Source organism: Trichosurus vulpecula, chromosome 5 (genome assembly GCF_011100635.1).
Source record: "Trichosurus vulpecula isolate mTriVul1 chromosome 5, mTriVul1.pri, whole genome shotgun sequence".
Taxonomy (NCBI): Eukaryota; Metazoa; Chordata; class Mammalia; order Diprotodontia; family Phalangeridae; genus Trichosurus; species Trichosurus vulpecula.
The window spans coordinates 88,118,400-88,190,488 of NC_050577.1; positions in this window are offsets into that span (position 1 = coordinate 88,118,400).

Sequence of the window (72,089 nt, forward strand, 5' to 3'; positions counted from 1 at the left end):
GAATGGCTGAACAAGTTTTGTGGTATATGAATGTAATGGAATATTATCGTTCCATAAGAAATGATGAGCAGCCAGATATCAGAAAAACCTGGAAAACCATGAACTGATGCTGAGTGATGTGAGCAGAACCAAGAGAACATTGTACACAGTAACAGTGACACTGTGCAATGACCAACTATGATAGACTTAACTCTTCTCAGCAATACAAGGATCTAAGACAATTCCAAAAGACTCGTGATGGAAAATGCTATCCACATCCAAAGAAAGAACTATGGAGTCTGAATGCAGATCGAAGCGGACTATATTCTCTTTTGTTGTTTGTTTGTTTCTTCTTTCTCACAGTTTTTCCCTTTGGTTCTAAATTTTTCTTTACAACATGACTAAAGTGGAAATGTGTTTCATATGATTGTACATGTATAACCTATATATGATTGTGCACAGTCTTGGAGAGTGAGGAGCAGAGGAAGGGGAAGAAAATTTAGAACTCAAAATCTTATAGAAGTGAATGTTGAAAACTAAAAACAAATAAATAAATTTTCAAAAAACCAACCAGGGGGAGGGGAAGCTAGGTGGCACAATGAGTGGAGCATGGGCCCTGGAGTCAGGAGGACCTGAGTTCAAATCCAGCCTCAGACACTTGACACACTTACTAGCTGTGTGACCTTGGGCAAGTCACTTAACCCCAATTGCCTTACCTTCCCCTCTCCAAAAAAAAAAATGACCAGGAGCTTCTTGACCTCTTGCTTAGGGAATTTAAGTTTCTAGAAGCATTATGGTAGAATACATTGTGGAATGTTGAGCTATGTAAATGACTTGAGCTGTGTGTCATTACGAAATATTAAAACTTACTTGGGTGATTTTGCTGCCAAAAAAAAAAGGGCCTTCCATGAGTAACATTCACATGAATGTTGTCATGTTAACATAGAAGTGCTGAACAAATGGCCAAATCATGTGATTTACAGAAATAAAGGAGTTTATGATGTCGATTCAAAACCAAGTCATGACAGCAGACATTAATTTAAACGATTATCTTTAGGGAGCCTAGACTAAGTAATAAATGCAAGTTACATAAAGAATAGAAATTGTGTAACGTCATGGCAATTTAAAAAATTTAGCACCAACTGAATATCTATTAAGGCTGACCTGGTGGCTAGATTTACACATCAGAAACTCCTTATCTTTCAAGGCATGACATGTGAAAAATCCCCATACTACAAATACAGACATCAAAATATCCTTGTTAACTCAAAAAAATAAACTTTTCTGGAATAAAAGCATTATCACAGACCAAACTATTGCCCACGATTGCACAGATATAACCTTGATTGTAGCAATATCAAATACTCACAATCTCTCAACTACATGAAACTAAAAACCTTTAAAATATAGAATCCTAGGAGAAATCAAAATCACGTGGGAACAAGATGAGTTACATATCATCTTCATCATCCTGTCAACTCCTGGAGTTCTATCAAAGATGCTTTCAGTGAATCCACATAAGATGAACTTACATCCCAATAATTTTATTCAACTGCAAAAAGCAGTTATTCATCTCCCCTTGCAACAGTTCCTAGAACATTAAATGTAAAGAAAAGCAGAATGACAACTTGTCCCAGGGTCATTTCTAACTGAACTCCATTAAATAAGATCATAAGAATAACATAATTAATAATAATAATAATGCTAAGTGCTTTGAGGTTTGCAGGGTTTGTGAATAAAAATAGACCCAATTATCCAATTTTACTCCCTGATGACTGGGAATTTATTCATTTATTCATACATTTATCCAAGTATTTATTAAGTGGCCAGTAGGCATTCTAAGAGATACAAAAGAAATATAAAATACAGTGCTTGACTTCCAAGAGCTTACAATCTAGTTGGAAGATATACACATATGAACCAGTGAAATGTTAATCATAGAACCACAATATGTTAGAGCTCAAAGGGATTTTAGAAATGTGTATTAGTTCATCCCTATTTTACATATGAAAAAAACTGAAGCAAGAAAGTGAAAATGACTTAAAATCACAGTGAACTTCTCAGGTCCTATAGGAAATAAGGGAAGAAGGGAGGGAATAAGCATTTATATAGTGCCTACTATGTGCTAGGCATTGTGCAACAATCCTGTGAGGTAGATGTTGTTATTATCCTCCAAACTGAAGCAAACAGAGGTTAAGTGACTTGTCTGAGGTCACAGAAGCAGAAAATATCTGAGTTCAGATTTGCACTCAAATCTTTCTGACACCAGACCCAGTGCTTTCTCCACTGTACCATCATTCTAGCCTAATCTAAAGTCTCAAAAGCCCAGTAGAATGGAAGCTCCTTGAGAGGAAGGATTGTCTGTCTCATTTTTGTGCGTGCATTTACAACCCTAACACTGTGCCTTGCACAAATATTCAAGTAGATCTGTGGATTCAGTGATATAGATGAACCCTCCAATGATGCAGATCACAGCTCTTCATGCTTGCATAGCCTTCCAGTCTTGTCCTTTTCTTCCCATAATTTCACCCCTGGGGCATCTACCTAAAGTAAAGGGGGCATTCCTCTCCTTCTCGTCGGATCAAAAGGCTACCAGTGGAGCCCTGGGACTCTCGAAAAGTTATACTCTCACATATACCATGTGACCAGTCTATCTTCTTTTTCAATCATGCATTTTCCTCATGACATCCTTTTTATCTATCATGTATGTGTGTATGCGTGTATCTATCTATCTTCAATTGATTTAGAATGGTCATACTTCTCTCAATTTAGTCAGGGCTCATCCATTCATTTTCATATAGACATGGGAAAATACCCTTATTAATAAAATAGAATTAAGAAATAGTGTTTTCTTGAGATTTTAGGACAGTAGTTAATGAAATTCTATTGGATAGTTTTTTTTTCACCATGTGGAAATGGAAAAGTAGCAAAAAACTTTGACCCATCATAATACCTGCCTTTCAAAACGAACAATTATATTTCAAAGAAGCAAGCTCAAAACATGACTAACCTCTTACTAGTAGCCAAATTGTTATCTAGGTATTCAGAGCTTCCAGGACTGTCACACTACATCTCTCCCTGCCAAGGAAGAAGTTCAGGTCTGTGCAGTTAGACTTCTTCAGTCAACTTAACCTGAAAGAATCAGCCATGACAACAGAGGATTCACTACATGCAGCATCTGAGCTGCCCGGATCGGTTTAAGGATATCAAAGGCAGTCAGTAGCCCCAGCTAACACAAGCACAGGAGTAATGGCATTTTGATATTTAAGCCTTACACATTCTTAAAGCCTTAATCACAACTCTTGGCATTGTCACAACCAAGGCAGAAATGTGGATGAAAGCATCTGTCATTCTGCACGAAGGCTCATCTTTCAAACAGCTGTGCCTGATCTCCAAACTCTCACCTGTACAGTCCATCCAACAGGTAGAACCCGGGTGAAGCTCTCACTCCCCACCTCAGGTAAGCCTGTCATCAAAGAGAAGACAGGGAAAAAACAGACCATTGTAACACTAATGTCATAGCTGACAGAGGCTGTAGCTTTAAACTGTTTCTCTCTACATGAATCAAGTAGAAGTCTGGCATAAGGACAAAAGTTATCACTGTAGCTAGCTCCACTATGAAAGGGAAATACTACCTGGAGGAATATCACCACACTTGAGCCTTTGGTTGCACCTTGAAGTCAAGAAACTGGAGAAGAATATATTAAATGCTCAACTAGTTTAATACTAGTTTAGCTGATGATGCAAAGAGAGTTGGGTGGAATATCTTGTGACATGCATAGGTGGCCACCTACCTGCTATGATGTGAGAAGTAATAATGAAAGGGACCTCTGCCACAAACTTCTCATCTCCTGAACTTCTACCATTGGGATTAATTAACTTCAAGCTAAGGAATTGTCCACAGGTGGCCTTGATTTAAAAGCAAACTGTCCTTGAAGTGGTATCAGTATGATCACCAACAATTTTATATGAATTAATTCATCAGTCCTGTAGCAAGGTCCTGAGGGACTGGGACACTAACAAAGATTGATAGGAGAAAGTGGGAAAACAATAGGCTCAGAATATAGGGCCTTATCTACAAAGGGAGAAGGAAAGCCATATGAGAGCACTTGGAAGCTGAGGGATGAAAGAGGAATAAAGTTTTAAAAGGTGGGGTGGTGCAGAGGATAGCGGTGGAAGAGACAGACTTTGCCTATGTAACTTAGGTTTCCAACCAATCATAGGGTATTTTGTATGCTGCTATATAAGCAGAAGGAGACTTCTAATTGGTAGACAGAATGCTGATACAATGCTTGCTTGCATTTGTGTTGGAGTTAGTGCAAGAGATTTGGAGAGGAAAGACATTCTTTTCTTTCAGAGAGTCAGGTGTGCTTCCAGACACTCTTGGGGACTGACTCTAGGGAGAGAGAATAAATTTGGAAGCAATAAGCATGTAGGGGAAACTGGCTCCTCAATATGTCCCTAATTTCTAGTTTGTCTCCCCAGAAATTTTAGAGAATATCCCCTTGGGTGAAAATCAAACTGGGGCTTTTCTCTTGGTGCAAGCTGAGATATCTCACTCCCAATGGAAAAAAGTTCATGCATTCTCCATCTTCTATTCGTTTCTTCTTCATATAACTTCTCCAGTTTTGTTTGTCATTTACTTGGATAAATGAGCTTACTTACCATTCACTACTTTTGTATACCAAGTGTTTGGTGGGAAGGGCCAAGTAGGATGGTCAAAGTGTGGGGAAATGCTTCTCCCTTTAAGGGACAGCAACCACGGAAGCAGCTTTATTTTAAACTGAAATCATGCCCCTAAAGCAGCAGGGAATTATGTAAATATAATTCTAGTCTAGTACTCTTTTCAGAGACTGAAGAAAAGGGCCTTCTCCCCTCAAGATGGGAGATTTATTCTCCCTTCTCAAAGGGTGGACTCAATTTCAGAGATCTCTATCAATGCCTCTCACAAACCACAATGTGGTATGGACGTATGAACAAACATATATTACACACACATCTACTTTATAATTCTGATGCACCCTACACCTACTTTATCATTTTAATGGGTTAACTCCAGTTAACCATTGGTATATCTCGAACTAGCTTTTGACACTGCAACTACAAAAATAATATCTCAAAGGGTAAAATAAGTATATTTCTAATTCAAAGACTTTTTAAAAATGAAAATGGTAGGCTACAGTCACCAAACATTTATTAAATAATTACTATGTGCCAGGCACTGTGCCAAATTCTGGGGATACAAAGAAAGGCAAAAAACACCACAATCCTGCCAACTATAAGACATGAAAGCACTGGTAATATTTAGAGGGAGAAGTCCTTCCAATAAGATGACAGGTGCGGCTATGAAAGGGTCTCTCTAGTTGAGTTTTCCAGGTACAGCTACATTGCAGAGAATTACAGATTAAATTAAACTCAGGGAGGGAGGTGTGCTTTTTGGAGACTCTGTCTACACTCACAGAGTCTGAGTGTGTGAGTGTTGAAGAGACTAGCCTGTTAACTGATTTCTATTGAAGAACAATATTACAATATATAATTGATATCATATTGATTGCCTTCTTAATGGGTAGGGAGGTGGCAGGAGGGAGGGAGAGAATTTGGAACTCAGAATTTTCAAAAAATGAACGTTAAAAATAAACAAAAAATAAAGAAAAAGCAATTTTAACTTGTAGGGAAAACAAAAACAAAATGTCACAAATAAAAAGAAAGAGGAGTAGGAAGAGAAAGAATGTTAACAGGAGTTTTTTTCCTGAGCTTTGCAGGAGACTAATGGACTCATTTTAATAATAGCCACATATCCAGACCTGGGTTAAATCCTCTTGCTAAAGACGATCAGGTATATGATAGAAATAGAAAACTGTCAGCACCAATGCCCTGAGCAAACTGAAAAGTAGATAAAATTTGTCTTCGGCAACTTCACACCTTCTTTCATCTCACCCACCTTTTGACACACTGAAAGACCTGAGTCATAGCTATAGCAATGAGTCAGTCCAAGAGAGAACTGGATTTCTGGTCAAAAGGTGCCCATAGGATAAATTAGTTATTATATAAATAATTCTGATAAAATCATTATATAATATTTCATAATTTTCAGGATAATAGAGTTTAAGGTGCATAGTGAATTGAGATTGGTCTACTTTAATCGACAGGAGAAATCATCACTGAGTACTGCCCACGCTTCTTTCTGAAAACACCACTTTTCAGAGTCTGATGGCTTGGATGTTTCAATTCTCAGACACAGAAACGGAAGATAATATATTCAAAGGAAAAGCACTGGAAATACATGTAACATATGACTAAAGATGAACTAGGTCTTCAGAGTCAAAGAAGAAAAAAGTCAGTAAATTAGATGGAGCAACCCAAAAATCTACTTTGAAAATTAAAGTGTGAAACATGTTATTTTATCAATGTTTCAGTTCTCTACTTCATGCTGGCTATAAGATTTGACTAAGATATGTTGCTCTGGCGGGATAAAGTTGTTTCTAATTGCTGGACCCATGAATCCAGATCTAACTTTCTTTCCATTTGAGAGATTGTCCCTTTCCACAGTAGAATGTAAACTCCTTGAAGACATGAGTTGTTTCATTTCTTAAATTTATCTCCAGTGCCTACAAGAGTGCCTGGTACATCATTAGATGCTCAATAAGTGAATAAATGTGGAAGAGATAATTCATATAATTTCTTTTCTTAGAATTCTGGATGTAATAAATACCAAATAAAATAACTATTTTTATATATAAAGAACAAACAAAAAAAATTCACATACAGCTGCAAATCTGCATCATGTACAGGTTCCTTCTCCCTTCAAGTTCATAACTTCAATATGTTACTTTCAAAGCAGTCCAGTTTGCCTTTGTTTCCTACTGACCTTCCTTCTGCTATCATGTCCATTTTTAATGCTTCAATGACTCTGTTCTTACTGTTTTTCTTATTTTGATAGCTCTGTGGCTACCCTCTTCTTTCCCCTCCCCAAAATTCCAGCCCCCCAAATTGAAAGAAAAACAAATATGCATAATCAAGCAAAACAAATCCCCACATTGGCCACATTCAAAAATACAAACCTTATTCTGCACCTTGAGTTTAGCACCTCACCATTAGGTGGTGGATAGCCTAGTTCTGTGCAATTAGGATTAGTCATTGCATTGATCATAGCTGATAACACTTTCTTAGTTATTTTTCTTTACAGTGTTGTGGTTATTTTATAAACTGCCCTTCAGGTTCTGCTCACTTCATTCTGCATCAGTACATACAATTCTTCTCATGTTTCTCTAAGATTATCCCTTTCATTCATCATAATCATTTCAGCCATTTCTCAACTGATGTTCTTTAGTATCCAGTTATTTTCTGCTACAAAAAGAGCTACTATTAATATTTGTGTACATATGGGTCCTTTTTCTCCTTCTTAGAGAAAGAGAACTGAACCAAAGGATATGCACAGCTTGCTGACTTTTTTTTAATCATAGTTCCAAACTGCTTTCCAAAATAACTAGATCAATTTATGGCTCCACCAATATTCATATGTCTATTTTCCTGCAACTTCTCAAAAATTGTCATTTTTTCTTTTTGTCACTTCTGACAGCCTAATGGTTGTGAGGTGGAACCTTAGAGCTGTTTTAATTTTTGTCTCTCTAGTTGTTAGCAATTTGGAGCATTTTTCATATATTTCTTGATAGCTTAGATTTTCTTCTTTGAGAACTACCTGTTCACATTTTTAATCATTTATATTTTGGGGAATTGCTCTTGTTCTTATAGATATATGTGTATTTAGAATGGTATATATATATATATATATATATATATATATATATATATCAGTTCATTATATATCTTGAGTATAAAACTTCTGTTTGCAGCACAAATTTTATCCCCGGTAACTATGTCCCTTATAATTTTAACAGTTTTAATTTTGTATATGCAATTTTTTACCAATTTTATATGATAAAAATTGTCTATTTTATCTTCTGCAAACCTCTCATTCTTTTGTTTGGTCATCAACTCTTCCCCAGTCAATGTTCTAAACAACATGTCCTTCCTTGCTTCCCTAATTCATTTATGATGTGATATATTATGTCTAAGTCATGTATTCATTTGGGACTTATCTTAGTGTTAGTTTGAGGCATTAGTCTAAGCCTAATTTCTTCTGAATTGCTTTCCAATTTTCTCAGCAGTTTTTCTTCAGTTAGTGAGCCCCTGCCTAGTATCTTTGGCATCTTTGGGTCTATCAAACCGTGCTACAATTTTGATTTGCTTCTTTATATTGTGTGCCTGATCTGTTCTGTACATCAACTTCTCCACTCTCTAACAAGTTCCAAAAACTTTAACGATTACTGATTTATAGAACAGTTTGAGATCTAGTACTGCTAGGTCCCCTTTAATTCCACTTTTTTCATTATTTCCTCTGAAATTCTTACTCTTTTGTTCCTTCAGATGAATTTTATTATGATTTTCTAACTCAATATTGTAATATCTTGGTAGTTTGATTTGTATGACACTCCATAAGTAAATTAATTTAAGTAGTGTTATAGTTTTTATTATGTTGACATGGTCCAACCATGAGCAATTATTGTTTTTCCAGTTATTCAGGTCCATGTTTGTTTCTTCAAAGAGTATTGTATAATTGTATTCATAGAATTCTTGAGCGCATCTTGGTATATACTATACACTCTATAGTTATTTTAAATGAAAGTTTCTTATTCTATCTCTTCTGGATGAGTTGTGTTGGTACAGAAAGGTTGTTCATTTGTATGAGTTTATTTTTATATCTTGCTATTTTGTGGAAGTTATTGTTTCAATTAATTTGAAACTCTCTAGAGTTCTCTAAGTAGGCCATCATATCATCTGCAAAAAAAAAGTAATTTTGTTTCTTCTTTGACTATGTTTATTTCCTTAATTTCTTTTTTTTTGTCTTATTGCTATAGAGAATTATATGGAAAGAGTGGAATTAAATGTTCATTTCTATCACTTTCAAATACTAGTGGTGATAATGGATATTCTTACTTTACTCTGATCTTATTGGAAAGACCTCTAGTTTATACTATATATAATATATATATATATATATATACATATATAATGTTGACTCTTGGTTTACTATATCAAAGAAATCTCCATTCATTCCTATACATTTTAATGTTTTTAAACAGAGAAATGGGTGTTGTATTTTGTCAAAACATTTTTATCAACAATAAATATAATCATATGATTTTTCTTTTTGTTCAATATTAGGAAAACTATAAACATAATAGTCCATATTAATAACCAAACCTTTTGCTAATGTTTTATTTAAAATGTTTTTTATCAATATTTATAAAGAATATTGCTCTACAGTGTTCTTTCTGTTTTGTCTCATCCTGGCTTAGGTATTAATACTGTATTTTATCATAGAAAGAATTTGCTAGTACTCCTTCTTTCCTGGTTTGTAAACTCTTTGTGAGTATATTTGTATGTTTTGTATTCCCCCTTCCTTTGTCTAGTTCAGATGGAAGTGAGGTCCATGTGACACCTGCTACCTCTACTTTTCCTTAGATATTTGTATAGTCTTCCTATTATATTAAGCTGTAGCATGCACAGTGGCCACACTCCAGTAAATCATCTCAGCAAACAGGCTAAACCAGGTTGAGGGTAACCAATAGGCCTCAAACCTGTAGGTCACTTAGGGAAGTGTGTACTCTGAGCATGTAAAGATTATCCCCAGTAGATAATAAGATGACAACACCTTGTTCCAACAGCCATGAAGGCAGCTAAAACAGGTGCAGTGGAGCACTTAGAGATTAGTGAGGTATCAAAGACACCAAGGTCATCCACTGCATCCTGGGCTATCACCAGTTGTCTTGACTTTTGTCCTAACCCTGGACTTTGATGACTCAGGGAGAGTGAGGCTGATGACTTTGAGTAACTCTGCCTCACTTCAGTTCAGGTGCAGGATATCACCCATCATGTCATTGGTCCTCTTTGAAAATGAAGGACAAACATCAATCTTCCTATTGCTCATGCCAATGAAAGGAAATAATTTCTACCTCTTTTTTCTCCTTCCCTATTCAATTAATTTTTCCCTTCCCTCTTTCTTCTATTAAGAGCATAAGACAGCAAGATATAAAAATAAACACATACTAATAAACAAGCTTTCTGTATGTAACAAACATAGCAAAACCCTTCTGAGTCCCTTTATCTTACTCAAATCCTCTATGACGTTTCACTGACATTAGGGTTATGGTATTTTCTTTATTATGTTTCTCAAGACTCCTGAGTTTGTATTTCAAAATTTGTACTTTTTTCCGGTATTTTCAACAGGAATGCTTAGAAATCCTCTGGGATTATACTCAGTTTTGTTGGGCAAATTATTCTTAATTGTATTTGCCTTTCACCTTTTGGAATATCATATTCCAAGCTCTCCTCTCCTCAGGATAATAGCGGCCAAGTCTTGTATGATACTCACTGTGGCTGCTTGGTGGTGGCTGCTTGGTATTTGAACTCTTTCTTTCTGGCTGCTTGAATTATTTTTTATTTGACATAAAGGCTCTGGATTTTGCCTATGATTTCCTGGGAGTTTTCATTTTAGGTTTTCATTTGTTTCAAAAAATGGCCACTGGATTCTTTCAATTTTTATTTTTGCCCTTGTGATTTGAATAATCTAAGCAGATTTCATTCATGATTTCTTGAAATATGTGACCTAGGACTTTCATTTTTGGGTGGGGGTGGGGTTAGGGTGGTTGTAGCTTTGAGGTAGTTCAACAATTCTTAGATTTTATTTACTTGAGTCATTTTTATAGGAGATAAATTGCCATTTAAGTGTTTACCAAATTCTATTTTTTCAGTCTTTTCACTATTTCAGTATTTCTTATCTAATAGAGTCACTGAATTCTGAGCAATACATCCTAGTTTTCATTGAGTCTGTTATTTGGGTAAACTTTTAAACCTCATGAATGAGGTTTATTTTCCTTAAAAGTCTTGCCCCTGGAACTTTCATTTCATTTATAGTATCATTTCTTTTTCAACTCTTGCTTCATTTCTTCCAGAAGTTTACTTAATCTTGTGGCCAAACTATGTTTTTATTTGAGGCTTTGCCTGTAGATATTGTGGAGTTATTCTCTTCTTCTGTATTTATGTCTTGGATAGCCATAGTACTTCATTATCATCAATGTGTTCTTTTGTTTATTCATTTCTCCAGTCTTGCTAACAGAATTTGGACTTTGTAGCAAGATCAGGCTCAGTGAACTTCTGGACAGAATGATGGAGCCTTATTTGGTCCTCATCGATATTATTTGGGGTCCTGCCACTATTCCCTCCATACATTGAAAGCTATATTCTTCAATAATTTCAAAGGCAGCTCTGGACAGTGAGCTGTAAACTTCCATCATCCTAAAAGATCTGATCTAGGGTATAATCTGATCATTGTCCTCCTGATCTCAGCTTTGTAGACTCCTGATTATAGTTCAGGGCCTAAGTGGTAGATGGATGCAGCCTTGCCCATGGTCAGAGCTTTAGCAGAAAGCTTCTGGTCTAATAAAAATCTGTCAGCACACTGGAAAGCTCTTGTGGATCAGAGTAATAAAAGTGCAGGGTTACCTCAATTCATGTTTCCAGCCCCCAGTACACAGCTGACTCCTAGCCCAGGTCTTTGTACTGGAAGGCTCTCTGACTCTGTGTAAGTCAAATATACAGCTAAGCAACATAGCTGTTGATTTGTCCCTGGTCTGAATTCCCTGCTCTGAGTACATAGCTTCTAGCCTCAACTTTAGTCCATGCCCTAGGACCCTGGTCCCTAGTCAGACTGAAACAACTGCAGGTCATATTCTGTGAATGCTTTCTTTGTTGTAGGCTCTCCCCAATCCCCAAAGAACTATAGATGTCTCTCTCTGCTAACCTGAGCTGGAAAAACATACCTACTGTGCTTTCTTCTTTATTTTCTTAACAGTACTCAGTCTAGTGTGTTTCTTTGATATTTTCTGGAATAGTTGGACAAGGGAACTGGTATGTTTTACTCCCTCTGCCATCTTGCCAGTTCTCCTGGCATATGTCTTCTTAACCAGCTTCATCAGTACCATCTACAGACCCAATAGAATGATGAGTGGTGGGACAAGGTCACTGACACAATATCTTTCAGTGGAGCCAGTCTAACAGCATTGAAGGGGAAAAAGGAAATGACTGCCAGATACCCTCACAGGGTGAGCTGGAGAGGGGTGACTTCAGGCAAAGCAATTATGAGAAACACTCTCAGGATATCCTGAAGCCCAGAATCAGACTATGAACTAAAGTCTGAGAAACAAAGTGGTCAACTATAAAGAAGGCATGAACAAGACAGCCCTTTTTAACGCAAAAGCATTAGGGCTTACCGAGAGACACAAGTGCTGGGGCCACAAACCACAGAACCATACTTCCAAGCCAATGCTGTGAAAAGGATCATTAGTTCTGCATTAATCTTTTCAGCCACTTTTATGGTGGTACCCACTGATAATAATTTCTGATGTTACAATCAGTGAGAATGAATGACAGAAATATAATTGATCTTAAAGCATTAGGCTTAAAGGGAGGTTGTCTGAGGGATCATAACATAGTGGATAGAATGCTGAACTTGGGGTCAGGATAACATTTCCAAATGCTGTCTTAGATGCTTACTAACTATATGCCACCCTAGGCATTCTGAGTCTCAGTTTCTTCATCTATAAAGTGGGGATAATAATAGCACCTATACTTCATAGGGTCATTGTAAGAATCAAATCAGATAATAAAGGACTTTCCAAATGTTAAAGCATTGTAAAAATGTGAGCTCTTACCGCTATTGTCTCAAGTCCCAGCTCTGTCATTAACTAGCTATGTGACTCTGAGCAATTTTTTTAACCTTTTGGGACTCAGTTTTCTCTTCTGTAAAAGAAAAATGATAATATGTGCCTTGCCAGGCTTGGAGGAGGGTCGTCAGGATATTGTTCAAATCCTTTGTAATCACTTCCTCTCTGAGCCTCCACATACTCATCTATAAAATAAGGGGTTTGGGCTTAATAATCTTCCAGTCCAGCTTGGAATCAGTGATTCTAGCATCAAACAGTAGCTCTTGCCCTGTAGGTGGAACTGATGAAATGCTTCAAGAAAACACAAAAACATTTCCTGTCCTTCAATGCTCACATCCCCCTCCTCAACCTTCTCCCCCCAACTCTGAAATCCTGGAGCTTTCATTGAGCACGTGAAGTGCCTTAGGAGTTTACTGCCTTGTATCACTGTTATTTTCTTCAGGAACATGTGTCACTGCACCAACTAGATTACAAAGTGCTTTTGAGCAAGAATGGAGTCATCTGCTTCTGTGCAGCACCCTGAGTCCCTTCTGCAAGTTGGTACCATCCAACCGTTCCAACAATTTCACTCCATGTTCTAGACATTCCAGTCAAACTCCTTCTTGTGTCCCAAGCATACACAATGTTTTCCTATCTCTGTGTCTTTGTTCATATTATTTCCTATACCTAAAATGTCCTTTCTCTTTCATCTCCTCCCGGATGAATCTTCTTGTTGTTCACCCATATCCAACTCTTTGTGATCCCATTTGGGGTTTTTTTTGGTGAAGATACTGGAGTGGTTTGCCATTTCCTTCTTCAGCTCGTTTTACAGATGAGGAAACTGAGGCAGATGGGGTTAAGTGACTTGCCCAGGGTCATAGAGCTAATAAGTATTGAATCTTACCAACATCCTTCAAAGCTCAACTCAAGTACTTTCTGCTCCCTAAAAGTTTCCCTTATTACCAGAGTGGGTAAATTTTCCCTTTCCACATCTTAGATTACAATACTCTTCTTCACGTTTCTTTCAAGAACTTGCCAAATATTACTCTGTTTTACTACCACAGCCCATGGTTATTACCTTAAAAGATGTTGAAATAATCAGACCGACCAAAGTTCAATTCTAAATTCTGCTTACTAACACGGTCACTACTTTAACCACAACCAAGCAAAACTAAAGGGGAGCCCCTGCCCAGATTCACACTCTAATAAAATCCACTTCTTCCCTCCCCCAGTCCTGCCCTGAGGAAGAACTCGTTAATATTAGCACATACTACCTTGGCATATGCATGTCCCTTGGAGATGAGGTATTGAATTAGGGTACAGTAGGAGGTGCCCTTTAGTTCCTGTGTGAGGTTGCCCCATCCCCTTCCTTAGTAGCAAGCACTATAAGTCAGGTGTCAGGTGACTTTCAGTCACAATTGTTTCTTTTTTTTTTTCTTCTGTAGGGGAAAAACCCTGGCAATATTCCAATCAACTCACTTTCCTTCCTACAATCCCATTCAGGTAACACTATCTCAAGGACAAGAAGGGGGTTATGGCTAACCTGAGAAGTCATTATTTGCACCCATGCTGGTTTTTGTCCCTATCTACTTGCCTGTCCCAGTAGCTCTTATCAATTTAACCCATTTTTACACTGCCATAATTTGAGTTATTATCCCTACCAGATGCTTTTGACAGAACAACACAGTGTTCTGAATAGCACACTTAAAAATTGTTCAAATTGAACTGAACAGCTAATAAACACAAATTTGGGGGAGGGGAGAGGGAACACACTTATTGTGGAAAACAAAGTATACCTGCACATACATTAGTCATATATTTGAAAGGGGAGTCATTATATAATAAGGTTAGGGTCAGGTCCTAGGCCAAGTTGTGGAGTCTGTAAACTTTACAATAACTCTTCCCCATATGCACTTCCAGTCACCTTGGCCCCCTTTCAATGACTGTCCCCTCCTTGACCTAGATCCCACCTGTCAGGGAAGAGAGCAATCTGATAAACTCATTCACAGTAAGGTGTTGGTGATTCCCAGTGGTTCTGATCCTCCTGGGGGAATTTGCATTTCAAAAAGAAGTTCAGAAGAAGGCAATGAATGAATACCTGATGTGGAATTTCCATAGCTGCTGAGGCCTCTGGAAAGAGAATTTACTTAGGTAATGAGAGCCTTGCTGCCTCTCCAGAAGACTCAGGGATGGCCAACTAGAGAGGCCAATTATGCTGTTTCATCCACCAGGGAATGTCATCTACACGAACAGGCTGTCTTCTGTCAGGAATGGCAGTTTTAACAAATTACCATGGTTACATTGGTAATATTTCTTGTAGTTGAAATTGACCCAGCTCCTTGTCCCTGAACAAGGTGTTAGTAGCCTCTGAAGTGGCAGAGAGCTTCTCAGAAAGCAAGGCTGTCTGGATTTGAGCTGCAGGGAAGGAATTAAGCTTTGATCAGTCACCTCACTGGTTAGTGTCCTCCTGCCCTAAGGCCCTATCACCTAGATGAGTACTGAGGAGTGAGTGCCCCGGTACAATAGGCAGAGGTTGTGTTTCCTGGACTTCTGATGTATTTCTGATTCAACTAAGGTCTCTTGTCCCTTCTCAGGATAAGGAAGACTACAGAGAAACCATAGACCCAACAATAGTGCACAATGAATGGCAGGTTTTGCAAGAGCACCCTAAACCAGGTACCAAGGTGTCATTAATAATTAACCAGGAGCTTTTGCAGATAGGCCAGGTCCCACACAGAAGCATAACAAGTGGGAAACTAATGGTGGGATTTGAGGGACACTATAAGCTCCCACAAATATACCCTCTACCAGCCTGCCATAGTGCTAGTTTCTTTTCCTCCGCAGCCCGAAATTTTCAGAATTAAATGGTTTTGAGCTAGACAGCTTCTGGGTATTTCTCCAAAAAGTTCACTATTAAAATGCATATAAGATGGGGGGAGAAGGGAAAGGGAAGAATGCCCCTGGGAAGCTAACACTTTACCAATGTGTGTGTGTGTGTGTGTGTGTGTGAACATGGATTAGACTCTCAAATTAGAGGTCAGTGTTCCAAATAGAAAAGGGGGACTCTGAGTTCTAGGACAGGCAAATTTGGAGGATTGGCAGAAGAGAGTAAGAATTAGAAAAGAGGCCTGCCTGGGGTGGGGGGGACTAGGACAAGAAAGGACTCCAAAACAGTAGCAACACAAAAAGAGAGAGTGACCACATCTGAGTCTGAAAGGCAGAAAGGTAGAAGAAAAATGTTGGGATCATAAGACACTGCTCAAGAGGGACAGCCCCAGCAAGGCCTGTCATGGAGTGCCCCGAGCAGCACAATTCCTTATGACAAACATTTATTGAGTGTCCATGATGTACAGATCACTGTGATAAATGCTAGGCAAGATGTACAGTTTTAATGAAATACCATTCCTGCCCTTATGGAGCTAAGATACATATTCAGAAAACTATGACACCCAATAGTAGGCAATAAGTGCATTAGAGAAATATAAAATAAAGTAATATGTGATATCCAGAGGGGATCAAGGCAGGCTCCACTTATGGTGGAAGTGGCTTTTGAATTAGGCTTTTTGAGAGGAGAACAGTCCTATTCAATGGATAGAGTGCTAGACCCAAAATCAGGAAGACTCCTCTTCCTGAGTTCAAATCTTACCTCAAACACTTAGTTGTGTGACCCTGAGAACTTAAATTCCATTTGCCTCAGTTTCCTCATCTGTAAAATGAGCTGGAGAAGGAAATGGCAAACCACTTCAGTATCTTTGCCAAGAACACCCCAAATGGGGTCACAGAGTTGGACACAATTGAAACGACTTAACAACAACCTTTGTATAAAGTCTAATACATACACACCCCCTTCATAATGAGTGGAATCTCATCACTTCTTCAGATGTTCCTAACTCTATGATCATCAAAGGATGAAATGCTTCTTGTAAGGTCCTAGGAACTTTTTAATATCATGAGGGATATAGAAAGGTGAGAGAAAGGTTCAAGAAGGAGAGAAAGGGGGAATAAGGTAGGCAATCTTCACATGGATCATAGTTGACCTACCTACCATTTTCCTGCCTACAAAAATGAGACTGATGATGCTTAGTCACTAGACATTAGTGAGTCAACTTCAGCTCCATCCAGCATTAGTGTAGTAGAAGAGAGAACTAGGCCAGGAGAGCATTTCTTCTTTGAGTGCTATCCCTGGCTCTGTTACTGCTTGCTTTGTGACCTTCTTCAATTCACTCAGACTCTCTGGGAAGGGGAGCACAGCATACTCACACTAGAAATGAAGGACCTACCATAGGGCACTACAACTCCGAACAGCATCTGCATAAGATCCAAAAGGGGAAGATCAAGAGTAGATTCAGTTTCACCTTTAAAATGGGATTGGACAAGATGATCTCTAAAGTCTCATCTACTTCTGACCTTATATGAGATGATAAACAGCACTAAGTGATATTACCAAGACTGACTGCATAAGGCCAAGTAAAAGACTGCCTACATAGGCTTCATTGCTGGGTGATGGCCAGTCACCTGTCCCCAAAGTCTCCACCATACTTGTCATGTCACCATCAGATTTCCATTTTTTTGGATATTAAAGACTTTTTAGTCTTTTTAAGGTTTTTTTAATAGGACTCTTGGTGCCCCATTAGAAATGAAAGTATTTCTGGATGGATTCACACATCAATGGGTGGTATTAACTTAATGAAAGATAAAGCCTTCCATTTCACAACTAGAGCAAAAAATATTTCACTGGCTAATACCCTAGAAGAGGATATCTTGAAATTGAAATTTTTACTAAAGCATAAATGACTGATAGCAAACTCTTTCCTGAGAATAGATTTTGCTGGATCATGGATGAGAGAGACACCAGTACTTTGAATACATGAAGGGGGAGTGTAGGGGTCCTACAAAGATGAGGAAAAGGTGCAGAAAAGGGTAGGATAAATATGACAAACTTTGCTAACATCACAATTTTACCAAATGCACTGCCTGATCTTTATAGCCTTTGGGCAGGAGGACGAATCATGGTTCTTGCTTGAATGAGTAAGACACACTTAAGGCAGTTTCAAAATGTCAAGCTTCCCAAAGGTAATGGAACACTTAAGCAGCTTGAGAAATCAGAGCATCTAAGTGCTGGAACCACAAACTTACAGGTAAATTCTAACTGCTTGGTGCTTGGAACTGCTTCACACAAAATTACATTCTTGCCTCCCACTCCCCAAGCATGCTCAAGTATTGGCATTTTCACACAGACTAATTAACAAATAGCAGGGCAATTAAATCACACGGCCCAGCCATGGTGCCACAGAGACAAGAAATGTAACTTGAAAAATGTCAGCAAAGAGCCCAGCCACCATTTTGCAATCGTGTTTTCTGAAGAATAGGCCAGTGAGTTGGAAGTCACTGGCAGCCAGTCAGGAGTTGAGGCACCAGCTTTTTCTCATTTGTAAAGGTGACATTAGACTAAGAAGCCCGACTAAGGTCACTGCTTTTATGCCTCTCTTTCTTCCCTTATAGCTGATTGCTCTTTAATTCTTGGCTTTAGCCCTTGAGGCTTGAACTATGTTTCTTAATCACTGCCTCAGTTTCCACCAGTCTGCAGGGTGTTTTTCACTTCATTCCACAAATCTGTTCCTGAGAGCACCTTAAGTGCAAAGAGTCACTAAGATTATCTTTTTCCCATATGGGCATTTGCCATCCAGATATCAATTGCCCAGATCTTCTTCTGCTCACTTAACTCCAAGCATGACTCCATAGTCCAGATACAATCCTTTCTGTACTGGGGTATATGGGTGTCAAGGTAGACTAGCACCTCTGTTGTGAGGACTGCCGAGCTCTTTTCAGGGCTTCTTTCTACTTTTTGTGTCCACCAGTCACCCAACTCTCACCTTGGCTCCAAGAAGCTATAGCATGCACAGTGACCACACTCCAGTAAACCATTTCAGCAGATGGGCTGAACCAGATCGAGGGTAAATGACAGGCCTCAAGAAACCTGTAGAATTGGTGGATGTGGTATGGCACTGTCCTCCAAGTGGCAGTCATATTATCATGAGCCTATTGGTCACTCCTTTTGGGAGGCATACTAGCTCGTTGGCTATTATTCCTCATTACCATGGCCTCTTCAAAAAAAGCACCACCAACACTGTCAACACTTACCTAAATGAAATAAAATTTCATGGATGCACCCTTGTAGCAAACATTGATATCTAATAGACTATGTCACTATAAGGAAAAGAAACAGACAGGATGTGAGAGTGACAAAAGTGATGGGTGGCACAAAGTGCTGGACTGATCAAAGACTTATCCACTCTAAGCCAAACATTTGCATTCAACAAAGCAGTAGTACCAAGGCAAGACAACTACCGGAAGGCTTAATGTCAACGGATTAGAGAACTTCTCTAAGCATTAACAGCTTATTGCTAACTTAGAGGGAAAGGTGAGCCAACAGTAGAACAGAAAAGGAGTGGGTAGCTTTCAGAAATTCGGTGTACAGCACTGCATTTATTCATCTGGGCCAGAACACTTGCAGACATCAAGACTGGTTTGATTGAAATGATGGGGAAATTCAGAAGCTGCTAAACAAAAAAACAAGAACTCCACAGAGTTTACCAGCAGGACAGTTGGTCCATCTGTAAAAAGGCAATGTTTAATTTTATCAAGAGTAAAGTTCAAGCAGAGCTTAGGTGCAGGATTCTTGGCTCAGTAAGAAGACAGATAAAATTCAGTTTTACAATCCAAAACCCTTTTATGATACCCTGAAAGCTATCTATAGGCCAAAGACCTATGGTGCATCTCAACTACTCATTGCTGATGGAGTGACATTGATTAATGATAAGGACATGATCCTGGAGAAATGAGCTGAACACTTCCATAGTGTTCTCAACAGACCATCATCAATCAATGATGAAGCCACTGACCATGTACCTCAGTTTGAAGTCAATCCCTCTCTAACCAAACTTCCAACTGAAGAAGAGTACCATTAGGCTCCTCTTGTGTGGCAAAGCACCTGGTGCTAATTCTATTCTAGCTGAGATTTACGAGGCAGGGGGTCCACTGCTTATGTAAAAGATGACTGAAATCTTTTGGGTTATATGGTAAAAAGGAGGTTATCCCCCAGGAGTTCAAGGATACCTCCATTGTCCATCTCTATAAAGAAAAAGGTAATAGATTGCCCTGTGACAGTCACAGGGGGGTCTCTCCCTTAGTCATAGCTCTTGCCAGAGTCCTCCTTAATAGGGAGGATGTTTCACCTGGAAGATGGTCATATACCCAAGAGACAGCATGGATTCAGAAAGAGCCAAGGAATGGTATTTGCTGCCTAACAACTCCAGGAGAAATGCCAGGAGCAGAAGGAGGTCTGTACACAATGTTCATTCATTTGACCAAGGCCTTTGATACTGTCAGTCGTGAGGGCTTGAGGAAAATCAAGGCAAAATCTGGTTGCCCCAAGAAGTTCATCAGTATTATATGTCAGTTTCATGATGACACGTTTGCACGGGATTTGAATGATAGATGATGCTCTCACACTTTCCCAGTCACCAGTGGAGTGAAGCAGGATTGTGTGCTTGTTCCCACGCTTCTTAGCATGTTATTTTCAGTGATGTCATCAGATGCCTTCGACAAGGAAAAAAAGCATCAAGATCAGCTACTGCACTGGCAGTAAATTACTTAACTTGAAAAGGCTACAAGCCAAGACTACAGTAGAGTTGGTACGCAACTTTTTGTTCACAGATGATTGTGCATTCAATGAAGCCTCTGAGGCTGAGATGCAACAAAATATGGATCAATTCTTTGCTGCTTGTGCTTGGCCTGCCAATTAACACCAAGAAAACACAGGTTCTTCACCAGCCAGAACTTCACCATCTATATATGAAACATCAGTTTACGGCAAATGGAGAGATTTTTTTTTCCTTCATATTTTTATTATTTAATATTTTTAGTTTTCAGCATTGATTTCCACAAGATTTTGAGTTACCAATTTTCTCCCCATTTCTCCCCTCCCCCCCCAACTCCAAGATGGCATATATTCTGATTGCCCCATTCCCCAGTCTGCCCTCCCTTCCGTCACCCCACTCCCCACCCCATCCCCTTTTCCCTTACTTTCTTGTAGGGCAAGATAGATTTCTATACCCCATTGCCTGTATATCTTATTTCCCAGTTGCATGTAGAAACAACATTTTTTGAGCATTGGTTTTTAGAACTTTGAGTTTCAAATTCTTTCCCTTCTTCCCTCCCCACCCCTCTTCCTTGAGAAGACAAGCAATTCAACATAGGCCATACATATATCATTATGCAAAACACTTCCATAATAGTCATGTTGTAAAAGCCTAGCTATATTTCCCTCCTTCCCATCCATCCCCCTTTATTCAATTTTGTCGCTTTTCAAAAGTGTTTCCTTTTGACTACCTCCTCCCCCAATGTGCCCTCCCTTCTACCATCCCCCCCTCTTATCCCCTTCCCCCTACTTTCCTGTGGGGTAAGATACCCAATTGAGTGTGTATGTTATTCCCTCCTAAAGTCAAATCTGATGAGAGCAAGATTCACTCATTTCCTTTCACCTGCCCCCTCTTCCCTTCCAATAGAACTGCTTTTTCTTGCCACTTTTATGTGAGATAATTTACCCCATTCTATCTCTCCCTTTCTCCTCCCAATACATTCCTCTCTCACCCCTTAATTTTATTTTGTTTTTTTAGATATCATCCCTTCATATTCAACTCACCCTGTGTGTGCCCTCTGTCTATATATATATATATATATATATATATTCCCTTCAACTACCCTAATACTGAGAAAGGTCTCATGAATTACAAATATCATCTTTCCATGTGGGAATGTAAACAAAACAGTTCAACTTTAGTAAGTCCCTTATGATTTCTCTTTCTTGTTTACCTTTTCATGCTTCTCTTGATTCTTGTGTTTGAAAGTCAAATTTTCTATTTAGCTCTGGTCTTTTCATTGAGAAGGCTTGAAAGTCCTCTATTTTATTGAAAATCCATATTTTGCCTTGGAGTATGATACTCAGTTTTGCTGGGTAGGTGATTCTTGGTTTTAATCCTAGCTCCTTTGACCTCTGGAATATCATATTACAAACCCTTTGATCCCTTAATATAGAAGCTGCTAGATCTTGTATTATTCTGACTGTGTTTCCACAATACTCAAATTATTTCTTTCTGGCTGCTTGCAATATTTTCTCCTTGACCTGAGAACTCTGGAATTTGTTGACAATATTCCTGGGAATTTTCTTTTGGGGATCTTTTTCAAGAGGTGATCAGTGGATTCTTTTAATTTCTATTTTACCCTCTGGCTCTGGAATATCAGGGCAGTTTTCCTTCCTAATTTCTTTAAAGATGATGTTTAGGCTCTTTTTTGATCATGGCTTTCAGATAATCCAATAATTTTTAAATTATCTCTCCTGGATCTATTCTCCAGGTCAGTGGTTTTTCCAATGAGATATTTCACATTTTCTTCCTTTTTTTATTTTTTGGGGTTTTTTTGGTTTTTTGTCTTCCATTTTTTCATTCTTTTGGTTCTGTTTTATAATTTCTTGATTTCTCATAAAGTCACTAGCTTCCACTTGCTCTGCTCTAACTTTTAAGGTGATATTTTCTTCAGTGGTCTTTTGGACCTCCTTTTCCATTTGGCTAATTCTGCCTTTTACGGATTCGTCTCCTCACTGGCTTTTCGAAGCTTTTTTGACATTTGGGTTAGTCTATTTTTTAAAGTGTTATTTTCTTCAGTATTTTTTGGGTCTCCTTTAGCAAGTTGTTGACTTGTTTTTCATGGTTTTCTTGCATCGCTCTCATTTCTGTACTTCTCTTACTTGATTTTCCAAATCCTTTTTGAGCTCTTCCATAACCTGAGACCAATTCATATTTTTCTTGGAGGCTTTTGATGTAGGCTGTTTGATTTTGTTGACTTCTTCTGGCTGTATGTTTTGATCTTCTTTGTCACCAAAAAAAAATATTCTATAGTCTGAGTCTGAGTCCTTTTTCACTACCTGTTCATGTTCCCAGCCAACTACTTGACCCTTGAGCTTTTTGACAGGGTATGACTGCTTTTAGAATAGAGAATACTTTGTTCCAAACTTTAGAGGTCTTGCACTGCTGTTTTCAGAGCTACTTCTACTCCAATCACTGCAAGCTCTGCCACACCAGTGCTCCTCCTCCCGCAAAAACCACCAACCAGGACCATGACCCAGATCCAAGCAGGGCAAAGCAAGAGAACCCTGCCTCTGTGCTAGCAAAGCACTCCCTACACTCCCGCTCTGATCCACTGCTTGATTCATTCTACCGCATGGGCCAGGGACTCCAGAAGCAGCTGATGCTGGAGCTCTGGAAGCAGCCCCAGGAGCTTCCTGCTGCCACAGCTTTTGCACCACCTCCACTGCCCCTGGGGCTGGGGCAGGACCAAGCACTTCTCTCACCCTGATCCAGCAGTTTTCCCACTAACCTGCTCCATTGTCTTGTTTGTGGTTTGAGAGGTCTGGTAACTGCCCCAAGGCCTGCTCTGCCCCAAGGCCTGCTCTGCCTGACTCTCCATCTGGCCTGTCCTGGCATGGCCCATGCTGGGCTGCATTCTGCTCCCAGCACAGTGTGATAGACCCTTTCCAGTGACCACCCAGGCCATCTTGGGCTGGAGACTTGTTTCCCTCTGTTATTTCATGGGTTCTGTAGCTCTAGAATTTGTTCAGAGCCGTTTTTACAGGTGTTTGCGGGGATCTGGGGGAAAGTTTAAGCAAGTCCCTGTTTTCCAGCTGCCACCTTGGCTCTGCTCCTCAAGAAATTTTTAATAACATGGATACGTTCACTTGCCTTGGCAGCATACTTTCCAGGGATGTACACATAGATGATACACACATTGCCAGAGCTAACTCTGTGTTTGGGAGGCTCCAAAGAAAAATATGGGAGAGAAGAGGCATTAGGCTGCCTACCAAAGTGAAGGTCTGAAAAGCCCTTGTGCTGACCTCATTGTTGTATGCCTGTGAAAACTGGGCAGTCTACCAGCACCATGCCAGGAAACTAAATCACTTCCATTCAAATTGTCTTAGGAAGACTCTGAAGATCACTAGGCAAAATAAGGTACTGGACACTGAGATCCTTTCTCAAGCTGAACTGCCAACCATTCAAACTCTACTGCAGAGAATGCAACTCCAATAGGCTGGACATATTGTTCGAATGCCCAACATATGTTTGCCCAAAAGACTATTTTACTGGGAACTCACACAAGGCAAGTGCTCACATAGAGGTCAGAAGAATCAGTACAAGGACATTCTCAAGATCTCTCCAAAAAACTCTGGAGTGTGAGACGTGGGAGACACGGGCACAGGACCTATCAAAGAAGGTGCTGTGCTCTATGAGCAAAGCAAAACTGCAGTAGCTCAAAAAAAACATGAGATGTACAAATTTAGAACCATTCCCACTCCAAATGTTCATATGGACTATTTGTGCCCGACCTGTGGTAGAGTCTTCTGAGCTCATGCTGGTCTGATCAGCCACAGTCAGACACACTATACTTTGACCCCAACATAGTGACGTCATTTTGGTCCTTTTCAAGAATGACGGACAGCAAACACTTCCCTCTCCATCATTACTTTTGCCTCATCCTTTCCTCTTCTGCCAAGCTTGCTCTCCTAGGTGCTCTTCTGCATCTTTAGTCGTGACATAAAATACTTAGGTAGCATTTTAAAGTCTTGGAAACACTTTCTAGACTTTATTGCACTTACTCTTCACGTCAGTCCTGTGAAAGCAGTGCTAAAGAGATTATAATCTCCTTTTTACAGATGAGGAGAGTAGGGCCCATGGAAATTAAATGATTTGCCCATAGTCATAATGCTCACACAATCTGAGTTCTCATTTGAACCCAGGTTTTCCTGATTCCAAATACTGGCAGTTATTCACTATGAAACTAAGAATTAGGACATGTATACTACATGTCAGATTAATTAGATACTATCAAACATAATATGTTCATCATTCCTTATACTTTCCTGGATATATGCACTTATCTACAATATCTTCACCTCTCTAAATCCTATTTAAAAGCCCATCTCAAAAGCCACCTCCTCCATGAAACCATACCTGACACTTATCCCTACTATATGTTGTCTCTCATTTCCACCACACCCCTCTCTCTCTCAAATGCTTCATGAATAGGTTAAACTATATGATCACTAAGGTCCTCTCTATCTCTCAGACTCTGTGATTTTGAAATGAAGATGTCCAGCCTTATTCAGAACTGGAGAAAAGCCCCAAAGTTACACTATCTGCATGGTCACAAAGTGGAAGAAGGACCAGTCCCACAGGGAATCACATGCACCAAGAAGCAGCCCAGGCCCATCTTTTCACTGGTACTATGACTCATGGGGACTATTCAGGTCCCAAGAGAAGGTGGGATCTGCCAAAAAGAAGGTTTACTTGATGTCCCCCAGAAACAGTAGAAGGAGAAAAAAGGGAAGACCATTAAATAGCTCAGATTGGCATCTGGCCTAAAGTTTTTGTTGGGTTGAATAAAACCCATTCAAAATCTGATCTATGGTTGGCCTGAGTACTTTCAAGGGAGCTTGGGGATCTTTGGGGAAATGGAACAAGCCAAATTCTGATGTTCATAAGGAAAGTCCTATGTGAGGGCAAAATGAACTATAGGGATTATTTTTTAAAGAAGCCCCCAAGGTGAATCCTGTGTGTTATGACAGGGGCCAAGATCCAAGTAGCCCAGGAGTGGCATAAATCATAACTATTTTATTCTGAGTGGTCCTTTTGGGGATTATGTTTAGCAAGCATATTCAGCCTGCTAGCCCTTAGGAGAAGCATGATTATAGTGACATGATAAGGATGCTGCACAGGGTTTGAAATGGAGTACCAGTTGGGAGGATATGGGACACAATGGAGAAGATAATACACATAAAAGGCTGGGAAAACTAAAGAATGGTCATCTGTTATAAGAGAGAGACAAGCATTGGATTTAAGTCTATATAGTGGTGAATTCCCTACCCCCTTCCTGCACAAAAAAAGCAAATGCCTTCATATCTGCTCTGGCTAGGGACTGGACTAATGAAGGAAGTTGGCTTATCTAATGACAAGATTAGCTGGTTTTCAGCACACACTCACCAATATGATGACGGCGGTTAGAGGATAAATTAGAGATTCAACAATCTCGCTGCTGACACCCAATTTTGTCACTAATACAATCTGAGCTATCTCCAGGGTATAGTGATATGGGACCACCCCCTTAGGTTCTGTGCTCTGTAGTTCTGTGAGTTACTTGTATCTGGGCAGTTACTCATAAAGGTAACAGGTAGAGAAAAGAAAGTGATTATATCAGCTAAAAAAAGGTGGGAGGAGGATGAGATCAGATTTTTAAAGAATATCTGATTCTCTTAGCCATAAAGTCAGACTATTAAAGGATCTCTCATCACTAAGGAAAGGGAATGAGACATCTCCTTACATCTGCACACATATCTTAGGATTAATTTTGTTCTATTCCCCACCAAGGCTATTCCAGACAATGATTTAAACATGATTTCACCTCCATAAATGTTTCAAGAAGAAACACACAATGTACTTCACTCTACACCAGACTTCTTAGGTGTGGCCATGGACTCCACATCCTCTACTTTCCAACCAAATTTGATCCCACTACTAAGTCTTAAATTTTAGTTCTTACATGGTCTTCCCAATGAATCCATTGATTTCTACTCTTCTCTAGACCCTAGAGCAGCTAGTTCATTTCATGTGTGTCACTGTCTCCCAGCAAAAGTGTACATTCTTCAATGGCAAGGACTATTAAATGTCTATCTTTGGTGCGGCCTCATCCTACAGTGCCTAGAACAGAGCCCGGAAAAAAGATGGCATGCTTCTGATATGTACACGTCAACTTCGCTTTGTGGCCCCTGACCTTGAGGAAATTACAATCAAAGACCTATAGTATGTTAGTTTTTATGCTGTAATAGGGGTTAGGCCTGTAATCAACATCAGCAAAGGAAATACCCAAGTGATCTTCTCTTCCACCTGTCACCATCTCTCTCTCACTTTTCTTCTCACCTCCCCACTTAACCTTGACCCTATGCTCATTTTTTTAAATCACTTCTCATTTTTCCCCATCAGGCTAATCAGTTCTCACCACAATGGCCTTGAAGTTACACTGAAATCGCCCACATAATGGCAATATTTGGAGAACAATCACCCAGAAACTCTTGAGCCACATTTTTTCACTCTCCTTATATCATTATAATTTCGGTCACTACTCCTAAAGTGGAAAAAAGGAGAAAAGTTCTAGACCTTTACACCTTTTTTTCTCTATCCTGATATAACTTTCTCCTGGGAAGAAAGGTCTAAGTGGAAAGGCCCAGAGAGGCCTAGGAAGAGGTAGAAGAGCATCATCTAGGCAAAGAATAAAGCTAAATTTCTTAAATTTTTCTGTCATCTTTCATGATACTTTGCAATGAGTTTATACTGAAACCTATGGGCAAGGAGGAAAGTGAATGAATTTTAATATTGAACCTTGAACATCATGTGAATGAATTTTCCCTTGTGTAAATATAATAAGCCTCTTGGGCTAGATATCATTGAATACGGTGTGTGAGTAAGTTCTGAACTAAACATACAGATATTCTAAAGGTACTGGGGACACTTCCAGTAAGTACAGTTTTCTACTCTTGGTTAGTACATCTATATCCCAGAAGGTCTGGCCCCAAAGGAAAACACTAATGTATCTGCCCAAGGGGTCTCATGAGATAGCAGGCAGAGCTGTAGTTAGTATACACTGTTTATTCCACTTATAGGAGAAAAGAATAATTGTAGAAACAGAGGAATTGGAAAATGGGTAATTTGAAGTGTTACTGTTACACCAAAAACAAGAAGGCTTTCAGTTGTGTTTTAGGTTCAGGACCAATTATTTCAATTAGAAAATCAATGTGTATGTGTTGAAATGCAGCCATGATTAAAGGGTTATTCAACTGACTGCTCTGGCTTTGGCAAGGGAAATTGGTGTGCTTACATTTGGGGGAAATTCCTCAGGCTTTTTCCTGTCAGCATCAAAATGGTTGAAAATATTGGTTGGAACGGAGGATTCTCCGAATTCCATTGGTAACTAGGATTTAAGATGTACTTAGTAATGGTCCATTCCTTCCTGGCTAACTCCCACCCCCTAAAATAGAAATACATATGCATATGTATTTGATGAGGATATATACACGGACCTAGGATGAAGTTTAGGGAACTGAGTGAAAAACAAGCAAAAGGCAGGATAATAGCTGAGAGTGGTCCTAGAGACTCCTGCTGCCTATTTTACCTCTGGCCTTTGTTTATTGGAAAGCCTGTTAGGTATAGTCCAGAATGTGGTTAAAAGCAGAATTCAGAGACTCTTCCACGTAACTAATATCTTCAAGAATTGTGATGAACCACAAAAATGTATTATAGCCCCATTTTACAGAAGGAAAAGATGAGGTACAAAGTAGAATTGAGGCTTGCCCAAGGCTAGTACTCAGGTCTACAGAGTCCTAGTTCAGTCTTGTATCTCTTTTTCCTTTACAGCAAAGATTATGGCTATGAGAAGAGTCCTTGTCATGTGTATACCATATGTATATACAATTTTAGAGATGAAGAAACTGAGGTCCAAAGAGGGAAAGAGATTTCCCCGATGTCATATAGTTAATAAGTGGCAAAACCAGGACTTGAACCCAGGACCTTTGATTCCAGATCCAATACTCTTTCTAATCTAATACTTTTTGGAAAGTCTTACTTTCCAACGTAGTAGTGGTATAAGATCTTTATTTAGAGCTGAAGGGGTCATTGGAGGTCCTCAAATCAAATACCCTCATTTTATAGATGAGAAATCAGGCCAGTAAATGTGAAGTGACTTGCCCAAGGTCACATGGGTAATAATTAGCAGAACTAGGATTTGAAACTAATCCAGTGGTCTTTCTACTGTGCCTTGCCATGGTTCATGATGGGGAAGCAACATGGCAGAGTAGACTGAGTGCTGGGTTTGGAGTCAGAAGACCTGGGTTCAAATCTCAACTCAGACACTGACTAGTTTTGTGAGACAGGGCAAGTCACTTCCCCTCTCTTTGCCTCAGTTTTCTCATCTATAAAATGAGGTGAAGGGAAGGGAAGGGGAAGGCATTAAATATTTATATAGCACCTACTATGTACCAGACACTGAGCTAAGCAATTTACAAATATTATCTCATTTGACCAATCCAGATAGATTACCTCTTAAATTCTTTCCACTTCTTAATCTATGATCCTGTAACCATTACACCCAGATAGAAGGAGCCAAGAAAAAGAATGACTGCTATCATGCTCCAAAATGCATTTGATCAACCAATGAAGAAAAATTTTCAGGCTCTAGCTACAGATGTGCCATGTATGTTGTGAATCTCCTTAAAATAATCTGCAAAGGAATTCAGGTTTCCAGGTAGGTGTTTGGAGCTGAGATTCTCCCAATTGGGCACTGTCTTGTAGAATTCTAGTTGCAGCCCTCAACAACCACAATCAATCCATCCCTTGACAAGTATGTACTGAGATGACTGAGCCTTGGTTTTAGTCCAGGACTTCGTGTTCCTCCTCCAGCATTCTGCCTCATGGGGCTAGTAACAGAATCACAGAATGTTAGAGTAAGAAAGAAGATGAGATCAACTCCTGCCTACTCACTCTACAGATGAAGACGTCAAGGTCCCAAATTGCCCGATATCACATAGCTAGTTAGTACTAGAGCCTAGACTGGAACTCAGGTCTCCAGAGCAAAACTCCAATGCTATTTCCACTACACTATACTGTTGGCCTTCTACCCATCTAGACTACAAACTCTTTTGTTTTTCTTATTTTCTCATTCATGAATTATTGCATTGCAAGTCAACTACCCTTGAAAATGACAGCTACACAAAGAATGGGAATGAAGGTGCCAATATTAACTTCTGAATGCTGAAACAATGGTGGCATAGGAATGGATAATCGCTCTTCTGGACTACTTCCCAAATTTGCACACACAGTGGGTGAGGGCCCACTACATCTAAGTGGCCACAGACTCCTAACTCTGTCAACCTTCTTCCCATGTGCGGAACTTGGCAATCCCAAATTCAATTCCTTTCTGAGAAGTACAAAAGAGCCGCTTCCCTAACGCTAACCCTAACCCGACCCCCAACCTTTCCATCTCTTGTTCTAAGAACAATAATGATATCAACGCTACCACTGCTTCTTGAAAGGACATGTCAGACAATGGGCCTTCGTCTTTACCCACCTTTCCTATGAGTGCCTCGACCAAAACACTCTTTCCTAGCTATCACTGCCCTATATGTGTTATCTTTCCCTTACTATTCCCTTGGAAGGTAAGCTCCTTGAGGGCAGGGACGGTCTACTTTTTGGCATCTGTGCTTCCCACAGTACCTAACATATAATAAGCACCTAATAAATGCATTTCATTCATTCATGCCTGAACAACCTGTGTCACACTAAACATACCCTTCCACTCGCAACCACTTGAACTAAGGGAAATGGTATCTCTGCACATAGCCAGGATATTGAGAGAAACAGATGCGTGCAAGGTGACTGAGCTCTGCAAAACCACATTTGAAGCAAATATTTATTTCAGTAACACTTTTCACTCACCTAAAAAACAGATAAGATTAGTGTGTCACTTCACAGATAAATAGAAACCCTATTTCGCCTCTTGCAGTTGGATATTTCTATATATAGCTTATTCCAAGCCAGTCTCAAGGTTTCCCTATTCTTCAAGTAGAAGCTCAACTCTCCTTTCCCCTAGTCACTTCCAAGACCTATTCTGAACCCACCCTGCCAGTCTCTTGCCAAATAAATACACTGGCCCTCTCTTTCATTGTGCATCAGATGTGACATTACAGGCAACCCATGAGGCCAAAAAAAAAAGGCCATTAGGAAAAAACATTGTCTACACAGTTGTGAGGGGTAGGAAAGGAAGATTTTGTTCAGATACCTAAGATCTTCCTCTTACCTTTCCTTAAATATGGTTGCTTATTCCTGAAGGTTATCTGTAAGCCTAACCTAAATAAGTAACCAAATGAGAAGCTTTGTTTCTGTCTCAGAAGAGAAAGGCAAATCCAGGTGGCCTGAAAGAATATAAGCCACCCCCCCCAAAAAAAAGAATATAGCCCCAGAGTTATATCATCAGGTGACCTTCCACACCCAGAACTAGAGAATTCCCCATGGTTGTGTTTCCATGGCCTTTGCATGACTGACCTCAATACCAGAGATGGCCCCAGGAGACCAGGTACAATTACAGATAGTAACTGAACTTCACCACTTTTTTTAGTATCTAGTATTACAGAATTCAGTAAACACTTAATAAATGCCTCTTATTCATTCGTTGATTTGCTTCTTCTTGTTGCTAAAGCAAGCGACTTTAGAAATCCAACCTTCTTCTTTTACAGCTGAGAAAATGGCAGCTGAAAGGCATTGAGTGAGCCAAAGTTATGCAGAGAATGAATAACAGAACTAGGATGTGAACTGGGGTCCTCTAATTGCCTCCCTAAAAGTTACTGATGATAGATAACATTCACCTAGGGATTGTTAGCAAGTCTAATTTTTGTTATTTGGGCAACATGAAATAGTGGGAAGTCTATGTAATGATCTGAGTGCTGGACTGAGAGTCAGCAAGGCCTCGAGTTCCAGTCTTTCCTTATATACTGGCTGGATTGCCTTGGGCAGGTCACTTAACCTCTCAGTGGCCCAGGCAACTCTCCCAAATGAGAAGGTACAAAGTGGAGAAGGTGCTGCCAATCTGTGTAATAGCAGAAGTACCTTCCTGAGAGTTCCCAAAACTAAAAAAATCACAGGTCTTGTATATCTTTGTATCTATATCTATACTCATATATATATATATATATATATATATATATATATATATATATATATATACATACATGTATATGCATATATAAACAAATGCACACATATGTATGTATATTTACAATGACCATAATCATGTAAAGCAAAAAAAGCATTGACAAATATCAGAACTCTAATCTATGTAGTAATGAAACATGATATCAGCAAACTCTTGAGGAATGAAGCATGCCTCACTCCTCTCAACCAAGGGGTGGTGAACTATTGGTGCAGAAGGAGATATCTGTTTTCAGGCATGAACAATGTATTGACTTGTTTTGCTTAACTGTATTTTTTTGTTGTGAGGGAGGCTCCTATTGGAGGAGTTAGGGGAAGGAGGCATTAAAAAGTGAGTAAAAAATAAGTGCTAATGAAACACTTACTTTTCTAAATGTTATTCTGTTTTATCCCATGGCACACTCTAAATATTATGCCTGGGAGCCCTGAAGAACAAAGTTTTCTTTGTAGGGGAGGGCACTTTCTGTGAAGAAAATTAGAATAATTGCCCTCAGTCCCATCCTTTTCAGATGCCCCACAGCAATTCAAGGAAGAGAGTTGTTTGTAAACTTTGAAGACATATGTATGTATGTATTATGTATGTATGTATGTATATGTGTGTAGGCTTTGAGATATATATATGTATATATGTATATATATACATACATACACACACACACACATATGCACTTAGACGCCCAGCACTTACAGTACTAAGGATGCCACAGTAACTTGCTTTTATTGTTCTGTGCACTGCTCTTCAGCTGCGTCGCAATGTACATGTTCTGTCTCCAAAACTAGATCACTACATACCTGAGGGCAGAAGCCATCACTCCTAATTCCTTTGCACTTCCCTGTTCTACAGGGCAAGAAGACAGGGTTTGTGCCCCAGGGCACCAAAACTGATAACTTGTACTTCTTCAGCAGGAAGAAAAAACTGAGCTTAGCACCTTACTGAGGATGATTTGTTAAAATTGTAAACTACCAGATTGTGATTCTGCCATTAGCCTTTCCCCAGGTAAGCTGCTTTCTGGTCTGGCCCAACCTTGCCTCTTCAATAACAGCCTCAGTGTCTTGATTCCTCTGTATCACACCTCACCCCACTAGGGCCTTGCAGTCAAGGCCTCTCCCCTGAAATATGTTCACCCCCAACCGACTTCATCTTAAAACACCAATTGGAGGGTACTTTTCCCCTCCTACTTACCCCAGGCACATTTTGTGACTCATGTCTTCAAGGGGCAGAATGGCTAGTTATAATTCCTCTCAGCTCCCTGCTTCTATAGACTAGTTTTGGGTGGGTACCACTTCTTCCTAATAGTGAGGACCCACAACACACCCACACACAAAGCCTGAACACTGACTTCCAAATCAGACCCATCTCCATCACTGCCTCACCCTCTCAATGGGGTAGCCAAGACAGGCCCTTAGTAAAACCAAAGTAAGCCAAGTTTCTTTTGAGTGCCTTCCCATCTTTCCTTTCTATATCTCATTCCTCTCAGTGAATATTCTTCCAGACCCTGCCACAGAAGCTTAGAATCCAGATTCTGCTCAGGCTTCTCCCCTTTACACCTCATCCCCTCCCCAACCCTGACAGAAACTCATCCAGTCCTGCTCCCACTGGGGACAAAAACAAGAGTAAAGCAGCCCTTGCTTTCAAGAAGTTTGTATTCTTTAATACTACTCTCTTACCTTAGCAGATTGGAAAGAAAATAAATTTTAATCCGACACCCAGTTTGTTTTCTCATTTGCACCTTTTTTTGGTAATAGTAATATTTGTATTGGACATAGTAAAATGTCTCATTGTTACTCCTCCTCATCATCATCATCATTAAAAATTTGTTAAACATCTATTTCCTGTCTGAAGAAGCACTCAGGCCTTCAGGGTGATGATAGGCTAAGGTGAACGATACTGGGAGTAATGGTGCCTTCGAGAGTTGTATGCACAAAAAGAGAAAACGCATTTAAGCTGCTAGTTTATAAGCCCCTGGTTACCTGGTTGGTGCTTGTTACCAGTAACTCCGGAAAATTCCTCCCCAGGAATATCTTTGATCAAGGGCAGCCCCTGAGCACAAAGCAGCCTCAATGGCAAAAGGGACAGATCGATTGACGACCCCTTTAAATTCACTGTGTCCTCCGGGGGATATGATACTGTTAAGGTCAAATGAAGTCACCTTCCCCAACAAGAGCCTCAGAAACTTTAATCATCACCTTCCCAGATCCACCATAGCTGTGGAAAGAGAAGTCATTAGACCAGTTAAGCAATTACTGGCAGACAAGGGCACAAACACAGGACATCGTCCAGCAAAACAAAGGAGGGAGGGGAAGTGAGGGAGAAGTGGAGTAAATAGGAGAATCTCTTTTCCTTAAGGAAGGAGACTTTTCCAGATAAAAGGCTCAAAAAGAAAAGGAGGTTTTTCACAATACTCACTACCAGCCTCAGTCCCAAACATTCACCCACACTGTTATAATCAGCTGGGGTTCTTGATCTAGGTTTCTGAAGGTTCCTAGTAGACTTGAAGATTGATGTTCAGCGCTGAGTAAGGCTGATCTTATAGCCAGGTAAAGAAAGCAGATACCTGCTTAATTGTAACTTAGAGGGCACCAATGAAAAATTCCCTAGATGAGAATCTCATCCCCAGACTGCCTCGATGTCTGAAATTATAACATCCGAGATTCAACCCTTGAGTTAAAACTTCATCCCCTGGTGAAGTACAAACACCCTGTAGAGGGGTAACACATAAGGCTGCAGAACGAATTAATATATCAAGAGACTAACAAACCATCACATAGCAAACACATGAGATGAAGGAAAGGTGAGGTTTGATATAGGATAGAGGGAAGGATAGCCCCCTCATGGGGGGGCTCAAGTAATATAAAAGCACCAAATATGTGGCGGGGTGGGGATGGGGGAATTGAGAAGAAGGCAGCTGCCAAAAGGAGAGAGGAGTACAGAAAGAGATGGAAGATTCCCAAAACAAACTTTGCCAGCTTCACAGTTTTGCTGAGGCCTGCCCTGTCAATCTCTATAGTGTCTAGTATAGCACTGATCAGTGAATGTTAAATGAATGAATGAATGAATGAATGAACAAAATTTTATATTCGTTACAATTCCCAAGATTCATATGTCTTATCTGGGGCCATGCACAATATAGATAACTCTAGACTTAAAGTTAGGAGACCCAGGTTCTAGTATCAGTTTTGCCACTAATAAGCTAGGTAACCCTGAACAAATCAGCCTACCTCTCTGGGCCTCAGTTTCCTTATCTGTAAAATGCGAGTATTGGACTAGATGATCTCTGAAGTCTCTTCCAGCTCTGACATTCTATGGGGTTTGATGAGTCACTTGAGGGTTTCCATACTTTGTCAATGGGAACGGAAAGAAACAAGGGAACAAACATTCAAACAGGGAAAGGCACTGAGTTCAAAGGGTACACGGCAAGGCCTCAGGTAAAGGAGCTGAAGAGACACTAGGCAACGTGTGACTTTAGGTTGTATTTTTCCAGCCTTTCTAATGGAAACTTCTAACACATGGCACCTATATTACAATGTTTGCACATCACAATTTCACAGGGTTAAGATCTGTACCCAAAAACAAAAACAAATAAAACTCTTGGCTTGGTACCATCAGAGCAATACCCAAGATTCCAGATCAAGTTGAGTCCTGCATGGAGAATAATATCACTTGTTAACTTGGCTTTGAGTGAGCAATAGAACTTTCCAAGAGGTCATGATTCATATTAATATTATTTAGAGAAAGAGTCACCAAGCCATCATCCAGTCAAAAGGTGTTCAGTCTCTTTCTTCTAGGTCAATTGAGAAATCTCTCCTTCCCTTCTCCCCTCCCTACAAGACCCCACTCTATTTACACTGAGTTATTTGCTCTATCATGTTAATATAATTAACAACAACATTCCATTCCCTAAGCACTCTGATAAAGTGAAATTTCATTTTTTTCTAACTATTTTATTGACCACCAAATGAGTAGCTGGTCTACACTGAGAGACTTTACAAATTGGAGCTTCCTACACTGATAAAATCATGGGTTCAAATTTCCTCCCCATCAAAATTTAAAAAGTAAAATAGATATGTAATTGGTCATATAATGTGATGCTTCTACATTCAGGATTGTTTATTTCTCAGAAATAAGCAGAACAGTGAAAAATTATTCTGATCTCCCTAAGCAAAGACTAAAATATAAAATTCCAAAAGACAAATACTAAGATGGATGTATCTGGGGCTACTGTTGTACATCCTATACTTGACTCTTTAAGGTATGAATTGTTCTGAAAAATAAAAAGGTCTATGAAATGAAAGGGGTCCTAAGGCGGCAGGAAGAGAGTCCTTGATATTTACATGACACAGCATCTTGGCCTAAGGACATGAGTAGCTCCATATTTCTTTTATATTTGCAAGAATGTAGTATAATTTCTTTCTATGATTCTCTTATAGGGATGTATATGGTAGGCAGTGTTTCTGTCCTCCAGTGATACAAGAAACTAATAGTCCAATCGTGAATTCAAAGTTTTAATGAAGACATATTTCAATGGAAGGCCTAGATAAAAGAATCCATAAGACCTGTTCTTCCCTACCAATGTGACTGAATCAATACAATGATTCAATTCACCAAAAATGCATTAAATATCTACTATGTGCAAGGTGCTGTATTCATTTCTGGGGATTCCAGGACAAACATGAAACAGGATACAACTTGAATACAAGCAAGCAAATTCAAAGTATATAAATATTAATAAAAAGGGAGAAAGAGCTAATAATACAAAGAATCGGGAAGGGTCTGTGATAGGAGGTGGCACCTGAGCTGTGCTTTGAGGGAAGCTAAGAATTCTTTGAGGCAAAACTGAGGAAGGGGTATCTAACATGGGGCTAACATGGGGTATCATTTATGTGAAAGCACAGAGGAATAAACAGCACATTGTATATGGGGAAGAGCTAAAGAGGAACAATAAAAAAATAAGATTCAATAGGTAGGTGGGAGAGTTTCAAATTCCAGACTGAGGAGTTTATATGATCAAAGTCTTTGCAAATGTAATTATATAGTCATGAACATTTTGCAAACATCAATCTGAACTGAACTTTACCTTCAATCAGCCTTTTCCTTTAAGACTTGGCAAAAGGATTGGCATCCATTTCAAGCCACTGCATCAAAAAGCATTCCCTTCCTTTCAACTCTTTGGCTGGTATAACTATTTTACATGAGATTGAAAATAGAGAAAAGTCTTTATAAGCTACAACTATGACATAAAAATCAGATTTTTTTTCCAAAGCACAGGCTACTCACGTCTTAACAGAATTAAATTTAAGAATTGTTTGGGGGTTCTTCGTACACTAAAACAACAGCATGAAGTGGTATCCAGTTAGTTCAAAAGAGTTAATTCACCACCTAAGCCTAACTCATTCCCAAGAATTGACTTATGTACTAGGAGAATCAGGTTTTCAGTGGATAAAGAAAATAGCCTTGAAGCTCCACTGTGCTGCCTTCCTTCTATAATACTAAAGCCTGGTGAATACATAGATAAAACCAAGTATATACCATTCAATTCATATATACAATGCAATATACAATATGCAATTCAAGCACATACCATAACAAGAGAAAGTAATTTAGATTAGGAGTCTGACAAAAAGATCAATTGTGAAGCCTAATCTAGTAGAACAAGGGGCAATAGCTGTCGTAACACTCACTCCTTATGGCTTACTGGAATGTCAAGCTTATTGGATTTTAAATACAAGATTCTCCTTCCCAAACTCTACAATCTAGCCAAGTCGACCTTTATGCTGTTTCTCATCCATAACACTTCATCTCCTGTCTTCATGCTTTTGTAATGGCTGATGGCCACAAATGGTATGCACTCCCTCCTCAACTCTGTGTTACTGAATCCCTTACTTCCTTCAAGGTAGTAAGCACCTTCTATGCCTTTCCCCACAATGTTATTGCCCTCCCTCTCCAAACCACTTCATGCTTACTTTGTAATTATTCTGCATATTGTTACATACGTTCATGTTGTCTTCCTCAAAAGAATGTAAGCTCTTTGACAACACTTCTTACTGGTTTATTTTCATCTTTTTGATTTCCAGTGCTTAGATTAATGGCCAACAGAGTAGGTACTTATAAATTCTTGTTGAATGTCTGATTGATTGCAGAACTAAAACAGTACTCCTGAGAAGAGAGGTAGAGTGGGAAGAGCACTGGCTTTTAGAGTCCAAGGTAGGCTGGGCTCTGCTGTTTATTGTGTGACCTTCTACCTCTCTCGACCTCACTTTTCTTCTATGAAGTACAGCTATCCTTCTGGATTGTTTTGTTTTTGATTCCTCTCCTCCCCTCCTCCAAACAGGATGGGGGGAGTAGCTGTCAGTGCTACCTGGTGGTTCAATGTGAAATGAGGATGTTGAACTAAATGACCTCTGAAATCCCATCTGGCTCTGAATCTATGGTCTGGTGAATGGAATGATCCTTGAATTGAGTTGGCTTTCAAACCGCAAGGACTAGAGAGAGTTTATATGAGGCAAACTCCTTTCTTCATTTTCTTCATTTTACTGCCATTCTAAGACCCTCAACTCTCCTTTGTTTAATACCATCACTGCCAGCATAATTCCCCCAGCAAAAGTTCTTTTTTTCATTTCAAGGAAACAGAAAAAAATTGATCTTCTATCAGGAAAGACTGAGATTCATGACTAATAGTAATGAAAACTTGGCACAGATTAGACCCTTCCACTGGAGTCCTAGAATGCCTGAACTTCTGATGTTATAGGAAGCCTCATAGTGGTGTCAAAATGATAAATCTGTCCTCAGAATTCCACCAGACCAAGTGTGAAATATCCTATGGATCCATTTATTGAGAGGAAGTATAGTATAGTGGATCAACCACTGTACTTAGAGTCAGGATGGTTTTTAATTTATTTCTGAGTCATTTCAGTCATGTCTGACTCTTTGGGGTTTTCTTAGCAAAGATACTGAAGTGGTTTGCCATTTCCTCCTCCAGTTCATTTTATGTGTGAGGAAACTAAGGCAAACAGGGTTAGTGACTTGCTCAGGTGACACAGCCAGTAAGTATATGAGACCTGATTTGAACTCAGGAAGATGAGTCTTCCTGATTCCAGGCCCAGCACTCTGTATTCTATTCACTGTACCACCTGGCTGCCCAAAGACCTGGATTCAAATTGTGTTTCAGATCCTTGCTGGTTCTGTGTCCATGGACAAGTCACTTAACCTTTCTCATTTGCAGTTTCCACCTCTGTAAAATGGGGATAATGATAGCACCCACTTCACAGGATTGTAGTGAGCATCAGATGAGATAGTATTTGTAGAGAACTTTGCAAATCTTAAAGCACTAAATAAATGTCATCCTTGTGGTTATTATCATTATTCTCATCATCCATGACAGTGTATCAGATGAAGAGAAAGAAAACACTGAGCACTCCCTTTCCCAGTTATCCCAGCTATGGACCTTGAGCTCCTAATTAGCTCCTAAAGATCACACCACGAAGTGGGTGAGTTTCCGTCTGAAAAAAAAGTGAATGACAGAATTGTCTGGATGGCTCCGTAGACAGGCACAGGTCCCTTCAGTTCTCAAGTTCAGTCAGTCTGTGAAGGAGCCTGTAATTCCTGTTAGCTGCCACTTCTCCAGCCAGAATTCTTGTTCAATCTTAAGACTAGGTCAGATAGGACTTCTCAGCATGCTACAACCCTGTGGTTTGTGGATAACAGGCAGGGAAAGAAGGATTCCTAATTAACAGGAAGTACCTGAGCTCATGTCTTAAACTAGAGTCTGTAATTGGTCTGATATTTTTTTTCTTATCCTCATAAAAAGGGGCAGTATTGTTGTTTTTAATATAAAATGGTCACACAGGTCCAACATTCAGGCCCAGTTTTTTCACCAGCCTCTCCTAGTCCCTTATCCTATGCTATACAAACAATGTCCCCCCTTCCCTACTACCCCCCCCCAACCCACACACACCCTTTGTTCAAATACTGTAAAGAGTTTAATGGCAAAAGCCAGGAAATTCCCAAGTTCAGGCTGATACTGTGTAACTTGCAGCCTTAAAAAAAAATACACAGAGTCAACACAATGCCAGGAGTCAAGACAACTTCAGTCTTAGCTGTGAATTTCCTACCTATCCTCAGCTCCACAGTGTTTTCGTGAAAGTTATTTATAAGAAGTTTTAAGTGCTTAGTTTTTGAATGATTGAAAACATACAAGATTACTAAATGTTGGGAAATCTACATTTCCCATTCTTTAATGAATCCAGACCTCTTTCTTTGAACCCTAAAGAAAATTGGCATGTACCATCTGCGGGGGAGGGGGGAGGAGAGGGAGGGAGAGAAAATTTGGAATTCAAAAACTTCTGGAACTGAGTGTTATAAATTAAAAATAAAAAAGAAATTAAAAAAAAGAAAATTGGCATGTAGAGGACTTAACAGTACATGTACTCTTATAAATACTTATTGAACTAGTTAAATTGAAACCTATTCATTAATACATTTAAATGCCAAAATGTTGATAAGGAGGATCTGGTCAGCTCTTTGAGGATTGTGTGAGGAGGATTCTGGTTGAGTCTAATCAGTAGGTCCATCCCCAAGCAGTGCTTAAGTCTCAGAGCCACAAGGATTAATTGGTGAAGAACTTTGATTGTATCTTCTTGAAAGGTTGAACAATTCATGGGATGATTGAGTTTCCCAACAGAGGAAGCTCTAATTGACTCAAAATGGTATAGATGTGAACCATCTATTTATAAAAAGAAAAAGAAATGAGATGGGGGGAAGTGCACAGCTGAGTACTATGAGAAGTCAAATCATAGCCTGAACCAAGAGGGAAGGTCTGGATCCCTGAGGGACCAAAACCTTCCCCCTTCCATAGGATACATTCCCACCCCCATCCCCACTCCAGCCTCAGAAAGGACAGCCATGTAGCACGTATAGCAGAGCTTCCCAGACCAAGAGATGGCAACAGCCAGGGGGCAGTGGCAGAATGACTGACAAAAGTCCCTGGACCCAGTTGTGAAGAGGCAATGGGAGAGCCTTGATGGCAGCCATGAAGAGGGGAATCATGTGACTAAGGGGTGAGAGTTCCTGGATCCCAGTCTTCTCTAGGAAAAGAAAAGACTTCCTAGATTACAGCCTGAGCATGTAGCCCTAAAGCTGAAGGAACTCAAAGGGACTGAGTTACAATGTAGGGGAGCAAAACCAGCCCTTTGCCCACTACTACCATGAGTTGTTGGACAGAGTAAGTTTGAATGGAAGGTGATGCTTTTCTAGTAACCTCAATACCATAAAGCAAGAGGCCTGCAAAGGTCCCAGGGTTGGAAAACAAGGCTCAGTAGAGAGGAAAGGAGTGTCTCGGGGCTTATGGACTTGACATTTTGTGTTTCTCTGCATTGCTTATGGACACCTGTGAGTTCTTTGTGGGTTTTTTGCATTCTGGCTGTAGGGCAAAATAAAGGCTGTCCTGTATTCAATACTGTTAGTTTGAGTGTCTGTATAAGAGCCAGAGTCCTTCTGCCTACATCTGTCAAATCCTACAGAAAAAGCTATATTCTGAAATTCCAAGAGGAAATTCTAGATATGGGGGAAATGAGACAAAGAGAGATGATTTTTGAGAAGTCTGCAAAGTTTAACCCAGTTCATGTGAGTCCAGAATTTAGGATACAGAGCCACAAGTTACATAATTTTAATGTGAGCATCTGAATACATAAGAAAATTATATAGTACATTTTCCAAAAAAAGAAGAAAATTAGCCACATGTTAAATACCTATATAAAAAATATCTACATATTAATATAATGATTTTAAAGTAATATGATTGGCAATAATAAAAATAATAATAGTGAATCTCTAATACCTCACCATTATTACTTGTGGCTTTCTGTATTACCCATTTCAACTCTGATTAAGTAGAAAAAGCAAAATTAAACAGGGAAGGAGGGTGAAAACAATCTGTCTGATTTCTAAACTGAGTGAGTTTACTATCTTCCCTGTAGGTTATATAGTCAGTTTATTTACAGTTCACACAAGGTAGTCTTAGAAAAAATTAGTGTAAAGGGAACAATATTATTTTCTGAATGAATGATATATAAGTGAGGAAGAAAAGGCGGAAGGAAGGAAGGAAGGAAGGAAGGAAAGAAGGAAGGAAGGAAGGAAGGAAGGAAGGAAGGAAGGAAGGAAGGAAGGAAGGAAGGAAGGAAGGAGAGAGAGAGAGGGTGAGAAAGAAGGAAGATTTTATGCCATTTAGCTGTCAAAATATTATGGCAGCTTCCATTTTCAAAATAAATGGCTTTGAACCTTCAAGTTATATCCTGGTGATAATGTGACCCAAGAAAAATGTGATCCTTTCTCTTGATTTCTCTACTGTCTACAGACCAGCCTAGCTATAACAACAACAGGTTGGCCACTTGATAATAAGTTCTTTGGCCATGGTTACCCATGAAACAAATAAAAATACAAACTTGACCTCAATATTCTGTCTTTAAACCCAGGATTAACAGATTCCAACATATATTAATCTGACCGGAACATTTTTCCTCCTCTACCATAGCATATAAGCATATATAATGTTGGTCTTAACTACTCATGTATTTTAAATCTATATGTTAATCCATAAAAGATATTTTGACATCTCCTTTGCTCATCATCATTTAATAAATCAACAGGTCTATTCCAATTGAATTGATGTAATGGCATTTATAAGCACTACCAAAATCATGCCCACTTAACTGATGCAATTAAGACATGCCTTTCTCTAATTATAATAACATATTGACTTGTGATAATTTATTTCTTTACTGAGTAGCTGAAAAAATAGGTGATATCCATAGGCTATTCAATGTTCTTGCATTTAAAAAAAAAACCCAGTCTTCTACTCTTCTCCATTTTCATATTTGTCCTCAGAGAGGATGGTGAAATGTCCCAATTACAGTTTTGAGTGTGCTGGTGTAACAGCAAGCATAGTGGGATTTTTTTTTGCTGTTTTTCTGTTTTCATTATTCAGTTTCCCAGTCTCAGTCTTACTTGCCTCTGTGCTGAACCAATCAGACATGTGCATGTGGACTCTAGCCAATCAGATGCCAAGTAGAACTGTATGTAGAGAGAGCCAGTGTGGAGAAAGCAGACATTAAGAGAGCCAGCATTGAAGGGGCGAGCCAGCATAGATAAGAAGAAGAGACTGTGGAGAGGAGACCTCTGAGAGCACAGAGGTTACCTCTGATGGCAGAGAAGGAGCAAGAAGGAGCCTCCAAACTTTGAAAGCGAATACAGCTACAGGGCAGAAACCTGCCCACCAGAAAGAGGCTTAGCTTATGCTCCTTTTAATAGCTGTTAAAGTGAACTGAGCTGTTGTCACAGAGCCTCTGGACTTTGAAAATGAATTGAGATGATGGTACTGGTAGTGTGTGTCAATATTGTTGTTGTCCTGTTAAGTTCTGTTTTCCCAGAGGCAGAGGTTGCAGGCAGGAGCCCAAAGGGCTTGGAGTGGAGCAGTCCCTCTGAGCTGAGACATGGAGCAGGAGTGGAGAGCTGCCTACATGTGAATCTTGAAGAGAATTGGGGGCAGTCAGCCCATGGAAGAGCCATGGGACCTGGAAGTCAACCTTGAATTAAGATGAAAGAGGACTTTATTTGGACACTTGGTATTGATTAAGGAGATTGTTCCCACTATGACCTAAGATCAGATGATGTGGTATTTTCTGCTACCCCTTAAGGATGTGTTGTGCTAGGGAAGACCCTGGCCTGGGACCCCCTGAATTGGGGGGTGCAATGATATATGCTGTGTAGTATGGTGTTCGTACTGTGACCTAGGGGTGGATGGTATGGTATTTTCTACTACCCCTTAATGATGTGTTGTGCTAGGGAAGACCCTGGCCTGATTTGGGGGATGTAATGATACATGCTGTGTAATATGTTGTGCTAGGGAAGACCCTAGACTGGAATGCCCTGGTTGTATAAACAAGTATTTTGGGGAATGCTACCGAATGCAATGATATGTACTTTGTGTCATATGATATAAAAAGTGTTATGATATTGATATATATATATATATACACACATAATAGAGAGAGAGAGAGAGAGAGAGAGAGAGAGAGAGAGAGAGAGAGAGAGAGAGAATGATATGTTTTGCTTAAGGATGTTTCTATGAATGTTACGATTCAATTTATTGAACAATGTTTAGTTTTGAATAAATAGAGAGTTCATTATACTATGCAATTAGACCCTTAAAATTATTCACAGCAGCAGTCTTCAGGTGTGCTGCCATGATTGGCATTACAGCTGGGCAAATATAACTCATATCTAGAAGATGTCCATTAAATCAGAGTATCACTAAATGTTAAAATTGGCACTGGCCTTATGGATCATCTAATAAAGTGATTTGTTTATAGCAAAAATGTCAACAATGATATGAAATGGAATGAAATCAAAAAGCAGAGAAACAGAGACTGGTCCTAGAACTAAATCCCAATTCAAAAATTAAGATTGGGAAAATGAGTAAATAGAAGAAAATGACCATCATTACACATTTCTGAATGTATGTCTATACATTCAGAAATGCCCCCCAAAAAGTCCAAATTAGGTGAGAGTAATGGCCAAACAACTACAAACAGAGAATCAGTGGAAAAAAATTATTTTCCAAAATAACTATATGAATACCTACAAGAAATGAAGCAAGAGATTAAACTGGAATTAGAATAAACAGCTTGGAATAGAAGTAGTTAAGAATTTAGTATGTGCCAAGCATTGTGCTAAGTCCTGAGAATACAAAAAGAAATAGTAGACACACTTTGTGGTCAAGAGATCACATTCTAATTGGAGAAGATAACATAGAGGAAAGTTCAGCAGTACGGCAGATGGAAAATTTGGATGGTCCTAAGGGTATGCCAGCAGGCTGAATGTCAAGATTCAGGGTCTTTATGATGTAGAAGTAGGGTAGATGGCAATGGCCAGGGATTTGGAGGGCCCAGTGGCAGGGCATATGATAAGGCCCAATTATGCCTAGGGTCTGGCAGCAGCAAGGCATTTAAGGTGTAGCATTTCTCCATCTTACCAGAAACATCATAGTTGATAATTCTCTGCTCATCAAAGTAGTGTGAGAGGCCATTTTACACCATGGGAATCTCAAGGGGCCAAAGCCTACCACTATTGGGATAGGAGATCCTGGCAGAATCTGACCCAGGGTGGTCCTGGGGCCTTGGAAGAAAGGGTTATCAATTGGCCTAGTCACCTTCACCCAGCTCCTACTAATTGGCTCTGGATGGGCATGAATTGGGTGGGGTTTCTCCAGTAGTATATCAACCCATTGGTCATTGCATAAGGATCTCCCATTTAGAGTGACAACAGTCAAATTAATATAGTTAACTTAATCCAAGGATAATATAAGACAATAGATGATCAAGTGTCAAATTATGCAGTTCAAAAATTAGTACTAAAAGTATGTATATAGAATGAGAAAATCAATATGGTTTTAAGCAGAAATTGGATCATTCATTTCCCAGGCCATCACCCCACACTGCCTGTACTCTCCTCCCTTCCACAACTTGACCTGGTGGTGAGCCCATTCAACTTTATTCTGTCCACTTTTCTTGAGTTCCTTGTACCCTTATCCTACAGATGATCTTGTGTTACCAAGCCTCAGCTTTGGATTATTTCCACTATATATTGTTCTTGTTCCTACTCACATGCTGCTGAACAAAGTTGGAGAAAATCACGAAACTTTGCTGACTGTGACCCCTTCAATTTATGCTACATAATCTCAATTAAGTCCTCACTGCAGCAAGGCAATCCTTTTACACTCCCTATTTGACTTACTATCCCACTTAGCACAGTGGCTTTTCCTAAACTTTTTCAACCCTCCGCAAAGTTCCCATGACTCAACCTCTCCCAACTCTCTCAGCTGAGAACATTGCCAGATATTTACTGAAAAAAATTGAGAACATCCTCTGAGAGCTCCCTTTTCCTCCTCTTCCTCATCTCATATCACTCAGCTGCTTTCCAACACTCTCTCTTGCTTCACTCCTGGTCCTTCCCCTTGCCACAGCAAACCCTCTACATGACCAAGTTATCCCATTCCATTCCATCTTCTCCAGTACACTGCGCCCCCATGATCCCCATCCTCTCACTAATCTTCCATATCTCCCCATCTACGGGCTGCTTCCCTACTGCCTACAAATATGCTTGTCTCCTTCTTGGTCAAAAAACCTCACTTGATCTATCCATCCCCACTATCTATCATCTTATATCTCTTCTTCCTTTTTCTAGCTGAAGTCTATGAAAAATCCATCTATAATTAGTGCTTCCACTTCTTTTCCTCTTATTCTCTTCTTAACTCTCTGTAGTATAGTTTACAACTTTCTCATTCAACTGAAACTGCTCTCTCCAAAGTTGCCAAAGATCTCTGAATTGCTAAAATTAATGGAGTTTTCTCAATCCTCATCCTTCTTGACCTTTGACATCATCAATAACAGTCTTAGGCATTGTCAATCACCCTATTCTCCTTGATACTCTCTTATTTCTAGATTTTTTGGGACACTGCTCTCTCCTGATTTGCATTCTACTCTTCTAACTGTACTGTCTCAGGCTCCTTTGCTGGATATTCATCCACGTCATCCCCCAAAAATCAGGAAAATAATTTACATAATTATACAATAATAATTTATAATAAGCTATAAGCAACATGGTAGAGACAAATAACTTTAAAAGACTTAAGAACTTTGACCAACCAACTACAGTTCCAAAGGGCTCATCATGAAACATGCTATTCACCAGATAGCACACACACCAGAAAGCATCACAGAAAGGTGACAGGCTCAGGGTACAGATGGACACTGACTTTTTTTGATGTGGCCAGTGCAGGAATTTGTTTTGCTTAATTATGTATGCTTGTTACAAGGTTTTCTCTCTTTTTTAATGAGGGTAGATAAGAGGAAAAGAAAATAGATTTTTGTTCCTTGAAAGAAATTAAGTTTAATTTTATATAATTTTAATATCAGAATGGACTCAAATTCCCACAGCAACAACCTAACTCACCCACTCCCCCAAACCAATCTTTTTCCACATGCCTCTGCTTTTTACCTACTGTAGCCTTGCTAAGTTAGTCTGGATCTACCCAACCAGAAGAAAATACAAACTGGAATAAGCTTAAATGTAGAAAGGCATTAGAGTCCAAAGCTGGCACTTGATTTGAAAGATCATGCTACCAAATTCCAATTTCTCTACCTTTTTCAATTCTATTCAAATTTTAGGAACACATAGCATCGTGCAGCAAAAAGGATGCTAGGTTTCAAGTAAGAGGTCTTTAGTTCAAATGTCAGCACTAGTTCAAATCCCAGTCATACCACTATGGTCCTTAAGCAAATCACTTAGCCCAGGAGTGGGGAACCAGTGGCCTCAAGATCACATGTGGCCCCCATCCCTGACTTAGCCTTTGTGGGCCTCTGTTTCCTCATCTGTAAAATAAGAGTTGGAGTACCTTAGATGGACTCTGAGATGTCTTCCAGCTCTGAATCTATGATCTATCTCCTTTACAAAAATTTATCTGTTTCTCCCAAGCAGAAACTATAGGATCATAGAACTTTTTTAGCTAAAATGATCTCAGAAATATCATCTAGTCTAATTCCCTCAATTTAGACATGAGGTTGAGAAAGTTTAAGTGACTTTCCCAGAGCTGCATGATTCAATTAAGTCTCAAGAATGGTTTCAAGACCTTTTAAGAAAAGTTTGGTCGAATTTGCATGGGGTCAGGAATTTAGGATGTGGCCCCCCACTCTACTTAATCATTTATCTGATTCTATTTTAGATTATAACTATTTTGTGGGTCTATAAGTTCCAAATGGGAAGGATAATACCTTCTCTTTCTATCTATCCCAGGAAGGTAGGAGCATATATTAGGCAATCAATAAACATTTGTTGAATTTAGGGTGGGCTTTGAACCCAGTTCTTCTGAATCTATGTGACCTGAGGCATATAATCTTTCCCTATGTCCATGTTTCCCCTGCAGAAAAATAAGCGCAAATGTTCTCTGAAATAAGGCATGCTGCTAAATTGCACAGAACCTCTTGTACAAGCCTGTGTGCTGTAGTTCTTCTGAAAGTTCACGGGATCATAGACTTTGAGCTTATAGAGGCATCAGAAGCCACCTGGTCCAACCCCTTCATTCAGCGATGACCAATGCTATACAGGTAGCAACAAACAAATACAGTATTAAAACCCTGGTCCTCTGACTCAAAATCCTGTCCTTTGGACCCGGAACTTGGCTGCTTCCTGACAAGCATTTCTCACATGTCCCTCTATGTAGTTTTATGCAAATAGATCCATCTTTCCTTCCTATTTCTTTTATAGCCACACTAGCTTTCATCAGTTCAGTGCAGGGAGACAAGAGTCATTCTCCCTTTTGCATATATGGGACAAATGAAAAATCAGGTGGATGTTACCATGTTATTCGCATCACAGGCTGAATTGGAAAGGACCTGAGAGAGACTTCCTCATTTCTGTCCCTGCATGAGCAAGAATCTCTTCTACAAAGTGTCTATGTTGTCTCCTCCTAGTAGAATTTAAGTTCTTTGAAGACAAAGATTGTTACATTTCGTCTATACTCCTGGCACCTAACACAGTGCCAAGTACATTACAGGAACTGACCAAATGTTTGTTGAATTGATTGCACTTCCTTTTAACATGCATACTAGATGACTCCTGGGTTCAGGTGGAATGAATGAACATGATAAGTCATGTTCCCTTTGAGCAACTCAGTGAATTCGAGCCCCTTTCTCTGGGTGCCCCATCTTCTCTTGGTTGTTACAGTTCTCACCCCCACCCCCACCCCAGAATACATGTAAGAACTGTCTCACAGATGCAAAGAGGTATTTTCCCCAGGAGCCAAAAATGAAGTTCCTTGTTGAAAAACGCTAAACTGAGATGCAATGATACTATTTCCAGGCAAGATCACAGGATGAGCCAACAACCCCAAGAGTTCACTTAAAAAGCTTTCTCCTAATTTTCCCAGGAACGGTTTTATCACTTTGTAGTTGAGAGTGTATATTTTTCTTCCAAACAGGAAATGTTGATGAATGGAAGACAGCAGAGGTTTGTGGAATTTCAAACCTGAAGATGATTGCTGAGGCTAAAAATAATTCAGCCTTGCTTCAGTCAAGGAAGACTGGATTGGGGGTGGGAGGGTAAGACTTTGTCTCCTCTGGCAGGATCTTCATGACACCAAAAAACAAAAACAATTCAGAGTAAGCAAGTCATACGGCAGATTGGTTGGTCGATATCATTGAGATGGTGACATTCTAAGCATGAACCTGACCTTTTTTTAACTTCAACAATTTCAAATCAAGTCAAAAAACTACTATGCAAAGACTTAAGCTTCAATCTTAAAGAGGAGAAAAGCACTATTGTAGAACAGCTCCCTCCCCAAAGACAGATAAATGAAACTGGACTGCTTTGTATCTCATATATGGCAAAGGTAAATGTCTTTTGGTCATGGTGAAGAAGGGGAGATAGTAAGAATATTACATAAATGCACATGAAGTAGGGCCAGGGAAATCTGTCTGTTCTCCTCCAATTAATAGCAGGCACTTGAATATTTATTGAATTAAAGAGTCATAGAATGTTAGACCATAGAAAGGGATCTCAGAGTTCATCTAATATAACCCTTCATTTTACAACTCAGGAAACTGAGGCATAGAAAGGCAAAATGACATCTCAAGGTCACACAGCTAGCAGGTGGCAGAGCCTGAACGGAGCCCAGGTACTCCAACACCAAATCCAGTGCAGTTTGGAAGGCATATTGTATGGCTGGAATTTCTAGGGCTATTTGAGAGAAAATTTGGCAGAGAAAGAGAGAGAACATTATTCACATGTGTTATAGTTGAGGGGAAGGCTCAGGTGCAGGTGTAGGATAACCAGATAAAGCAGTTGGTGAGTAGGTGTGCTCAATTTGAAGAGGATAGGGGAGGATATATGAGAAGATTGAGGTAATCTTGGATCCCTGGCTAGAAGAGCTTCTGATCTTGGAATGGAGATGCAGTGACATGCAAAAAGCCACTCTGAAGCTTTGGAAAGAAGGGGAGGGAAAGAAGGGCACTGAAATCACTATGACAGTGGATTATCCTAGTTAGGGATGATGCAGAAAATGCCACACTTTATAGGAGGCAAAATACAGCATTAAAGATTTTTCAGCAGTTTAGATAAAGGGATCTTATCCAAGGTACCAGCACTAAAGATGTAGAGGTATAATAGTAGAGACACTTTTAATGAGTTACTTCCTTTCCCTACTGGTTTTTAATGATCAGCAGGATAGAGAGGAAGATTGAGGGTTTGGAAGTAACTGGCATGAAACTCCATTTCTAGCCCTACATTGCCAGTAGTGGGGCAGCACATGACTCCCTTTCTCCCAAATGGTTGGGGACACCTGATATAAACAGCAGTATAACCTTGATAAACTAAGGGACAACCAGAGCAATGAGCATTCTCAAATATTCCATCCAAAGATCAAGTGAAAGAACAAGGTATGTTCAGCCTGGAAAACTTTCTTAGTGGGGACATGATAACTGTCTTTGAGTTGTTGAGGGGCTGTCACAAAGAAGACAGATTAGATTTGTTTTACTTGGCCCTGGGCAGTAAACTAAGAGCAATAGGTGGGTGGGAGTTTCAGGGAAGCAGATGTCAGATCAATATAAGGAAAACTACCCAATGAGTCAAGCTATCCCAAAGTGGGATGGGCTGACTCAGGAGGTGGTACAGATCACAACTCATCCACCCATCCTCATCCTGTGTGATGCTTGTCCATTTCCTCCCATAAATCTTCCATAAAGGCTGCAATGTGCTGGAGGCCCTCCTCTGGGTCTTCCAGCATTGCACGGATACCAGTATTCTCTCTTGCCTAGCCCATGACTGGCTTACCTTCTTAATCTATCAGACATTACATAGACACTGTTTGACCACAACTATGCATTGATGATAAGATCTGAGCTATTTATACTTACCAGGCAGAATGGCTTATGGGAACAGAGCTCTAGGTCTGTTAGTTGTCAGGGGACCTGGATCCAAGCCTCAGCCCTAGCACTCACTACCTGTGTGACCTGGGCAAAGTCATTTCATTTCTCGGTTTCATCATCTGTGAAGTGAGACAGATGTACTAGATAACCTTGAAGTTCCTTTCCAGTCCATGTCTCTGACCCAAAGACCCTATGGGTTTCCATTTCCCTTTGACTCATCAAAAATGGGGTGTTCCATGATGTGTAGCCACATAGAATATTGGTGTTAAAATATGGATATTCTGCTTGTTTGTCTGAGGGATCTTTGAAAGTGCTACATCACTTCCTAAATATGATATCGTCTATTCTCTTCTATTCAGTTTATTTCTTCTATTCAGTCTATTCACTGGCCATATGCAGTGAATATCCAAGACACACATTGATGAATTAACTCAACAGGCTTTCTATCAAACCATGTATCATAGTGAGGACAACAGGCATTTTCCACTTACTTGGCTTCTTCAGTGTGAAGGTTAGGCCAACTTCTTCTGTGTGACCATAGTTCTCATTAAGGAGGCCCAGAAGTATTCTGGAGTTGATGCAATGAGCTTCCCCAAAAAAGCATCTAAAATTTTACTAGATTAAAAATACTGTATGAACAGGGTCATGAAATGGCAAAATGCATTAATGAATGAGAACGAATTACATTTATATTATCCTTTAAAGTGTGCAAATTTCCTTGTGTGCATTATCTCATTCATGTCTCACAACCACTCTGTGAGGTAGATACTACCATTATTATTATACCCATTTAACAGATGAGAAAATCAGGGCTCAGAGAGTTTAAATGCTTTGTCCATGGCCAAACTGATTAATACCGATGACAGGATTTGAACCAAAGTCGTCTTCACTTCAGCTGCTGTACTCTTTCCATTTTCATGAGAACTTACTTCCCCTAGGAAATGGATATGAACTAGAGCTGTGATTTCATTGGTAACCCTTTTCCCCAAATCTCTAGGGACTAGAATTAATGGCTACTATAATCTTCATTCATACACTCATTTGTGCCCCTTTGAGAGACAAGGTCCAAGACCAAATGTCTGGTGGTACTGATATGCTAGAGCATTTTTTAGCCATGGCTCACTTTATGGGGTCAGTCAGAAAGGCAAAACAGGAAAGTCATTTGGCCTGGGCCTCCATCTCAGAAAGGCCCAAACATTAAGCACACAAATGACTTTGGCTGTTTATCTACGGAGTAAGAACGTGGTCTTGCATTATTTAATATCTATGCAGACATCACCATATTTTCCTTCAATAATTAGAGTATTTGCACAGAAAAGCCTAGAAAACTGTATTAATTTTTTAAAAAAAATCAGATTATGTCTCATTTTAATGCCTTATTTTCATGTATCATTTTTTTTTTATTTTGGCAAGGTACCTCAAAAATTAGAAACGCTGGGGAATTTCCCTAGACCTCTGAGAGCTCACTGATCTCATTGAGTCTAAGGTCAAATGGGGGGAAATTCACAGCTTTGGATGAAATTTTTAGCCTTACTCTTTAAACAAGTCATAAAACCTACCTCTGACCTTTGAAATTCAGATTATTTAGCAAACCAGAAACAAATTCCTTTCAAGAGCCTTCTCTGGCCCCCTTAATAACCTAAATAGCAGGGCAGGGTCTCTTCAAATGAAGTTACTTAAAGAGTTTGCTTAAATTGAAAAGGAAGTGACCTGACTTCTAGTCTGTTTTCTGACACTAGCCATATGACCTTTATGCAGGTCATTTAATTCATTCCGTGCCTCCATTTCCTCATCTGCAAAATGAAGGGCTTGAACTATCAGTCTCTGAGGCATCTTTCATTGCTTATGACTTTCTTTTGCTTCTTTTTGTAATCCCAGCATTTAGTACAATGCCTGACATATAGTAGGAGCTTAATAAATGTTTACCGAGTTGAATTGATTCAATGGGATTTAAAGAAACAGGCTTGCCACTTAGTCTGTTACCTTTTGAATCAGTAAAACTATTCTGCAATTAGCCTGACCTCAGAAGTGACTAGTGTTTTATTATTCCTAGGTTTTCTCAGGATTAATAATACCTTCCTTTTGTGTGATTGGTTTGGGGATATATTTGCTTTATCTTTGCAGATTACATGGCATGGTGGATAGAATGTTGAACTTGCAGGCAGGAAGAGATGAGTTTGAATCCTGAGACACTGTGAAACCCTGGTTAATACACAACTGTGCTGGGCCTCAGTTCCCCCACCTTTGAGGAGATAAACTCAATGACCTCTCAGGACCTTTCCAACTCCAAATCGATGATTCTATGATCTATGACTTCATTTAATTCTCATAAAACCCTGCGAAGTAACCAGGCCATGGAAGATGTTGTTAGCACCATTTTCCATATGAAAACACTAAGCTCCACATGGGCTAAATGACTTCGTCAGTATCACATGGAGAGTTAGTGGCAACTTCAGGATAGAAATTTGAGTTTCTATCCTCTATACTTGAAGCTTTTCCCCAGCTCTTGGTCTGTAGTCCCCAAACAAGGAAGAGAATCTAGGAAGATTAGAAGGGACGGGGAGGGGAATCAAGGGATCCTGTCCATTTGAGAAGCAGAGTTAGAGCTGGGGCCAGGCAAATGGGACTTTTCCCCAAGTCCTGAAATTTAGAAGGAACTGGTAACAGAACTTGCCGTCTTTCAACAATGTAGAAAAAAACCAAGTTTAGCACCTAGTTAGCTGACTTAAAATAGGAAACTAACATATGGCACTGCCTTCCACACAGCTGCACCCAGTGTATACTCTTCCCTGACCCCTAGCTTCTCTATAAGCTAGAGAAGCTGGCTTAAGGGTATTACTGGTACCACTTGTCCCAGGTGCAAAAATTACTATTTATAGTTGTATTGAGAGCCGTCTCAATCGGTACATCACTGAGACAAGAAGGATGTAAAGCTGTCCCAACATCTCTGGCCTCTCAATCAAGAGAAAGCTCAACCTGCAGATGAATCAGACCATCTTCCAACAACATTTCACCCTTAAGTGAGCAGAGGTACTCATACCCATGGACCACAGAGAACAGAGTACTTATCCGGCCCTCCTCTAATGCTTTTTTTGTTCATGCTCTCACCCACCTGCACTCTACACCCATCTTACTTCCCTAGACCTGTTCCTCCCCCATAGTATTGACTAGATGTCTCCTGCATAGCTGTCTGCACTTTGGAAAGAATGAAAATTGTGTATGAAGGAAAGTACTGTTCCTGAGAAGCTTTCCACATCCCTTTTCCACAACCATCTTTAAGGGGGTTGCCTCAACAGTACTCTTTACGCTGCCCATCTGATTATAATACAAATTTGCTGCTGGCAAAAACAGGACTTTTCTAAGCTTTGCCACCTTTTCCCTAGAAAACTACAAATAATTCACCAGATTCCCCTTTTTCATCCCATTCATCCTTCATCTCCTCCCCCAACTTCTTCACATTCAGATTGAGCCATGTTGCAGCTACTGACTTGTCACCGACAAGCTACAACTTATCCTCTGGCAACTCAAGTCTCAGCGATAAGTTGTTCAAAGTCAGACCCGGGGCTGTCTCTGTTCCTAGAATATCTACCCTTTATATCTTCTCTAGGTTTGCTTTAATTAAAATAATAAAAAGCATTTAAAAAACCGCAACAATGCAATCTGACCCCAGATGGGAAAGAATACATTTTCATACCTAGTTATGATTTACTAATAAATCTTTCCTGGTTACCCAGAATCCTAGTACCAGCTAAATGTGAATGAATTCAAAACAATGAGCTTACTGCAAAGAATATAGAAGCAGGAAAAAAGTGTGTGTGTGTGTGTGTGTGTGTGTGTGTGTGTGTGTGTATACACATATATGCATATATACACATATACCGAGAGAGAGAGAGACAGAGTCAGAGAGAGTCAGGGAGAGTTAGATCCACAAGATCTGCCTGAACCTGCTCAATCAATCAGCTAACAATTACGAAGTATTAATTAAGAGCCTTCTAAGTCCTCAGTAATGGTGCTAAGTGCTACACGGGATGAAGAAAGGGGATAACACTTGTCCCAGGGAGATTTAATCCAGTTGAGATGACAAGACTAACATACACAAAACAATTAATGAACCAAAAAAAGTCCACATAATCACATGAGTACTGAACTTAGAGTTGGGAAGGCCTGTATTCAAATCCTGCCTCTGACACTTACTAGCTATGTGAATAAAGACAACCCACTTAACCTGGGACTCAAGTTACCTTGTCTGGAAAGTGGGAAAATAAAACCTGATATGCCTATCTCACAGGGCTATAAAGAGGCGCAAATGAAAGAATGTATGTAAAATGCTTTGCAAACTTTAATGCACTACAGAAATATCAAGTACTATAATTATTGGGGTTATTATTACTATAAGCTAAATTGTATGGTGGGGACCTTAGTAATTCAGGAAAGGGAAAGATTGCTATGGACTGGAACACCTGAAGGAGACATCATGGAGGAAGGAGAACCTCAGTTGGACTCTGCAAGGTTGGGGAGAACTCTGATACGTAAAGAGGAGGAGAGATGATATTCCAGGTATGGGATGCCATAGACAACAAGGATGGGACAAGGGAACTGACCTGACTGAACAAAATGGGTTCCTTAGTGATGAAAAGTAAGATTGAATAGGTAGCAGGAGATCAAAATATGAAGGAATCTCAAAGCCAAGCAGAAGAACTCAGACTTAATCTACCAGAATCAGGAAGCCAAAACAACTCTCAGATCTGAAAATCTTATTACTGAGTCATTTCAGTCATGTCTGACTTTCATGACCCCATTTGGGGTCTTCTTGGCAAAGACGTTGGAGTGGTTTGCCATGTCCTTCTCCAGCTCACTTTACAGATGAGGAAACTGAGGCAAACAGAGTTAAATGACTTGCCTAGGGTCAAACAGCTAATAAATTGTCTGAGGCTGGATTTGAACTCAGGTCTTCCCGACTCCAGACCAGTGCTCTATCAACTGCACCACCTAGCTGCCCTTTGAAAATCTAGACTTAATCATTTCTTTTCTGAATTCCAGTCCAAAGTCACCAGCTGCTTATTGCACTTTTCCAACTACATGTCCCTCAGGTACCTGAAACTCAACACAGTGAAAAGAGAACACTTTAACAGCCACTCTTCCTATCTTTGCTATTTATTTTATTTTATTTTTAACTAAGAGGGTACTACTATTCTTTCAATCAGGCAGTTTCAAAACTTCAGGGTTACTATCAACTCTTCCCTCTCTCTGACTCCCTATATCTATCAGATGGCAACTCACCAGGTCAATCTCTACAACATCTCTCCCACTCCCATAGTTCAGGGCCTCACCACCTCTTCCTTGGATTGCCATGATAGTCTCCTAATTAGTTTCCCCGTCTCAAGTCTCTCCCCTTTCCAATCCATTTTCCACATAGTTACCTGTCTCCTATCCTTAAAGTTGACATCTGCAAAGGTCACATCCCTGCTCAAGAAGCTCTAGTGGCTCCCAATTTTCTCCAGGATAAAATAAAAGCTCCTCTGTTTGGAAAGCCTGTCACAAACTAACTGGCTCATCCCTCCCTTTCTAGGCTTGCTGTACTTTTTTCTCCTTTTCAAAGTCTTCATTTATGCAAAGCCACTTCTGTCTGTGCCTTTGCTCAGGCCATTTCTCCATGTTTGAAATGCATGCTCTCCTCCCATACCCTTGCTTCTTTCAAGACGTAGCTTGATTACCACCTTCTATATGAGGCCAATTATGATCCCCTCAGTTGCTAATGACCTCTGCACAGTTATTAATACCCTCTGTGCGTTTGTATTATTTCCTCTCTGCTACAACATAACGCGAGCTTCCTGAGGGCATTCCTGTTTCGTTTCTGTCTCTATCCTCAAAGCTTGCTATATAATACGTGCTTATTGAATGAATGAACAAAAGACCTAGGTCTGAGTCCTGGCTCTAACACTTATGTTACTGAGCAAAACATAATTTGTCTAAGCCTCAACTTCTTGACCTGCATTATGGGAATAAAAACAAACTACTTGGGATTTTGTTGAGTTTTTTATTATTTAATATTTTTAGTTTTCAACATTGATTTTCACAAGATTTTGAGTTACAAATTTTCTCCCCATTTCTATCACGAACTACTTGTTTTGCAAGGATTTTGGCGGGGGCAAACCTTAAAGAGAGTACCTTAACCAGAAAACATTTTATTTACTTCCCAGAGTTGGCTGCTAAAGGCAACACCATGTTAGAATAGGAACTCATCTGTAATATCTTTTGAAAGAAGGATGATGGACAGTTTCAAGCACCATGCCTTCATAAAGCAGACAGAAGTAGTGGAGGATAATAACAAGTCTAACAAAAGCTTAGCAAGATAGCCAACTAAGCAAAATTAAAAACAAAAGAAAAGTAGAAAAGATCTGCAAAAGTTACTATAATAACCTTTTGTCTCCCCAAGAACAGCAGAACCACCACACATGGACCCTAAAATCACAGTCCCTGAGGTACAGAAATGGCAATAAAGAAAACAAAAATATGAAAAACAGCCAGATTCGATCAAGTGTATATGTGTCTCTGTATGTGTTACACATATGTACACACATATGTGTATGTATATATACTGTGTACATATACACAGTATATATACATATGTGTACATACACACTATAAATACACATATACACAAGAGTTTTATATATGTACATACATATATATGCATAGATACATATGATTGGCCTCATCTGTACTGGGGGTAATAGAACTGTGAGGGCATAAAGAGACTGATTTACAAGGTACCTAAGGAGGGGAAGATACCAAAGTTGAGGGGAAAGTCTCACACCTTATTAACTCCAAAAACAGATGACTGAGAAAACATCAACTACCAGCACATGCCTATTCTCCCATCTACACAAAATTTTTGTGAAGGACATGGATGCATGTATTGAAGAGAGTATTAGTAGGGAACGAGGAGGCTCCTACACACAATATTCAATCATCTTTACCACCTCACAATGGAACATAAGATGTAATAAAAATAAGATACACCAATGCTTATTATTTTTTATTATGAAAAAGTATTTTTTATGTAGACTAAAACGCTGCCTTGGAGACTCTTTTGTGACAAGTTATCTTCCAACTATATAGCAAAATCATTTAAGATTCCTTCAACAGAATAACAAAAGAGAGTTCAATGACCCTCTGAGAGTAAATATGAGGAAATGCATAAAGTAGGGAAATAATACTCACTTAAAGCATTCTCCACTATGAGTGAGGAGACCCATGAAGACTACAGGTCAAGGAGAAATTCTCATGGAAAATGAGGTACTACATCTGTTATTGTTGACAGATGACATTGTATTTTTTAATAAATTATCAAGTATTTACTTTTTCTCCCTCCCTTCTCCTGACCCCTAAAAAGAGAAAAACAAAACCACAAATACACATAGTTGTAACATAGTTTGTAATAAATATGCATAGTTAAATAAAACTAATTCCTACATTGGTCATGTCCAAAAATTATATGACTTGCTCTGTGTATTTTTTCTATTACCTCTCTGCCAGGAGATGGGTAGCATTTTTCATCATTAATCCTCTGGAATCACAGTTGGTAATTGCATTGATTAAAGTTTTTAAGTCTTTCAAAATTGTTTATTTTTATAATGTTGTTGTTATAAATTACAATTCTGCTTATTTCATTCTGCAGTAATTCATGCAAGTATTCCCAGGTTTCTCTAAAATTGTCCCTTTTATCATTTCTTACAGTACAATAGTATTCCATTATATTCATATGCTTTAATTTGCTCAGCCATTCATTAACTGATGGTCAGATGACAGTGTGTTGATTGCATAAAGCCTCGAGACACCAACAAGCTTTCTGGAAGAGATCTATAATCACTCAGAGGAGTTGGGTTCATCCATTCACACAGGAAAGACCAAATGGATAACAAATGTCTGTTGTCCAGATTTTAAAATGCATCTGAATGGACTCCCAGGAGAGCATGCCCAACAATATGAATATTTAGAAGAGACAGTACATATGTACAGTGAGCTTGGCCCGGAGGTGAAAAGGAAGAATAGATATGGCTGTATAGCAAAGCACTTCAACTCAACCGAAGCTTCCCGTAATAATGAAAGCCCATCTTTTTGACAGAAACATTTTACCCATGTCATTGTGTGGCAGTGGGATCTGAAACACCACTGCCTCTGAATGAGCATTATAGAGAGGGCAGTGGAGGGAACCTGGTAGTATGAGCATGCAACAACATATAACTAACTAGGAACTCTGAAGAACAGGAATAAGAGATGGCATCAGAGTTGTATGGAAAAAATCAAATATGTGACAATCTGTGACCAGAACGTTCTACTGATATCCTCATGTGTCAGAAGAAAGCAAGAAAAACTCCAGTATCTTGGGTGAACACCCAGTGGAGAAGTTTGGAGCTGATATAGATGAGAGTCTTACAGGATGGGCAGGGATAGATGGATCAATCTGTATCATTGAACAGAACTCCCAGATACATGATATCACAGATCCATTTGAGTTAAAATGTGAGCTGCTGTCATTTTAGGATCTTCTCACTGGTCCAAACCAACTGGAAAAAGAAGGAAGATATCCATGAAACTAGAAAATATCTGTACAAGTAAAATCAGTGCAATTAAAATCAGAAGGGAAATAGTTAATTGAGAAATATATTTATAGCAATTTTTCTGACATAGGTATAATATGTAAACTAAATGAGGAACTGGTACAAATATATAGGAAAAATACATAGATAAGTGATTGAAAGTTTTAACTGGGTAGTTTTCAAATAAACTAATACTAGTAATCAATAATCAAATTTTTTAAATGCTTCAAGTCACTAATATTTAAAGAAATGCACATTAAAACAATTCTGAGACCCTACCTCACACTTACCAGATTGACAAAAATTGGTAAAAGGTGAAAGTGGCAATGGGGGCAAATGGAAGGCACCATTTAAGCACCACTGGTGGCACTGTGAATTGGTTTAACCATCCTGGAAATCAACTTGGAACTACACCCCGCAAAACACTAAACTGTACATTCCCTTTGACCCATTAATACCACTACTAGGCATATACTTCAAAGAGGTCAAAGACAAAGGGAAAGGACTTATATGCACAAAAATAATTATAATAGTACTTCTTGTTATAGCATCAGGAACAAAGTATGCCTTCAATTAGGAAATGGCTGAGCAAACTGTGGTGTATAAATGTATTGGAATACTATCATACCATAAGAAATGACAAAGATAAAGAATTCAGAGAAACCTGGAAAGATTTATATGACCTGATGCAAAGTAAAATGGGCAGAGGTCAAATAATTTATATCACAGTTGTGCAAAGGATAACAACTTTGAAAAACTACAGGCTCTTATTCACTCAATGATCAATCATGACTGATGATTTAACATGCTGTCCAACTATGGGCAGAAAGGTAATGTACAGAATGAGATACACATTTGCAGACATGGTCAATATATTAAGCTATACTTAACCATATCTATTTGCTCCAAATGAGAGTTTCTATAGGAGTGGAGTACTTAGTGAATAATGATAAAGATGCAAAAAAGAAAGAAAGAAAGGGCTATCAATAAAATATTTTTAAAGTACACAGAAGAAAACAAAAAGATGTTTAAAAGAGGACAGAGAATTTTGTCACTACCATGTTAGACTTACTTTACTTAAAAAAAACTGTATGCCCTCTTTTTTGTTTTTCATATACTGAAATCTTTATTTTTGTTGATTACCATAAAGTTTACAACCAAAAAAGAAAATTTAAATGTTTAAAAATGAAGGCATTTCTCCTAAACAACTGGGCTAACTTTTAAGAATCTGAGGACAGCAATTTGCTCCTTCCTATGAGCAGCTCCTAAACTGAGCAGGTTCTGTTGCTGAGGCCAATGATGCCCACTGGTTCTAAATGCTGACCTCAGGGCTCCTCTCTAACTAGCTCATTCTGTAGAATAGGAAAGGATCTCTCACTGGGGATGGAGGGAACACAGTGGGGGTACTGATCAGAAAGAGCTGGCCTTCTGGTAATGTATTTGTTCATACAAAGCCATGAAACTGTGCTGACATATTATTTCCTTAGTAATTGTTCTCATCTCATTTCACTGGGAAACAGTGTGGCAGTGGAAAGAGACAGAAGGCTCTGAAGACAGAAGAACTTGATTCAAAGCCTGAACTGTCCTGGTATAGGCTTGGAGAGAATAGGACGACCACTGGGAAATGATAGAACACAGGAAGAAGGCACTGACAAAATTTAAAATTCCCTTCCCAGCATCCATCCATGTCTGCTATCTGAGGGCCAGTCTATCTATGCCCAGAATGGGTCCCCAAGAGGGTGGTCAGTAGAGGAATGTTTTGGTTATATCAATCAATAATGACTAATTGTTAACACCTACCATAATATAGAATATATATTATATAAGGTTATATAAGGCTGAGCACACACACTTGTTGACTAAACAAAACCTAGTTATCTATGATTAACATATAGCAATATGATTGTCAAGTACCACTGTGCCCCGCTGGAGGTAGTGTGGTATAGAAAAGTAAAGGATGATGATTCCAGTCCTGGACCCAAAACTTACTAGTTATGTTGCTCTAGGAAAATCAACTTCCTGAGTTTCCGTTTCCTCATCTGTAAAATAGAAGTAATAATATTTGTACTAGCTATGTCAAAAGGGGTGTTGTGAAAAAATAAAGCATTTTGTAAACCTCCAGGCAGGGACATCTAGATGGCACAATGGAGAGTGCCAGGCCTGGAGACAGTAAGACTCATCACCCTGAGTTCAAATCCTGCCTCAGACACTTAGTAGCTGTGAGACTCTGGCCAAGTCACTTAACCCCATTTGCCTCAGTTTCCTCATCTGTAAAATGAGCTGGGGAAGGAAATGGCAAACCACTCCAATATCTTTGCCAAGAAGACCCCAGTTGGGGTCACAAAGGGTTGGACAAGACTGAAAACCGACTAAACAAAGTTTCAAATGATCATAATAATAATACCTAACATTGACATACCATCTTCATATTTGCAAAGTGTTTTATATACACTTGCTTGCTTGCTTGAACATTACAACAATCCCATGTGGTGAAGTTCACTATCATGTCCCCATTTTAAAGATGAGAAAACTGAAGAGAGGCTTATTTAGTGACTTGCCTATAGTCCATGCAGGTGGTGAGTGCTGGAGGTGGAATTAGAATCTAGGTCTTCCCAATCTAACCTTGGATTCACTACACTACTGCTTATGTAAACAGGATTTGTCACTATATGGTCATGGCTGTTGTTATTGATGCTACCCTTAATATTATTCGAACTGGGATGCCCGAATAGGGCTGAAAAGGGCAGTTTCCAAACCAGCAGTTTCTCCCCAATATGTCAGCTGTCTTGAAGTTGGCAACTGTAACTGAAATTTGCAGCATTGGGCTGATTAGAGCTCTTGTGCTGGGCACCACTTTCCCAGACTTTATAAAGATCATCCCGCCTGCTGCCCAGCCTTCTCTGGCCATTCCATCCCGTCTCTCCAGTTCTCCAGTATCCAGATAGGATAAGACCCAGCTCTCTATTCAAAATTGCGCTCCACTGATGACTAGGTGCTCTTTCCTTCCCAATCCAACCTCTAGCCCTTCAATCTGATACGACTGTAAATGAAAGGTTAATTTCTTTGTCACTGTTAACTGTTGCTTTATTAAGCTATTGAAGGCAAACAGAATAATCATAAAAAACTCACGAAGTCCAATTCCTCCAAACCAATTATGTAATTTGTTTCTGTAAGAGCTGCCACATGAGCTGCCCATTAAATAAAGATCTGATGCCCATAATATTCTTCTGCACCATTAAGCTGAAATGGTCAATTAATGATAATTACACATAATAATAGATTACATTTCCATAGTACTTTTCCTCTTGGGAGCCCCAAACAATTTGCAAACTTTACTAAGCTCAGTATCCTACAATCCCCATTCAACCCCACCCTCGCTTTTCTCCAGCCACCAAATCTCCAACAAAGCAAGGGTTCTTCCCATTTTCCTACTGGAAAAACTGAGAGGCATGGATGAATTAGTTCTATTTTGATTCAAGAAGCACGAAAAATCTGAGGAAGAACAGGTTTCATACCTTGGAATACAATTTTGTCTTTCTAACTAATACATGGGTATTATTTGAATTCTAACTACTGTATTTTGGGAGTTGGGAGACGCCTTCAGAAAGGTGGTTGCTGCTCAGGTGTTAAAATCACCTCAGAAATGAGCTGGTTTAGGAATCAACCAGCCTCTCGACTTTCTGGGATCTAAACACTCACCATGAGCCCCTTTCAAAAAGAAAAGAGATGATTCAACCAAGGAAAAGTTTTCAGACAATGCGAAGGAGAACATGCAGAGGACAAAAAAAATATATGGGTGGGGGGAAGAAAGTGTAGATCAAAAAGCTAGTTCTTCCTTTCCTTTTTCTAATTTTCAAACAAAAAGTCTTGAACATTTTTCACCTAGTTTTGTTTTGGACTATCACAATTCTAGGAAGAAAAGAGAGAGGGAAAAAGATGGCACCCACCAACTCTTGAGGCAGTACATTCCTGTGTAAGTAACATTGCTAGGAACCACTTTTAATGGCTTAGTTTGGCATACACCTTAGCCAGGTCTTCCACAATTTGTCCTCACTTGACTTTGCTAGACTCATTTCCAATCACTCTGCTCCATGAATTCCTCTATCTCCTTCCCAAAGATATCTTACAATTTCTGATCTCTGAGTCTAGAATTCCATTCTTTCTACCTATCTAAATCCCATTCATCTTTCAAGCCAAACAAATCCTGCTTTCTCCAAAGTCTTTCAGCAGCACTGCAACCCATGGTCCTGCCTTGCTTCTCTAAACTCCTCTTCCTCTCTATACTACTCATTTGACACTTTCTGCTATGCTTCCTTGATTGTTAGTTGGCTTTTTAAGTATATATGTCTTCTTTCCCCAAATGGACAGTAAGCTATAAAGGGGGCAGGGACTATGTTTCATATCTCTTTGTATCCTACATAGCATGAAACCCAGTACCTGTATATGTGTCTTCTTTCCCCAAATGGACAGTAAGCGACTAAGGAGGCAGAGACTATGTTTCATATCTCTTTGTATCCTACATAGCATGAAACCCAGTGCCTTTGTACATCAAGAGTACTGTCCTTCTCAATTTATTTAGCATAAAATAAGTGCTGAATGAGTGAATGAATAAAAGTAACATTGATTGAGAGTCAGTGAGGTATAGTAGATAGAGTAATGGACTTGGAGGCAAGAAGATGAGTTCAAATCCTGTGTCTGACACATACAGGCTGTGTGACCACAAGCAAATAACTTCTCAGAGCCTCAGAAAACTCCTTAAGATTTATTTACTAAATTTGAAGTGGGTTGCAATCTGCTCTGGTGGAAGGCATTCTCACACACACACACAAAATTCTCAGACTATATAGTAGCAATTGGAGTCACCTAAAGGGGAAGCAATGCTAGGTACTGCACCCCAGCAGCCACAGCCTTCACATAAGAGAGTTTATGAAAACAAACGGAAGGAAGCAGTAACCTTTTCAAGTTGTTCTGGTCCCCTCCACTTAATATTCTTAGGGCAGTGATAATTGGACTGCCTAAAGTATCCAAGTACTTGTTGAGAATAATTTACCCACTCTGGGGAAAATTCAAATTAGATTTGTATGTATTCAGGAAATACAGAACAATGTGTTCTGTTGAGAAGGAGGAGGAAAAAAGAAGGAGGAGGAGGAGGAGGAAGAGGAGGAGAAAACTGGCATCTAATTGGTTCATTCTTGTAACATGACCAAGAGCCTTTAGGAAATTAGTAATCATCAAGTTAACTGTGATGATATTCCACATTTATGAGAGACAGTGTAGTACAGTCTAAGTGTCACTCAACTTTGAATGGTAAACTTAGCATCATCAGACCTGGCTCTTCCACATACTACTTGTGGGACCCTGGATGAGTTATGAACCTCTCTGGGCCTCAGTTCCCAGGTTGAACTAGGAGACTTCTAAGATCTCTTCCAGCACTGACTGTGAACCCAGTGATCTTTCTACTATAGCCATGCTGTCTTCTAATACCAACACAGTGACGTTAAGTACTTCAAAAATGCCAACTGAATTAGGTCTCTCTGTGACTCAGTTTCCTCATGTACAAAACAATTGTGTTGGACTGTAAGGTTATAGGATCATAGAATTTTAAATTAAAAGGGGCCCTGGTGATCATTTTAACTGACATCCTCATTCTAGAGATGAGGTCTAGAAAAATCAAGTGATTTGCTCAAGGCCACAGAGGTTGTAAATAGTACAGTCTGGATTTGAACCCAGGTCCTCTCATTCTAAATCCAGTGACTGTGCCCCCAATTCAAGGCCCTTCCAGACCTAAAATATTCTATGACTATTTGCAGCATGGCTAAAGATGGAACACTGGCCGATATCCATAGCAAGGAAAAACAATTAGCAAATTCATGAATCAGTATTCTGTTTATAGCTCTACTATGAAAGACAAACATTTGTTAACTTGAGTTAGACCGGAAAGGATTCACTGAACTGTGAAATATAAGATCAGAAGGAATTCAAACATATTTATTATGTATGCATGGGCACTGGTGGCTTTAATGAAAGCCAGACTTCGTAGTTAAAACAAATAATTGATTAACCTTGACAACAGAAGTACATACAAGGCACTAGTTCACGAACGGACCAGTTTTTGGTCCTTAACATGTCAAACATGCAGCAGAATTAGACACCAAAAAAGAGATTCGGTGTTTTTAGTTAATTAATAGGATCCAAAAAATAGAAGGAACAGAATTTCTGGGTCTCTACAACTTGTGGAAGCATGGAGAAGTGGAATGCAGCAAAGGGAACCACCAAATATATAGGTCATATCAGATTCTGTCAAAAGAATATCAAAGAACTCAAATTTTGAATGACTGAAGTCCTCATAAGTAGATCTGAAACACATAGCCCTGTGTAGCTTGTAACACATACTCTCATTCAGAAGTGAAAATACAGAGGAAGGATAGATTCCAGAACTTCAATACAAGGAACCAGACCCAGGGTTCATTCTACCTTCAATGTATAATTTTACTTTGATTTTTTTCTACAATATAAACTTTCCGATGAAAGTATCTTCTTTCAGCATGATTCTCATTGAATCAGGTTATATCATCTGCAAGAAACTCTATAGTCTGGTGGTTAGGGCACTGGCTACTTCATGGTCCTGGTTTCCTGCCTCTGCTCTTCCCTATGTAAATGTGATATTGCGCATGTCATTTAATCACATCAGATTGTGGTTTTTTGATCTGTCAAATGGGGATACTAAGACTTATTATGTGCCTCCAGAGCTGTTTGGAGGATTAATGAGATAATGTTTGTAAAGTGATTGGAGATAATCTGATGAAAAGCACTATATAAATACAGAGCATTATTATTAAGTCACTAAGGAACAATAAAATGCGTAATAACATGCCTGTAGTAATCTATACTTAATTATATACTTTTCTAATACCCAGAAGGTATGTATAAGCACAGATTGGTAAATTGCATTATATGGGCATTTCATGAGGTCACTGGTCTTTAATGTTTAATCATGTCCCATTAAAATAAAAAGATTTTTGTTTTTGATCTCTGCCCATCGCTATTGAATTGTGCATGTGGTGAGGTGTACCATCACATTGTCTTACAAAGCGGAAGACGGTCATATTATTCCATTAGTCCAATGCAAGTCATTTATTCTAACAGTCAATTCAACAAGTTCTTATTAAGCATGTCTTATGTGCCCAGTACAGTGCTAGACAGATGCTGTGGAGACAAAGAAGGTGCATAAAACATAGTCCCTTCCATCAATGAATCTCCAGTATGGTAAGGAAAATAAAACTAAGAAGTCATGCACTGCACAAAATAACATGCAATTAAGGGCTCAATTTTGTGCTACAAATTTTAAATGGTATGGTAACTCAGAGAAGGGAAGATAAATGAGGTCTAGAGTACTTATAAAAGGTTTTGTGAAGGTCTTAGCCTAAGCCTTGAAGTATTACAAGTATTTGGACAGAAGTAGGTAGGTCCCCAGGAAGAGTAGAAAGGGTTTTCCAGGTAAGACCCTATTAAGATATGATGAAATGATGAAAATGATTTCCAGAGGACTGCTAAGGAAACATGCAACCATTCCACCCAACTCCAGAGAGCTTAATGAACTTGATATGCGAAATGAGGCATAAATTTTGGACATTGCCAGTGTAGGAATTTGTTTTACTTGACTATGCATATTTGCTACAAGATTTTATTTAAGTTTTCATTTTTGTTTTTTAATGAGGAGGGAAGAATAGAGGGAGACAAATGTTTGGTAATTGAAAAAAAATTAATTTAATAAAGGCATACTGAAGGGCCTAAACTTTGCAAAGTTTGAGAATCTGTAGTCTTACTCCTCTCCCCAAAAAGGTCTACATGCTCTAAAAAAAATTAAAATTAATTAAATTCAATAGATTTTATAAAGTATCTACTATGTATAAAGCATTATTTTGAAAGCTGGAAATTAAAAACAAACAAACAAAATGGGCCCTTCCAAAGTTTTACTATACTTCTAACAATGTTTAGGAGAAGTTGCAAGTAAAAACTACCTCAACTACTCCAAAGTACTTTAATGGACCTGTGTGTGTTCCCTCTAATAATGCGGATCACAATCCATCCATGTCTGCCCATCCAATGTAACTTTTGTCCGTGTCCTCTCCCAAGTTCACTGCAAGATGTCCATCCAACATGCCAGAGGGCTTCTTTGCTTTCTCCTAACATTGCCAGGATGCCAGCTGAATACTCAAGCTGCCCACGAATTGTCCCTTGCTCTCGTATTCCCAGCCTATCTTTTTTCCCATCATATACAGTCTAATGAAGGCTATATTTTCAAAAAGCCTATTGACATTAGAAATGTCTTTGAATGAAAATACCTGTTGATTTCTTATTTAGCATAAATGAACACTTGATGAGCAACTCGAAAGCAATTTTTCACTTGCTATTTACTGGATATAGAAAACATAATAGAACCTATACTTTGTGCTGTATACAACATAATATTCAAAAACCTGAACCAGGAAATTTAGCCTGTCCTATATGCACACAGTTTAATGCAGATAACTTTTCTTTTAGGGCTATTCTTTTCAGTTCATTAGTGGTTTTTGTCGGTGGCAAAAAATGACCTTTTTCTGAGCAGTCTATTACTAGTAAACTAATATATATTATATATAGCATATATTATTTTGTATCACACACACACACATACACACACACACACACACACACACACACACACACACACAATCAATCTTCTACTAGAAGAGTCCACTGAATCTAGTTCATAGACTTTGAGCGGGAAAGGACCTTGGAGAGCATGTAGTCCAAACCTTCCATTTTATAGATGAGGAAACTGTAGCTCAGAAAAGTTAAGTGATTTACAGAAGGTCACAACTTACTTCAGATGATGATTTAATACAGTTCCTAGTGGCCTTTTTCCATGTAATCAGTTAGGCAAATCTTGAAATTTAGTAAATTGGGGTGGTGGGGTAGGTGGGTAATTTAAAGATATTCCCCTCTCAATTACAGCTTAAACCAGGCATAGAGGCACCTGCCTATAATCCCTACTGGGGAGGCTGAAGCTGGTAGACCACTTGTGCTTAAGAATTAAAGCTGTAGTAAGTCAAGAATCTAAGCTTAAGGTCAATCAGGTTTCTGCACTAAGTCTAGTGCCAATAGGGTGAATTCTCAGTAGCAGAGGGCTACCAGGCTGCCAAAGGAGGGGGCAAACCAACCCAGGTCCAAACAATGGAGCAGGTTAAAGCTTCTGTGTCAATCAGTCTCTGAATTGTGCCTCTGAGTGGCCACTGTACTTCCAGCCTGGGCAAAATAAGTAAACAGCCTCAAAAATATAATAAAATGAAATAATAAACTGTAGATTACTTGTTTTGTGTCTAAATCTCCCATTGATTCCAAAAGAAATAACAAATTATTTAGGGGGAATAAGCAAAAGAATTATTAGTACCTACATGGCACAGTAAATAGAAAACTGTACCTGGAGTCACAAAGAGCTGGTTATAAATCTAGCCTTATACATTTACTAGCTCTGTGACCTTGGGCAAGTCACTTAATCTCAGTCTAATTCAGTTTCCTCATCTGTAAACTGGGGATAATAATAGCACCTACCTCCCAAAGTTGTTCAAGACCTTCTATAAGTAGGCCTTACTCTAGTCTAACCTCATTTCCCACTACTCTTCAACATGAGCCCCCACAACTAGCAAGGTTGGTCTTAATGACATGTAGCAAACACACTGTGCCCATGCTACCCTTTTCTCTTTCACTCGTGTTGTTCTCCTTCCCTGATATGTTCTCATCCACTATCCAAATCCTACCCATCCTTCAAAGCCCAGCACAAGTCCCACCTTGTCCATAAAGCTTTTTTTGACTATTACAGACTCCATTACTCTCATCAGATCTATCCTTGTATATCAGCTGTGGAAATAGGAAATGAATAATGAACCAAATCTGGTGGATTCATAGCTGGCTGAATGAACAGACCCAAAAATATGAATATAGAATAATTACTAATACATCCATTAAACTATTGAAATGGAAAAAGTCATGTGGTATACCACCAGAAATCACCTTCCAAGTTAGTATTAGATTTGGGTGAAGGGCTAGACAGCATGCAAGTTAAGTTTATTAAATAATTAATACACTGAATAACAAAATCAAAAAAAGTCTTGATAAGTTGGAATGACCAAATAATGCTAATGGGATGAAATTTAATAGAGATAAATATTAACGCTTGAAATTAAGTTCAAAAAGTTAACTGCATAAGGACAGGATAAAATGACCCGGCTTAACAACAATTCATGTGAGAAAAAAATTCAGAACTTAGTTGATTGCATGGTCAATGTGTGGTCATATCATCTGATGTAGTTGCTGAAAAAAAATCTAATACCATTTGGATTCCATTAATAGAAATACAGTGTCCAGTGCAAGGAATACAATAGCACTCTACTCTGCTCATACCACTCTGCACATCTGTCAAATGCTGGAAGGTATCCCAGAAGAGGGCAATCAGGACAGTGAAGGGTAATGAAACTGTGTCATACAACAAATACTGAAGGTAGAAAAGGTATTTAGCTCAGAAAAAAAAGAATATTTGGAGAGAGACATGATTGCTAGCTTTAGACCTTTACGGACTATCATGTGGAAGAAGCATTAGGCTAATTCCATGTAACACAGTAGATAAAAGTAGGATGAGTAGAAAAAAGTTAGAGTCAGATTTCACTTCAATATTAGAAAGACCTTTTTAATGAACAGAGCTACCCACAAATGAAACGATAGGGAAGCAGTGAACTCCCTATCACCAGAAGTATTCAAGCAAAGGCCGGATAACCACCTGTCAAACTGTTGTGGAAGATGTTTCTGTTTCCAGGAAGAGCTAAGACTAAATGACTTCAAAGGCCCTTCTAGCTCTAATGTCCTCTAATTCTATGATCCACAGAAAAACTCATCTGGTTCATGTTTCAGGCTTGGCAAAGTATTCAATCTGCCGAGGAGAAATGCATCCGGAGTATCTCCAGTTTGCATAGCTTTAACTCGCTCCCATGCACCAACATGCTAACAGATGTGAGAATACACTGTCCTTCAAGTGAAGTCATGCAGAATGTGCACTTCTCATAGCCAAACCATTCGAGTGTGCTCTGTGCCATCGTCAAACAAGTTTGTCTGGCTAGGGAATTCAATGGAAGGTGGTCTGATAGAAGTGATCAGGTTTGACACTCCATTGTTTTGTCCCTAGGGCCATGTGGAGTCTGTGAATCTAACTAATAGAAACATGACCAAAAAGGTACTAGACTACAAGTTGGGAGATGAGTACTAGTTCTAGATTTGCCATTAATTGCCTACATGACCTCAGGCAAGGCACTGGACCTCTAAAGCCTAAATGTCCTTATCTATAAAATGGGGGGGGGGGGGTGAAGTCACTCCCCTAACTCACATTTCCATTTTCGATTCTCCAGATGGGGGCAGATTCTACTACTGTCTAGATTTGCAAGGTAAACCTGAGGACTGGGAGTTTCTAGGACTATCACTCATAAACCCCCTTTCATGTACTTCCTGTTATCAATCAACCAACTGACTTCCATTAGTTTTGGGTGAAAGGATGGACACAAAAACATAGCAGAAAGAAAAATTACAAAGATGTTCCCCCCAAAAGCAGGGGCACACTCTCCCTTCATATACATGAGGTCCCTGGGCACAGTGGGATCAAATTTAAAGTACAATGCACAAGAGTAAGAAATATGAGAAGTCCTTGTCTTTATTCAAAGAGTCTCAATAAAGATTCCTTTAGCTCTCTTCTGGGTGTATCACCTGCTTATGGGCCAGGCTTCTCTGCTGCTTGTAGACTAGTAAGCTCCTCAATGGAGCCAGGCCCCTACTCTGCTAGGGTAGGCCACCTCTCCACTGGCACTACTGGTATTCTCTGGCCCCCTTCTGCTCAGATGCCAAGAGAATGGAAGACACTGACTGTTGCCCTCCAATCTCTCCAGACTTTGCAAATGCGCACAAAGTCATTGCCTGAACAGTTCCATCTCAAGGTGGCTGTTTAGTCACCTCCCGACTCTTGTTGCTACTGGTATCATCTCTAAGGGATATTCCAACCAACTGATACTAGTAGGACCTCTGATGGGAACCTCTGGATCAATTGAACTCACCATAACATTTGACAACTCCAATCTTGGAACAGTTATTTACTAACATTAGGAAAGAATAAACACAAAAGAAACCAAGGTATCAAGTGTTCATGGATACATATTGGCTGGGCTAGGGAATGAGGCCAGCTGTCTGATCCCATCCCACAGCTCAAAGCAGTACTCACTTGAAAATGTCAAGAAAAGAAACTGAGATAGGCAGGCTACATCTTTTGTATGTGAAGTCAGTTCTAGAACAGCAAATTTGTTGCAACAATTTGGCTAGCAGCTGCTGTAGGGGTGAAAAACCAACACAAGCCCAACAATGAGAACGCTGCCAGCACAGGTTCTTTTGATCTGCTTTACTAAGGAAAGTAACATTAAGGGGTTAACAATCTTACTTCAATCCAACATGTACATATAAACTTACTTAGTTCGGGGGGAAAGCCAGCACCCTGAACTTCAGAGCAAATACAAACAAATTACAAACATATGTTATAAACAGACCAAATACAATTCGTAGTTATCAAGAAACCATCAACATCTGAGTTCAGGAGCCCGGGAGCTCATAACAATGGCTGGCCCAAAGTCACATACCACTCCTTCTGTGGCTCAGAGCCCCCAGAGGAGAATGCCAACCTCTGGGTTTATATATCTTGTTCAAGGTCAAAGGTGAGTCACACATGTGACTCACCCACGTGACCTAAAGGCATCAAAAAAATGATACCTAAACCCACGTGGTCTAAAAGCCTGTGATGTAACAAACATGTTACTCAAACCCATGTAAACTAGGCTTTTCCT